This window comes from Punica granatum, chromosome 5 (genome assembly GCF_007655135.1).
Source record: "Punica granatum isolate Tunisia-2019 chromosome 5, ASM765513v2, whole genome shotgun sequence".
In the NCBI taxonomy this organism is placed as follows: Eukaryota; Viridiplantae; Streptophyta; class Magnoliopsida; order Myrtales; family Lythraceae; genus Punica; species Punica granatum.
The window spans coordinates 6,204,466-6,273,392 of NC_045131.1; the positions used below are offsets into that span (position 1 = coordinate 6,204,466).

The window sequence follows — 68,927 nt, forward strand, 5'->3', positions numbered from 1 at the left end:
CTTTAACATGAAATATAATTTCAAAAACTTAAATTTAATCAAAAAAATTATAAAATTATCAAAAAAGAATAAAGGAAATGGTTGGATTGAGGGGTCAAGGCCTCCCCTGCCAGTATCCGACCCTCCAATTGGGATCACTGGCCTTGTTTAAGCAGGGCGGCGACCCCAGCTGGAGGGTCAGTGGCCCACAAGGGAGCCCCCAACCCCTTCAATTGGGGGAATCCCAACCGACCAGGATCCCCCTTGATTGAAGGGGTTGGGGGCTCCCTTGTCGGCCATTAACCCCCAGTTGGAGTTGCCAATCTTGTCTGAGCAGGCCAATGAGCCCAATTAGAAGGTAGATGGCCCGCAGGGGAGCCCTCAACCCCTTAATTTGGGGGATCCAGTGCTAGGATCCCTCAAATTGAGGGGGTCAAGGGCTCTCTCGTCAGCCACAGACCCCCCACTCCCCACATAACAGTCTTGTCTGAGCAGGCTGACGATCCCAATTGGGAACTCAATGGCCCACGAGGGAGCTCTCAACCCTGGGGATCCCGTCGGGTTCCCTCAATTTAAGGGGTCATGGGCTCTCCCAGCCAACCACTGAATTCCCGATTGGGGTTGCTAACCCCCATACAATCCAACCCTTTCCTTTTATTTTTTGATGATTTTATATTTTATTGAATTAAATTTAGGCCCCTAATCTGATCAGACATCACAACAAACAAAGCGCAGATCGTAATGAGCTATGGCGCAGCTTAATCACTTATTTACTCACAGAGTCGGGAATGCAGAGGGGCTTCTTCGACTGTAGTACAAGCTGCCGGGTATTAAGAAAACATATTTAAAGAAAAACAAAAGATTAATAAACCATCATCATCATAAATAAATAAAAAAACAACAATAACAACAACAATCAAAGTTATACATATATAACAGAAAATAGGAAGAATAACGACTCAGAAAATAATTCAGCAAAAGAAAGAAAATAATTCGGTGCATTGCACTAAATAATAAATGTTACCCTAGCTAGTAAATAATCTATAAAATAAAACATATAGTAAAGAAATATTAGAACGTTAATTTTACATGAATTAATGTAAAACCTACTCCCGCATATAATAGTCTGGTTTATCACAGTTTGTCTTTTTTATTTTTTATTTTTCCCTATCTTTTCTTCAATGACAAGGCTATATATGAACATCATAAGTAGAACTTAGAAGAGGAAGGAAAATTAAGATTGACATGGGCAGTTCCATTCATATACTCGTAGATCAAGGATGAATGCCATCTAACCTAACTCCCCTGCAGCGATTATATATTATCATAGTAAACCTAGCAAACCAAGAGCTAGCAAAGAACTAACATCGACTTTCAAACTAATTCAGTCAACAATACATATTAGCTTATTCAAGTTGCATGACATTAACAGTTAAAATAATTCTTCGATCTTCAACCGCTTCCTCGTTAATTTTCTGCCTGTGGCAGCCCTATCTTTCAGTGCCCTAACATGTTGGATCATATGGGTCATGTTCAAGTGAGAAGAGCCACCTTCTTCACTGCCCTCCTTGCCACCTCCCCAGCTTAGGTCTCCTTGCCCTTCTCCGCCTTTCTTCACCTTCCCTCTCCATCGTCCATGATCAACCTTACTACAGCTGCAGTCATGACCTCCTCCGGAGCGTTGAGTGGAGTGAGAATGATGGCAACGGTGAGGCCATATGGGCAGCCAGCTTCACAGCCAGGTTGGTGAAGGGGGGAGGTGACTTTGCTACATGAAAGAGATGAAGAGCTCTGGATTCCGGAAGCCATTTTTAAAGGAAGTTAATTTTCATGACTCAATGCCATTACAACATTCATCATAAGCTTTTGCATCAGTTGCATAATACTCACGTCCATTTTCCAGATCCATCGGTACATTATACGGTTCCCTGATTATGAATAATATCAGACTCGAACACGACTATACAACAGAGAACTCAACCTATGTACAGAGCATCCAGTCAAAACACCAAGGCGTGTTGGAAAATTTGACTAATCAAGCACCATAAGCCAGTTGTATTATCAGTCGACTTCTAGTTGAGCTTCCTATCAACAGTAATACCACTCTTGTCGGGGGTTAGCTTCTTCCAGTAGTACTTGGAATTCCGAGATAGGTTGATTCGTTTCCTTCTCTTCTCAGGAATCAAATCAATGGAGCATTCCGAGAATCCACGCCTCACAAACCTGTAGGTGAAAAAACCAAAGAAAAAAACCAACCATACAAACAATCTTTTTCATCTTTTTGTACGACATCAGCATATAAATGAGATTACATCCAAGCGTAGAAAATAGAAAAGAAAACAGTCATCTACAGACTAACCAATCTGCAGTTCGGGTTGTGAGCAGGAAGACCATTTCTAATCCAAGAGAGGATGCTTTCTTCTCAATATAATCTGAAGAAAAACAATATTAGCCAATTATTATCAGCATTCTCACATATAGTATCAACAACAGATTTGTAATATATAAATGAAAAAGTAGATCGACTTAGTGCAAGGCTCATGAGAACGTAAAGGCATAGCGTACCAAGGAGTTTATCTCCCTGTCCTTGTCCCCGGCATTCAGGAGAAACTGCAAAGGCAGCAACCTCTCCACATTTCCCCTCGAAATATGGAAACAGAGCAGCACAGCCAATAATGTGGCTTTCCCTCTCCACCACAATGAAATACTTTAGTTCTTCAAGTAGCTATACAAAAGAAAAGAGGGCACAAAAACAGTGCAATTACTATGAGCTTTGATTTATAAAAAGATGCTATATATAATCAATATGTGATAAATGGCAACTTTGAGGGAAAACTCCTGAAAGATTGCCGGAATGCCAAAGCCAGCATAATAATGGCTCGCTATAGAAAGCAGAAGACAAACCTCTGCATCAGTTCTCTTCACTAATGTCCCAGCTTCCTCCAAGGGCCGTAAAATTTGCCTGATTCCAGAAAAGTCACTCTCTGTAGCCACCCTTGTCCCTTCATAAAGATCGCTGCGAATCCAAGTCTTATGTAACGTCAGAATCACAAGTAGAAAATGTTCTTAAATGCACCCATCTTAGCAGCACCAAGAATGTGAAGTCGTCAATATCAAAATAAAAATGGCAGAAAGACCAAAGTACATCTAAAGATTGCATACCTAGCAACCATTGTCCCTATCCCATCTCTTTGGAACAATTCCAGTAACAAAGCCCCACCGATAGTACCATCCAACAAGTGAACCCTCTGAACTCCTCCCTATGGGGGAAATAAAACAATCAACAGAAGAAAATTTCTTAGCAATGCATTGTTTCAGAGGACAAATAACAAAACAAAGGAAGTATTCCCCCAGAATGTATCCAGTCCATTTACTGCACACAACTTGAGTATTTCATAGACTTACTCTGCAAACAAAAGCTGCGGCAGCCAATTCTGCAAGGTAACCATTCAATCGACTCTGACGTTCGAGACCTCCGATGGCAAAGCCTTGTTCACCACCCCAGAGCCCATTTCCATTGTCAAAACCAACACCATTCAAAAAGGTTGAACCGCTCTTCTCAGAAAAAGCCGCTCCATTGACTTGAGAAGCAGTTCCATTGGTAGACTCCGTACGTCTCGCGTATGCAACATCTTCTTTCATAACAGCTTTCACGTAATTCGCAGCTGCTTCGCTTTGCTTTGCTCTTTTCCGGATCAACATGTCCGCTTCTTGAAGAGTCAAGAACCGGATGAGGTGTCTGCTTTCATCTAAGATAGGACCATCAATGATGCATATAAGTTTCTCTGCTCCAATAGCCAAGGCACAAGCTGTAGCAACTTCATATGTGCTGCAATTGTTGAATTCAGAGAGTTCACTACAAGGAATCCATTGATAGTTGAATCCCTGATTTGACTAATTAGTCACACAAACAATCATGAAATCTACAGTACATACTTGCAATTTAGAACTTCTCCATTACTGGAATAGCCAAGGTTGCTTAATATCACTATGCATCCACCATCAAGCCTCTCGCGAATGCGAGCAACATCCACTTTCTTCACTTCACCCGTGGCTCCATGATCAACACCTTCCACAACTCCTCTTCTCTATAATAAATAATGAAGATCACGTGAGCTGCAAAACTAGGACCACAGAACAAACTCAAGAAAGGGGGAAAAAGAAGAGCAAGAAAAAGAGGATGACTACAAACATGAAAAGCTCAAGGACACTTTACCTTGGCTGCAAGAAAGTTGCCACTTGCAACACTGACACCAACTTCATGCCAACGGCTACTATCACCATGGCGTCGGATACTGAATATGGGAGGTCCAGGAGATAGTTTAGCCTCTATCATCAGACGAATTCCCCCAGCTGCTTCCATTGCAGCTGCCAGGGATTCTGAGTCGGTTATCCTGTATCGGCCGACATATTTAGGCTCGCATCCTGCAAAGAACAAGAGATAATAACATCGAATCATCATCCGTAACAGTTATAAACCATGTGTAACCAGATTAGTTAGCATGCCCAACTTCAATTCCCATAAAAAAAAGAGCGATGATGCAGCAACATTTATCAATTGATTATCATGCCCATCAGCAAAGCTCCTGATTCTTCTGTTTTGACCAAAAAGAATTTTGCCAGAAAATGAAGATAACAGAAAACAGGGCCTCCAACACAAGATAACAGTAATATAACACAATTGCTGAAATGGAAATGATATATTACGTTATTCCTCAGTTCATATAACCAACAATCCAAATGATCCTAGCTCAAGAATGAACAGCAAAGGAAGACCAGTTGGTTCTCTTGGAAGGTGTGAGAGCTAGGACATAAACAACGAGAATTCCTGTCCGAGAATCAGTTTTGCTCTAAATGCCATGAGAATTTATAAATTACTAAGAGTCTGAAAAGCAAAAGCAACTTGCAGACAATCCAGTGATCTGTTTGCAGATAACATATGAAGTTCTGGGAAAAATCAAATCTCACCAACCTCTCTCGGCCAAGAGTTTATCAATCAGCGCGTGGGTTCCCGGAACCAGAACGAACCTGATCCCCAATCCATGAAGTAGCGCAATATCCTGCAAACAATCTAACGATTTTAACTTCACTGCCTACCCTGACCTGCCAGAGCTGGCCAAGCACTCAAATTTATACGACCAGGTAAAAAAAAAAACCGGGGGGGGGGGGGGGGGGGGGGGGGGGGGGGGGGACTTTGTCCATGAGAATCATGTCAAGGCAGATGAGTGACAGAAACATAATATGCGAAGCGCCTATAACGTTGAGATTTCCATTCCAATGCAGTTCTAAAGAAATATCGGTAGACCCGAACGCATGGATTTTCAAGAAAATGCGATTACCGAACACATGGATGCGAGTACCGAACCGCATAATTTGCTCGCAATGCATAGCATGTTCAGCTTCTCAATCGACCCGTGAGCTCTGCGGCGAGCAGTTTCTTTTCACATTTGATTCTTTCTAATACGTTAACCGCAAAAAATAACTGGCAAGATGTTAGTCCGACAGAAAGAATCGGAGAGAAATTGCGTGCCTTCAGAATCGGATCCAGGTATGGGCTATCCACTATTTCGCCGGAAACGAGCACAACGAATGTGCCGCCTCTGTGCGCTCGGAAGTACGGCCAGGCCTCGCGAAACCACCGCACGAACCGCTCGTTCTTCGTGGAGATTTCTCCCTCTTCGACACCGTCACTCTCTTCTGAATCGATGAACACGTTACATTTCTCTCGAGCTCGGCTAGCGCCGCCGAGCACTTCACCCGCCACCAGAGATAGGTTCTTGGGGAATCGCGACCTCAGCGGAACTGTACTGGACCAGACGCCCCGTGGCCGGAAGCCCTCGCTTGGATAGGGGAGAGTGCGGCAGCGGTTCTGGGGAGAGAGGCAACATCCGGAGGAGGAAGCGGCCATGCTGCAGCTACCAGAATCGTGCGGTTCACTGAGCGGATTCGGCAAGCTGGGGAAGTGATAGGCTTGTGTGTCGAAGGCGGAGGTGGACGGTGCCCGGCGGACGCTTCTTCTTTTACGCGGCAGTTGATGACAGACGGCGGCGGATGGTGAGCCGAGCTCAGATCAATTTTTCTTCTATTTATTTTTTTTATAACCACTTTTTTAGCGTATTAATTATCAATTTTTTCTTTGAAAATCTTAATGTAATTCCTTTGTTTTTTTAGTACGATACATCTTCTTCTTCTTTTCTTTTCTTTTTTTCTTGGATACGACACATCTGATTTAATTCTTCTATATATATTGTCACTTCACATAGTGGATTAGTGTTGGTGAAGCCTTATAATTTCCATTTCAATATTATTATTAAGATATTAGAACATTATATGATACATCGTAACAAAAGTATCATCAAGCGTAAATAAAAATATTAACAAGTTTAAGTGCAATTACACGTTCATGAAAAAGTTTAAGATTAATCAAATATTGTTATTCAGACTCGAGCTACATCGCAGAAGTGGTACTCAACAAAATCAAGCTTTTCTCATCTTCTCCCAATCGATCTCGCCAAAGGTAAAGCTCGAGGCTTGTCTAGGACTATGCTTGAGTTCAGCGAAGTTTGTAATTTTTTGAATTATTTGGATAATAGTATTTTCATATATTTAGTTATAAATTTTTGTGTAAATTTTCTATTCCAGCAAAAAAAGAATTATAAAATAAAAATATCTAGCTTAGCTAGTACTATAGCAAAAGAAAGATCAAAGCTTAGTTCAAAGTTGACTTAATCAGCCTCAAGAAAAAAGAGTCAAAAGTATGTATAGTAATTAATTCATGAGAGTGAAGTTTGGAGGAGTAACAACCTTGAGGATGGAGTCCAAGAAGGGGCTGACGGCGATCTCGCTGGAGATGACCACCACGAACGTGCTGCCCCGGTGGGCGTGCATGTACGGCTGAGCCTCCCTTATGATCTTCACGAACCTCTGGTTCTCCTCCGTCACGTTATGCCACCCGGTGTCCGCCCCGCCCCCCCACAACGACTCCCACGCACAGCCCCTCACTGCCACCCATCGGAGGCCCGACGTCCCAGCTCGTGGCCTCCAGTTTCTCCTGATCTTTCCCCAGAGGTTCGACTCCCGCCCTTGTCCAGCTTGCTGCGGTGGGCAGTTGATGTCTACCCGGCAAGGCCTCGGCTGGGACGCGGCCATCTTTGGCCGTGCAAAAGTACAATAGAAAGGAAAGGAGGGAGAGAAACGCGGCTAAACGAGAGGGTTCGAGGGTGGAAGTAAAAAAATTGCAAAGATGAGATATTGATGAATGACACATTGACGTATTACATGCTGCCAGATTTTTTTTCTTCGTAAAATTACATTTGTCGTTTCGAATATTGTCGGGCTTTATCGAACACGAAAACTTTACGAAAATAAAAAATGGTCGTGAGGACCTGCTTTAACGTATTCGACTAACTCTGGCAAATCCTACCGTAAAAAGCTATTGCGTCCCAAGCTAGCTTCTTAGGGGCGAAAAAAATGGTATAAATTAGCGTGGTCAGTTTATTGAGTTATAAAAGGTTAATCTGATCAGAAACAACGGGGTTTTAATTATTTATTATTCAATAATTCCTGTTCCAAGATAGAGATAGTTTCCTAGTTTTGGATCTTACTGAGGGAGGTGATTATCTCGAGGGTTTGTCGTGCTGTGACATAAAGTTAATTACAAAATTACTACTTATAAGGACCTGCTACATCGGATGATAGAGGTGTCCTAGAAATAACCGATAATTCGACAACTTAATAATGATAAACGTGAAATTTGGCACGTCCAAGTATACATCAAAGAAAAGAAACCACTGATGAGTCAGTTGAAAGACACATGATTTCTTTCATCTAATTATTGAACTTGCACGGATGGATGACAAATAAACAGAACAAAGCAAAATGCCTCTGGAAATTGCAATTCTTCGAACACATTCTTATCCGATGATGAGATCAGTCGGAAAATCCAATCGTGGTCATATATTCATTTTAATTACACTTATAGACGTTCTTTTAATTTATAAATAAATCGATATATTTAGATTGGGGTGAATGTTTGCAAAAGTGCATCGTATTATAGTATATTCTCCAGTATCACATATTCGGGCATCGTGCGTTTTAAAGAATGTACAGATGATCAGAATTAGAAAATGACATATGAAATTTCATTTTTGGTTGTCCTAGGTTGGGTGATTATGATGAATCCGATGGAGAAATATTCGAGAGATTATTACCTTGAGGTTCCAATGGTTCATAAGTAATATGCTGCCGCATATAATATATCGAGCAGAGGAATCTTTGATGTCTGTCTGGAAGTGGAAAATAAAGTTATGTGCCCGCACAATTGTTAGGATCGATTGAGAATTCTCTCATGACTCCTCGGCACAATGAAGGGCTAAAGGAAAATAGTATTATGGTGTGTTGATTTTCATGTTCGGGCCTACTTTTTTTTTCCGAAACTTTTTTTTAATAAAATAATGAGCAGCAGTGATGATAATCTTATTGTCCCTGCTAGGCAATGTCTAGACTTGTTTAACCGTGAACATATTGGACGAACTGAACAACCATCGCAAACACTGACCTCGTCAGCGTAGCACTCTCAAATGCCTAATATAGTTCACAGAAGCCGATTTCCCTCAAGCCTAAACAAAGAGCACACTTCTAGCAAATGATTTAACATGCATAGATGGGATTTAAATTCAGAACTTTGAGCTTACAAGCCATATAAGGATAAGCTTGTTAATCACTAAATCATCGTCGGGTGGTAATGAAAATGCATGTTCGTGCCTCTTACCACATATCTTTTCGACTTGATAGAAATGAAAATTCTATTGTTACTTAAAAATAGAAAGGATACACAACGGAAATTACAAAATAAAATAAGATACTATAAAATTAGGTGAGGAAATAAATATAAATTGTGGTTTGCACAGTTACCCAACAACGTGTGAAATCAGACGGGAAATCGACCGACTAGGTTAACAAAAGAAGCCAACTTAGCAAATTATACAGAAAGTCGTGCCAAATTGAGGTTCAGACAATTGATACTCTTCTCGACTTTGAACCAAAGGATCTTGATTTAATTCTCTCAAACCAAAAGATTATTGATTTAATTCTCGCATCAGAGTCGCACTCTTTTTCTCATACTTGACAATATATGTAAAAAAAATGTCATTGAGTCCTCAAGAATCACAAGATGCGGTGCGGCTGATTTTATCGTTAAGTATACAGCCGCTATGCAGCAACAGCACATGACCTTTCACACTGCTCATCCATCAAAAACAAGAGGGAAAAGTAGCATGTCACAGTATATATATATATATATGTATGTCGAGCAAGAAACACATTTGATATATAAATAATTAAAAAAGACTAATATTTGCATACAATATCATTATGAGCATGCCAACATGTGTGTGTGTGCACATATATATATATATATATATATATATATATATATATTTCTATGGTGAATTGATTTAATAAACCATATTCTCTGCATAGATATGAACTATCTAGGAAATTTTCGGGACATATAATCTATGCATGTGCATGTCATCTTTTTCTATTTTTCCCGTTATATGCGTTTTTGGGATTTAACACCCTACAATTACACAGGCCGTACAAGTAGTAAAATGATGTGTAAAGATCGTTTCCACGGAGACTCGTACTAAAAATTTTACTAGAGTTCAACTAGAGCAACCTAACTAAGGTCAAGCTAATTATGAATCAATTTTTAAGAAGCAAAATGAAAAGCAAAAAATAACACGACATAAGTTCAATCAATAAAAAAGACATAGGATTATGATTTCCCCGATACTTCACTAGATCACCCAATACTCTTTATCATTAATTTATCAAGAACTCGTTTACTAACCTCAATTACCCTAATATTTCCTAAGTATCTTTCAAGTTACTTAGAAAAAATATCTAACTTAACCAACCCCCTGTATTCCTACAGTAATTGTAATTAAGCTAAATTCATTACGTTTTAACTTGAATTCGCTATCTAAGGTGTGTAATTATATTCGTATTTATACACTAATCGACTCAAATCCTCACGACCAAACTTAGGCTATCCTCTTAGTTCTAAACCTAAAATCCCTCTTTCAAGTTCAATTAGGTTAACTGATCAATACAACAATTAGCCAAACAATTGTAAATATTAAACTCAAGATAGGATAAATAAACGGATTTCTCAATGCATAAATTCAAAATGACGAAATTAGCTTATGATAGTAACAATAAAATTAAAAGAGTTCATCCTAAGCATGATTATAAGAGAAAGGTATAGAGGAATTGATCCATAATTTCCTAAGAATCTCTCTTAAACCCTATAATCTTGTTTCCTTATTAAGAACCATAATTTCCTCCCTCAAATCTCTAAGGCGTTTTTTTTATACTATCGAACTCTACCAATTCAACTCTATTTTTTCCTAAATTTAACAATATAATAATTACTGTTTTGTGATTTATTCCGTTTAATAGTAATTCTCACTTATACTTTTTCCTAATCATTTTTAAACTCCAATTTAAAAGTAATTTCTTACTCATATTTTTTTCTAATCATTTTTAAAATCAATTTTTTAATAAGAAATTTTTCATATACTTTTATATCTATATATACATTCTCATACATCAATATATTTATCAACATTTACAATCATTATACAAAATCAAGTTGAGTTAGATTACTTATCCAATTCGAAAACCAAATGCAAACTAAAGATATCTCACAAAAATAGTCACTAATATAGCCCATAATCTCTCTCCTAATTTCCTTCCTTACATAGCTTCGGGACACACTAAAAATATTAGAACAAGTGAACAAGTGGCGGAATGGGTTGATCTGACATGCTAGGCCTTCGATTTCACGACCTGGGCGCTCTTGGTTCAGTAAAACAGTTTCACGTGCTGAACTTCAATCAACCATATCTTACTCGTCTGAGCTCCAAATTGCAAACCATTTGAAGTGCTGCACTCTAACTTGATGAGCTTTCTATCCGTAGGCAATTTGCATCAAAAGCTTAAGTTTATCCTGTCCAAAAAATCGATCAACTAAATGACTCCAAAAATACTTTAAAAAAAACCAAAAACTAATAAAAACTCCTAAACTTTTTAAGAATGCAAATGAATGAAAAATAAACTAAAAACCTATTTAAACTAACCTAAACTCGATAAATTAGCTCCAATAATACCCGTAAAAAGGTACAAATAACTCTATTTTCATAGAGTTAACAACATACTAGCTGATCATTGAAGCATTCAGTTCATTGGACCATCCGGCGGGCTCACTAACCATTTGAATATGAATTTAACGTACTACGAGCTGAATAGGCCAAGCTCAAGCCCGATTCGCTGGACTGTCAAGTTCAGTACGTACTTTAACTTGGAATCGATATATATCACACCATGTTTCAGCATAATATATGCAGTCTCTGTTCCTCTTAGGATTAACGTTCTGTTCAGAATGTCCTTGTCTGCGGTTCCCCTTCTCAGATTGTTTGAGCTGGGCAGCCTTCCCTTTTGGTGGATTCTTCATAATATTTTTTCGGGTATCCTGCAGCAATTAATTGAATGATTGGACAAGTTATAGGGGCCAATCAAACCAAAAAAGTTGATGGTCGAAAACATAATTATGTATACTTGCTTTGCTTACCTTGCAGGCCAGGACTAGGACTAAGAGAGGGGTGACACTGATTGCAGGGGGTGGGGGTTGAGCCCCATCATCAGTCTTCTTGCTTCCCTTCTCAACCCCCTTCACTTTCTTCGTCATTTGCTCGGCATGATCCCAGTTCGACCTCGCATTACTCTCACTGTATTTATCGGTTTCCCCTGTTCTCCTCTAACAAAGCATAATGTTTTTAACTCTTCTCGATCAGAAGATAAGGAGGACACGGATTGGAGCAATACATCAGTATCAGTTATTGTTGTAAAAGAGATTGAACAAGACGAAGAAAGGTGATCATGAACATGGAGAAGGATCCATCATTTTTGAATATAGAAACCTGGGCAAGTTGCAAGAGAGAGCTTTCAATTCCTCAAGAAGTTGACCAGCGGGTAATGAAAGAGGCTTTCATAGCATATGAGGAAAAGTCATAAGATGCTTAGCTAAATCATCCAAATATAGATATCAAAACAGATAGATTAGGATTGGTTGGGCCATCGAACCCTTGATTTTTCGATTTTTCTAAAACAGAACTTTTGGCACGCTCCCTCTATTTTAATTTTTAATAGAATATTTCATTGTTAATTTCACATGTTCGACCTGCCACTTTATGCTCTAAATAATTCCGGCCCCCCAAAATTCAAGTCCTGTTTGTGGCTCCTTTGTTTGGTCCTACATGATGTTCGGTTATACGAGTACAGAAGAGTATCAATCGAGTTTGTACCTTGATATTTTTTTTTTTAAATCTAGTCGATGTACATTCATCAGAACAGTAAATAAAAGTGACGAAAAGATTGCAGTAATAATATCAAGAAGCAGTAACAAGTAGACACATGTTGGGACAAAACTCACTAAATTGCATTACAATGAGAGATCAGCAAAAGCTGTACACACTATAGAAACGAAGAAGAGATCAACGACCGAATGGCCCAATAATACAAACTATGATGCAAAAGAAGGAAGGGTGATATGATGGTGATCATTTAAGCGCATTCTTAGTATTTTCTGAATCGATCTCCGGCTGGCCTCAGAACACAGCATCCAGTAGGCAGCAACAACATAGTGCCATTAAGCTGCAATTCGTACAAACACAATTCACATTAGAAAGAAAAGTTTAATTAACATATACCGATATTACGATATAGAAGTTAAAGAGATCGAACATATATGAAGAAATTTATTGCATGGACCGCCGCATACCGTCTAAGAAACTATTAATTGGACCATGTCCCTTATGTGACAGTTGAATACCATTAAGACCTTGTAAGTTAAGCAAATGTATATATGCAATATGTAGGTATAAGTACACATACCATCCCTCGAGAAATCCGACCTCGTTTCGTTTGGGAGGAGCCTGTTGGTATTGCGGGGGATGTCCCATTGCCTGTGGCTGCGGTGGGTACCCTTGCGGTGGGTACCCTTGCGGAGGGTAACCCATAGGGGTTGTTGGGTACCCATGCGGAGGATATCCATCCGTCTTGGGGTACCCTTGCGGAGGATACCCATCCACCTTCGGATACCCTGTCAATGTCACATTTTTAATTTTGATTAACGAGCAAATTATATAAATAAACTTGATAAGAAAGGAGAAATTTTATAATTAGTCGCAATATAAATTTGGAAAACAAATTAATCCTAAGATGAAATGAAGCAGAACATCCGAGTCATCAATTCCATGGTCGACATCTGAATGCTGAGCTTCAGTCAGTCATTTTAATTAACTTCATCGGTTTTAATTACTTTCATTAATCATCAAACAACAATTCTCAACCCTAATTCGGATGCATATATAAACGTAGGATAGAGATTAAAGAGGCGAAATCTAACAAGCGTGCCATCATTAGAACCGACGACAGATCAGATTGATATGTACTGACATGTAGAGACATATTTATCACGTACCTTGCGGAGGAGGGACGCCAACCGGAGGTTGATTCTGGTTGTAGCAACTCATCGGTATGTGTCTCTATATGCTCGTTTTCTGTTGCCGGGTCTGTGTCGATATGTATCTCGAGTTTTGACAGACTGTAAGCCAATATGAACAAAGACAAAGGGACGATGAGTTTATATAGACAGAAATTTCTTAACGAAGCAGGGTCACGGATGAACCATCCAAGAAGCTCCCAGGAATATTCAGCTTCAACAGCAAGAAATTAAGTGGAGCTGACTCCCTTCGCTCTATACATATGCGTGCGTGTCAGACTAACACATATCGGTTGAGATTCAATAGAGGAATGCAGTCTATGGCAATTGTGTCCTCACCTTGATTCGCATCCAATTCGACTCGACTCGCATAGGTTTGTTTATTGTCTAGTTAAGTTTGATTTCCTGAACTGAAATGCAACGTACATACCGATAGTCTTAGTCACTGATCGACATTCAACAATATACATTTGAAATGTCGAGGACCAGGTCATACGTGTTAGAATGTTCTGCTGCAATTCAGGGAAGCTTCTGCGTCAGCTGTGGGGTGCCCTGCCCTTCCAGATTAGTTAGGCGCCCAAAAAAGACCAATTTCACTACATATGCCATTCCCTTCTCCTTCGTCTATTTCGAAATACGCAATGGATAGTCAGCTTGACTTTCATTAACCCATCGATCTTCTTTTCCGACTGGGCCTGTTAGTTTGCTCTCTTCGTTCGTTACTTTTAGTTTCAATAGAATTTCTGACGTGTCAAGAAATTTTCCAATCAATTCACTAGAGCAACAATTAAGATGTCCCAGCAATTTAGTTGGATCGGTCGAGCGATCTGAAACCTATGAAATAAAAGGATACTTTCCATTTTTTAAGCTCATTCTATAAATAAGGTGATAGTTATAAGATCAAACTTTCGCGTTAATAATAATAATAGTATTAAAAAAAAAACTGAGATGTACACAGCTGGGGTTGATGATGAAGTAGAGCAGAGGATGGCGGAGATTAGTGGGTTTCAGAAGAAGCCCATCTCTTCCTGTTAAGTGTCTAGTGGTCCCTCTAGTTCCTAGTAGACTTTCAGATAAGGACTGTAAGCCCCTTGTGGAGAGGATTACTAAGAGAATGAACTTGTGGACAGCTAAGAAGTTGACATATGCAGGGAGATTGCAGCTGATTCATTCTGTGCTACATCCAATGATAAATTTCTGGTGCAGAGCCATTCATTTTACCCAAGAAAGTCCTGAGAGTTGTAGAAGGAAAATGCAAGGTTTTTCTTTGGAAAGGCAAGGAAGGATGTTCCTGCATCAGGTTCGAAAGTCGCTTGGGATACAGTTTGCTTGCCCAGGAGAGAGGGGGGACTTGGCATAAAGCAGCTTTATACAGGGAATAGGGAATAGGGCCCTCCTATGTACTGGGTTTTATATGGCTTCTCATTAGTGGAGCGGGATCTTTGTGGATTGCGTGGACAAAAGCTTATATAATTAGAGAAAGGAATTTTTGGTCCATTGAGAAACTAAGTTCCTGTTCTTATGCTCTTGGGAAGATTATGAAGCTTAAGAGCATTGCCTTTCCAACTGACCAAATACCAGATTGGAGATGGAAGGAAGACCCGGTTTTGGTTTGATGATAAAGATTCTGGTATCGTTAAAAAGATTCTAGAGTTTCTGCAATCATTGAAGGGGATGGATAGATTTGGAGGAGGAGGAGATCTCCTGAGATAGCTGCAATTCATGAGGGTTTACGACATATCTACCCTTACAGAAATAGGGAGGATAGTGTGTTTGGTTTTAGAGTTGAGTTGAGTTGAATTTTAATTTTAATTGGTTTATAATGATTGTGATGTTGAATTATGAGAAAAAGTATGAAAAAACAATGAATAATTGAGATAATTTATTATTAAAAATTGAATTAAATGGTTAAAAAAATGAAAAAATAATAATTGTGTTGTTGACTTTTGTTGTGTAGTGAGTAGAGTTAAAGTTAGAGTTAAAATCTTAAAATCATATTGTGAAATCAAATGGAACAAATCTTGGTTCGCTCATCCCAAGGGGATCTTTACAGTGGATTCTACATGGGAGAAAATTCGGGATAAGGGAGATTTGATAGATTGGCATAAGTTTCTTTGGACTGCACCGATCATTCCGAGACATAATTTCATATTATGGCTTGCCATAAAAAACAGGCTAAGCACCATGGTTCGGATTATATCTGGAAGTCTATGAATGGGCAGGAGAGATGTTGTAGGGACTGGAGCGAGGAGTTTAGAAGAGCGGCAAAAGAGTGCAAAGGAAAGTCCTTGCAAGCAGTTTTTGGTAAGACTTTCATGGCATACTTACATCTATCACATTTGGAAGATTAGAAATGAATGTAATAATAATAATAATAATAATAATAATAATAAAAGAAGGAAAGAAAAATGAAATGGACCACAATCAATAGAGCCCAACTACCCATTTTTAATAAGCGAAAGATTAATTAGGGGATAACCCATGGCATTCATGGGCAGTGAAGATATCAACATGATCTTACCGACATCAAGAACATGGAAATTAAGCTAAGCTCGCGAACCTCTTTCATCCATCAAATTTCTTTTTCTTTTTCTTTTTTTAATTGATAGGTAAAAGTTAGTTGTACGTGCTATCATGTACCCCTTAAATTTATTTGCACATAAACATGCAGCTACTCATCCGGTGGGCTTGGGCCCATTTTGGGCTTTAGACAGCAATGCAATAAATATTGCTATCCACAGCAACCAAAAATAATAATGCCGCGTTTGATTTGTAAGTAATATTTTAAAATTAAATTTAAATTTTAAAAAAGAGTTGTATAAATGGTTATGTATAGGATTCAACATTTGACTTTGTATGAGTTATTTTGTTTTGTTGTGGAAAAAAATGGTATAAATGAGACTCACCATTTGACTTTATCTGAATTATTTTGTTTTATTGTGGGTAGAATTAAGTTAAAGTGTAATTTTAAAATCACACTAACAAACCAAACAAAGTTTAAATATTATATATTGAAAAGATATAGAAGCATAATATTATCACGAGAATTGAATTTATATTTATGTCTCTACCTATATTCATATATTATGTAATTCAGTATACTCCCATGGGAGCTTTTCGTTCGGTCTATGAGGACGTTCCAAGTAAGCGTTTTTCATCCACTTTCAGCTCCTGGTAAAGACTCTATTCATGTTTCGTGTAGTAAATATTTTCTAAAATATTTCTTCACAAATAATTTTCTTTGTTTTTTCATAAAACAAATTTAAGAATATGATTTTCGATGAAAATAAAGAGGCAAATATGTTAAATTTCTTGACAAACAAATCGATGAGTCTCATTTCTTTGTCTCTTCCAATTAAAAATTCGAACTATCACAAGCGTCCGCGCAACGCGCGAAATTCAAATTAGTTATTGAATCATTGGCCTTTTTTTTTAAAAAAAAAGAGACAGATAATTTAATGATATATGTTTCAGCCTAAAATCAAAATATTATGAATTTTATTTTTGATTATAATTGAGACTTTCCATATCTCTTTATTTTTCTTGTCCTATCTCCTCATTAGGCACATGAATATCCTCGTGAACCCGGTAAAAAAAAATACCACGGAAAAGTAGAAAAAAAAATACCACGGAAAAGTAGAAGAAGAAATGTAAATCGAGTTTGTGATTATATTTCTTTCAAATTGTGTTAGCAATATTCAATTGAACGGGCTAAACTTACGTGGATTAGAAAACATTATCCACTTGGTAGCCTGCTCTATCTAAATTGCATCGCCATTTATGTAATGGAAGCATATGTGACGATGATTTTGCAGTGCTTTTGACTTAAAAGCTAATCTTGAATCTTGATTTTATTATTTATTATTTAATTAAAATACGTGAGAATTAATAGACAATAATAATATTCAAGAAGCCAGCCATGATCAGTCGACGAATACATTTTGTATTTACGCCATTTTATCGCCCTTGACTATGACTAAGCTGCGATGATTCACTTGTTTCTGTCCCAAGAAAAATCAAAGACAGATCGATCGTCCATTTCTGTAAGTTATGATATCATTAAGCCATAAACTACATCACAATTGCGTGAACAATACATACATACAATTGATAAGAATGATACGATGTTTGTCAACTTATTCAAAAGGGGATTTTTCATTTTCCACATGATGTGTATATTTTTGTACACATATAGAGGTATGTACTAATCTATCAGTTGTTTTCACGAAATTGAGGTCCTATTTTTTCTCAAATTTGAAAATGGAGTATAATTCCATTATAACTCTATTGCACTTTATTTTTTTTCAAATTTGACAACATTATTATTTTATTTTTTTCTTATTTTTAATAATAAATTTTTAAGTATATTTTTTTCATAATTATTATTACGATCATTTTTTAATAATAAATTTCACACTATAAATTTTATCGATTTAACATAATCATTACTTTTTTATCTTTTTCCTTTATTTAATAATAAATCCTCACATACATTTTCTCGATCATCATTTCAACCATACTTAAATATATACATTAATATTTGAAATAACTCCACTTTATTACCAGACGCTACCTAAAGAATTTTTCCAAAATTGTGTTGCTCATAAATGGTAACAACTTGATCGAATATACAATTCACAAGCATTTCAATCGAATGGTAGTTCTTACATAACGGAACAAGTAAGTCCAATTCATTTCTTTATGTGCATCGTCCCAATTTAATAGATAGTTCACCTCATGACAATACGCAATCATAGTTTATTACTCTTCGTTCTTTTCTAATACATAGCATGCAATTTGTATATCAAACTAAAAACTGTTGCGAATTAATTTTCTGGCAATCATTAGCGTGCAAATTTCATTTTCATACAAATAAAGGAGTAATATCATTAGACAAACATCAAGGACGACAGTTCAGTACGTCACACGACACACATATCGCGCTACCAAGCAAACCCCGCAACACAAAAACTAATCACGTCTCAACGAGGATGACATTAACGTGCAAGTTTCCATCATAACACACGATCGCAAAATTCATGGACCAAAAAAAAAAAAAGGGAGTAGAATTCCAGAAATACACCTGTCAACTTTTAGAAAAAGTGGGTCCACAAAAGGGGGCAAAATATCTCTTAAATAGGCTCAAAAATTCACCAAAGTCACGATCGATATATACTTCTATTTCGTGCCACATTCGAAACCAATTGGGCTCGACAACGAACTCATATTGCGCATCTCAGCATCTTCTCCAGCGAATCTCCCTCCTCCTCCTCATCTGGACTGCCGACTCTCTCGCTCTCTCTCTCTCTGTCTGTGGATTTGAATGACGGCACGTATATCTGGACGACTATAATCATCACCGTCATTCCCCAAGCATTTTGCGGTGGCGCATCATTTGGCAGTCACCCTCCCCGTCCTGCAAGCCCGAGAGCAGCACATTTTGTTAACATCGGGTTGGCGCTTGGATCCATTTCGGTTCTGTCGAGAAAGTCTCCAGATTTTTCCGCCCGAGGAATCTTCATATCGGCTCAAGAACGCACCGCAGGGGAAGAAGAGAGGAAGGAAGGTGTGAGAATCGCCATCCGGGTCTCGCTGCGGTCCCAGCTGGGCGGTTCTTGAATTCGAAGGTACCATAAATATTCTACCTTTCGTCCTCCCGTTTGTATCTTGATTATGGGTTCTTGTTGGGTTGAATCTTTCATCCGTTTCCTTTGATCGAGCTTCTGTAAGGTGAATGAAAGCTCGTTCTCGCATTTCGTTTTCATGCACTGCTCTGATGGGTGGATTTAAGTTGAGCTTAATTAGGATTGCCATGGGGACAGGCATGCGACCGGGATCATGGGATGGATTGGGGAGTTTGATGATTGAATGAAGGGATAGAGAATAGAATTTTGCAGGGCAACCTATGGAAAATGTTTGAGCCGTTCTCAATTCAAATTTTGGTTCCATCATGCTGTAAGCCTCGATTGACGGAAAATCAACTAATTTAATATATGATATCAGAGGGCAAGGCATGGCTCATATCAAGTTCCCCTGAACTTTTGCTTGTTCTTTAGTACATGTCTGAGCTGTTTTTAGTTGTTTTCCGTCTCGGTGCATTGTTTTTACGAGCTCAAGCGGTACGAATATAGGTGTCTTTGACGAAAAAGAACCAAAAAAATTTCACAAACATGGTCACAGAACATGTCATCTTTGTAGAAATCCGATGAGTAGCAGAAGCTAGTGGTTCTGATCCCTCGGAGGAAGGGTTGGCAACTCAAGTTATCAGCCCTACGAGCTGTCAGATGGAGACGCTATATTGAATTTGTTGGTTACTATTGGTGCCCCTTTTATGGGGAGATGGGATGCAATTAAGATATGGTAGGTGCCATCAAGTCTTAAAAAAGTCAGTAACTTAAAAGTTTGGTTTCGGTTATTTACTTTTATATTGCGTGCCTTACATTCCTTTATTTGGAGGACTCACAACGCCGTGTTCTGTTGGGCAGGAAAAAGAATGAAAAGGGAGCATCAGACCCAGGGGAGCAGCTCAGAGATGTCTGCTGAGATATTGGAGAACCGTCAGCATTGCTCTATGAAGGAAGGAAAAGGGAAGAGTCTGTGGAAGAAGGTCAAGTATCAGCTCGTGGAGTACCATTCATTACCTGGATATTTGAGGGACAATGAGTACATTCTTGGCCATTACCGGGCTGAGTGGCCGATGAAGCAAGTATTGCTCAGCATGTTCACCATTCATAATGAGACACTCAATGTTTGGACGTAAGTGTTCTTATACCTGTCACACCATGCTTGTTGATTTTGCAGAAGTTTTAACGGTCTCTTTCAGAGAGATCAATTGATTTCTGCTGCTGAAACAAAATAATTCTGTTACTTTTAAAATTTTTTGAAGATTGATGCCATCTGGGAGGCAAAAAAAGCAAAAAAGAAAAAGTGATTGCCACTTTCCAATTGGCGAATGCTACACGATCAACTTCGTAATCACTGTTGGTTATTTGCTCCTTATCTGTCTGGTCAAGTAACAATAAACTCGGTTGCCCAAAAAGAAGGAAGGGGAGGGGGGGAGTAACAACAAAGTTGTATTCTCTTGTACATAATAATTGTATTGATCTTTCTGGTTGGTATCTTTAATTTAATTTGCTCAACCCCTTAACCAGTCCATTTTTGTCCTCAAATGGGTTTATCTTGTATTAAATAACTTCTGTTCAAAGTGGGGCTTGAATACGAAAGATTTGGTGTTCAAAAGAGATGCAACTGGTTGCTTCTGTTCTTCTTTCTTCTCCATTTTGAATCAAAGAGCTTGCTGTTGAAGGACAAGGAAATGTAAGACAGAGAATTAGATGGATTTATTGTAAGTCTTGGTTGTCCTTAATCAACATAGTGACTTGAGAAACTGTCAGCAGTTATCTGCAAATTAGTTCAATACACTTTGTGCAAAAGTAGTTCAGATGTCCGATAAACAGCTTGAGCCAGGCTTCATTAGCAGGAAATTTGATATGTGGTGATCAAATTAGCATCTTTCAGTCTGTTACATCAACAAGGCATCAATTGGCATTTTCCAGTTGAACGTTCTTTTCATGATCTCAAAGCCGATATTCCTGATAGTGGGAAATACTTATCTCTGAAAATAGGATAATATGGCATGTGGAACCACTGGAAAATTACTAATCTGGTCTCTTACCCTATATTTCTTCTTTGTCTTACAGGCATTTGATAGGTTTCTTTATTTTCCTTTCCCTCACCATATACACTGCTACGAAGGTCCCCAATGTTGTGGACATCCACTCTCTGCATCTTCCCGAGGTCCTGAGAAAGGCTGATCTCCACAAGATGCAGTCCGAGCTGATGACCAGCCTCCCTTCGTTGCCCCACATGCCTGATCTCCACAAGCTCCGGGAATCTTCAATGGATTTGCTTCCTTCTCTGTCGAATTGGCATCTCATGGATCTCCTCTATAATTGCTTGCCCGAGCGGTTCTCCCATAATCACACTGATGTCTGTGTCCTGGTAATGCATTCTATATATTATTATCTTTATTTCCTGTATATTTTTGGATTGTAAGGAAATGTTCAATAGCTTTTCTCTTTTGATTTTCCATCAGATTTTATCCTGTTAATTGTCCCAAGGTTTAAGAATGCATTTAGGATTTTCTTTTAATGGATATTGACCTCAGATGCATTCATAGTCTTGCTGGTAATGAATATAGAATTAATAGTCATGGATCAAAAGAACATTCCATCCAATGACGGGGCCTGTTCGAAAGTTCAAAGTGTTCTGTCCGAGGTATTAGTGAAATCGCAATTTTGACTTGTTTCATATATGCTGTTTCTATTCATTTCACCTGACATCTTGGCTTGCAGTCTTCTCTAATTCTCTTTTCTTTGTGTACTTAGCAATTATTAATAGCCAGGCTTCTTTCCCTAGATCAGAAATGTAGTTAATATCACGAAGAAATTGGAAGTGGGCTATGAAACAGTAACAAGAAGTGTTAGTTCACCCTGAAGCTGATACCTTGTTTGACGTGAAATGCAGAGAACGATGAAGGAGGACGTGTTGAACATGATCGCTCCACTGATAGCTCAACCAATCACGAGGTGGCCCTTCTTTGCATTCATGGGTGGCGCCATGTTCTGCCTACTGGCAAGCAGCACGTGTCACCTCCTCTCGTGCCACTCCGAGCGTATGTCCTACATCATGCTCCGCCTCGACTACGCCGGGATTGCTGCCCTCATCTCCACTTCTTTTTACCCTCCAGTCTACTACTCCTTCATGTGCGACCCCTTCTTCTGCAACCTATACATGGGCTTCATCACCCTTCTCGGGATTTCCACTGTCCTATTCTCCCTCATGCCGGTGTTCCAGAACCCTGAATTCCGGACCATCCGAGCATCTCTCTTCTTCGGGATGGGACTCTCCGGTGTCGCTCCGATTTTGCACAAGCTTTTCCTCTTCTGGCACCACCCTGAGGCCATCCGCACTACAGGTTATGAGCTTCTCATGGGCCTGTTTTATGGGCTCGGGGCCCTCGTGTATGCCACTAGGATCCCGGAGCGATGGAAGCCTGGAATGTTTGATATCGCTGGGCACAGCCATCAGCTCTTCCATATACTGGTGGTGGCTGGGGCGTACACTCATTACCGTGCGGGGCTCATATACCTCAAGTGGCGGGAGATGCAAGGATGCTGAGAAAGGTATCGCAGTTGCAATCATCTGGTGGGTTAATCTTTGTAGGGGTCCTCTGAATTTCAGTTGTATGAATAAGAATACGAATTAGCCGTAAGGTTATGCATACAATCAACGCTCAGGCAAAGGCAGCAGTCTAGTTTAGACCCTGCTAATAGGAAGCAGGTCGCCCCATGACATGAATGTATCGAAACCATCAGTCCTCTATATGTAGAACATGGGACTTGGGGCACCAAAAGGTCTCTGCCTTCTTCCTCTGTCCACCAGTGGGCGCGGGTTTGTAAGTGTACTTGGAAATAGTCTATGCATTCACTTAAAGAAGTTCTTTGCTGCAAATTCTAATCACAGTTCGGAAGGGTTCAGTTGGGACACTTCGAGTTCCGATCCAAGATAAGAAGATACTTTGAACTTTGCAGTTTGTGACGGTAATGTGTCGTGCCATGTTGTTCGTTTCGTTGTTCGTTTCGAGGGGTCATGACAGAGGTGGACTTCCCAAATGAATCATGACGGGACATTTTTGTACAGATGATCAATCATCTATTAGCGATTTCGACTGTTCACTGGGGGAATACTTTGGAGACAATAGATGAAGCTCGCTCACTTCACATGTTCTTGTTGGACTTGGAAAGGCATGGGGGCCAAGGACCCACCATCCCATTTACGTTTCCCTTCTTTTTCTTAGACAAGTGGTGCAATGCTCTGCTATTGCAATAGACTGATGAACAGACTTATTACCATGCGAATAGCGTAACGAAATTTTACGATCGTCGAAAATTTTTTGTCTGGTTCTTCCTCCCCGATCATAATGAAGTAAAGATAATTGAAGATCTTTCTACCAACTTCTCTCGCACTTGCTCATGACAGAAGTGTCGGTATCGTGCCTTCCTAACTGATCCATCGTGTCGGAAACTATTACTAGGTGGTATCGAAAACTATTACTAGGTGGTGGGCGTAACAACTTTCCATGCTTGTTTGCTTCTGTCAGTCCATCTCTTCCGTTCTAATAAGCTGCGTCAATTTTGGGGAAGTCATTGAATTGAGGGGAGGAAGAACCGGAGATGATTTTGGGGCTTACTCGCTTTTTTTCTTCCACTAGAACTGAACCAGTCAAACAAACATCATTTTCCAATGTCCCCCTTTCCCAATTTTTTCAAATTAGAAAAGGAATGGAGCAGCCTACCAATGCCAGGGTCCAACAACATTCAACACTTACACACTGACCCGATGGCAACGTGATTCAAAACTCTCCTCATTTTCTCAACAACGTTCCGTGATTCATTCGAGTTGACGGGTAATCGGTCATGTATCAAACTTTTTTCTTCTCGATAGTAGTTGTATGTCAAACTTTACTTGTTGAAATGAGTCACATAATCGTGGACGAGGCCAGGACGCAAGTAGCTCCAACTTTAGAAGGCCCGATTCAGCCTCCAAGAAGAATCGAGGTTTGTTTTTCTGCGTGTACTACAATTAAATACATACGAGATTCTCTCTTTTTTTTTCACTCAATTACGTGTGCGTGATTCTTCGCTTATCCTATCTCATCACGTCAGATAAAAAAATTAGAAATAATCTTATTATAAGTGGCGAGTGAATCGGATATTTATATTATGAATAATTTTATTGATTTCTTGTCCCCGATAATAAAATTATAATCTCGTCCAAATTTCCGGCCGTAAATGGTAATAGAAGATTTATCCCACCGCTATCAATTCAAAGTGGCAAAGAAAGAAAGAAATAATTTTCGGCCAAAAGGGAAGGAAAAGAGCTTAGATTGGGAAGGACAGTGGAAAAAGCCGACAAAGCAAACGGGAATTCTGCAGCAGAGGAGACGCCGAAGAAGGGCGAAAAGCAAAAAAGGTATCGTGTCTGTCGGTCGTCACTGTTCAATTTCAATCACCACCACCGGCGCTGCGGCCCACGTGTCAGCCGTTAATCGCCGTGCTCCTCCACATGATCCCCGTCCCCATTCCTTCCCCCATGGCCATATGGGCCCCCATCAGCCCCCCCCACCTCCCCGCGCTTCATTCATTCATTCATAAAGAGGGCCCAAGCCCGCTGTTCGAGTGAAGCGCATCTTAGCCTCCCCGGCTCACCAAACCGACGGTCCTCTCTACTGTGTGGGGAGCCCCGTGGTTATTCCGTGCACCCGGCTCACGCGCGGGGACCAATAAATAATGACCTCAGCACGATATGAACTATAAATAACACTTTTTTTTTTCCTTCTTTTTCAGGTGAAATTATGGATATTCTCGTCGAATGAGTTGAGGCGAATCTCATCTGATGGTCTTGGTGTTCGGCTCGACCCTGACTACAAGGTAATTTCTGTAAGTTTCGAACTGTATATTATGAGTAAAGTTCAATACTGAGAATTTAATTTATTATTGAGTCACATTTTTCGTGATTAATTAGAAAGAACTTAAATCTAAGGACGATTTGGTACGGTAATACAACCTTGAACCTAGAACCTAAATCAGTTGAGGTTGCTTTGCTTTTGTAGGAATTTCATGTTAGTTTATTTTCTTTTTGCGGACATGATATTATCACCGGACTCAATAGTGTTACAGCAATAAAGGATAAAGATACGGCAGCAGAATTGTCCATAATCTAAGCATTCTTTTAGTACGTATACATTTTGATTTAGCGGTGAGGTGGTGTTCGGCTAGGTTGCGTGGGCCGTATGAAAACCAATGCACTGCTCTCATCACTCAATTTGTCGTCAAACCATAATTATGCAATAGGTTTTTTGTTTTTTAATATATATATATAGATATATGTATGCAGCTTTGCCACGCGGCAAACCGTGGATGCTAAAGTCGCGGGACCTACGCAGTTGAGCTTCATGGGCCCATAAAGCGCCGGGTTCATAGAACGACGGCTGTTCAGCATCTCCTCCTCCTCCGTTTGCTCTCGTCTCCGTCTTTCTCATTTATTCGCTTCACTCTGACTGCCATTTTTATCTCTGTGTCTGTTGGACTGAGACTGTGTGAGAGCACAAGCAAGAAGAAGAGCACAGACAGACAGTTTGGGTGGCCTCACCCCCCGCCATTAATTGACCTCACCTAAATCTATTCTAAGCTATTTTGGAGCCGAGCCCCCCAAATTTAGCCTTCTCCGAGCTGTGCAGTGACTGTAGATTGTGGAAAAAACCGAGCACCCTCAGCATCTATGGCCACCGCTCTCCGCTACCGGCCGATATAGATACGGTCATCCCGCCGACACACAGGCGGTGGGAGAGAAGGGGCAACTCCCGCCTTAAAATGGTGTCCCCTCCCGAGCTCTCACATCACTTCTCAATGGCCAAGAACTCCCTCAGGGGCAGAGCCTTCCCCTGCTTCACCGACGGCTGCCTCTTCCTCGGGGGCGCCCTCATGGCCCTTTTACTCGTGTGGTCATTTTCCGCTTTCGTCTTCCCCAACCCTAGAGCTAACAGCCCGGAGGAGGCCCTGGCTGGGACGAGGATCGTGGAGGATCATTGCCGAGCGGCGCGCGTGGCGGAATCTCCGCAAGACCCGCCGGATAAGACTTTCTACGACGACCCGGGAGTGAGCTATACGATCGAGAAGCCGGTGAAGGGCTGGGACGAGAAGAGGAAGGAGTGGCTGCGGCGGCACCCGTCGTTCGCCGGGGGGCGGGAGAGGATCGTGCTGGTGACGGGATCGCAGGCGGCGCCGTGCCGGAACAAGATCGGGGACCACCTGCTGCTGCGGTTCTTCAAGAACAAGGTGGACTACTGCCGGCTCCACGGCTGCGACGTGTTCTACAACAACGTGCTGCTGCAGCCGAAGATGCACACCTACTGGGCTAAGTACCCGGCGGTAAGGGCGGCGATGCTGGCCCACCCGGAGGCGGAGTGGATCTGGTGGGTCGACTCCGACGCCCTCTTCACCGACATGGACTTCACCCTCCCGCTCGACCGTTACCGGGACCATAACCTGGTCGTCCACGGCTGGGCCCACCTGGTTCACGATAAGAAGAGCTGGACCAGCATCAACGCCGGCATCTTCCTCATCCGGAACTGCCAATGGTCCATGGACTTCATGGACGTGTGGGCCAGCACTGGCCCACAGAGCCCCGACTACGAGCGATGGGGCAAGGTCCTCTCCTCCACCTTCAAGGACAAGATCTTCCCGGAGTCCGACGATCAGTCCGCCCTCATCTACCTCATCCTCAAGCACCCCGACCTCTATGGCAATAAAATCTATATCGAGAACGAGTACTACTTCCAAGGCTACTGGGTCGACATCGTCCCGTCGCTCGATAACATCACGCGCAGGTGAGAGACCGATTTATTGCTACTGCAGGATCGATAACATTGTCGTATAAACCGAGCTGAGTGCAATTGTTCATAGCTAGCGATGCTGCAAGAAGAATCGCAGTTAATAAGCTGACTCGAATGTCGAATGTGATCTTGGACCGCCTGATGTGCAGGTATACAGAGATAGAGAGCGGCGAAGGCGAGGACGCTTCCGTTTTAAGGAGGCGGCACGCGGAGAAGGTGAGCGAGTTCTACAGGGCGCAGTGGGAGCCACACCTCCAGGAGGCCGGGTACGGGCTAGGGAGCTGGAGGAGGCCATTCATCACGCACTTCACAGGTTGCCAGCCCTGCAGCGGGGATCACAACCAAATGTATTCGGGCGAGACGTGCTGGAGCGGGATGGTCAGGGCCCTGAATTTCGCGGACAATCAGGTGCTCAGGAACTACGGCTTCATCCACCCGGACCTACTGGATTCTGCGACCGTGGAGCCGATCCCGTTCGATTACCCGGCGGCCCGATCGGGCTAACGGGTTATTCCGGTTAAATTAATTAGTTTTTATTCTTAGAGAGAGGGAAAAGGATCATTATAAAAATTGAAAGGGTAAAGTTTGTTGGTTTGATCTTTCAGTTTCTTGGGGTATGATCCATGTGTACGTCTGTCAGCATAAATGGGCATTAATCAATTAGTTAATTGAATGAAGAAAAAAAAAAGGATTAAATACGGTTTGCTTTGTTCTAGGAATTAGATTCTTTTGTTTATTCAGTAGTTTCAAATTGGGCATGCCAGTCTTAAATTGGAAAAATGTGGACTAGGGTTCTGAGCTAAGTGGCTGTTAATCCTTGCAGCATGGGAATCAAATGCCCATATGATCTAATCTTCTCCACCGCCACGTATAATCGGATGATACAAGGAAATGGGACGGGATGAAATAGGTCGTGCGCGATAATCTTGTTTGTGTTGTCACCCTTTGGTTATTCATATAAGAAGTAGGCAAAGATGCGATAATTGGCCTTTAGTGGATTACCTAATTGTATGTGTAGCGTAAGGCATGAAGAAAAAACCATTTCCTTCATGTCTTAAGTATCTTCTCATCGTATTTTCTTATGTCGATCGTATTTTCTGGCAAAAGGTCCGTGCGCCCACATCAGTCTGAGGAAGATTCGGGACACGTTAGTGCATAAGATTAGATTCCCCGATGCGTCTAATTAGGACTTGCTTTATCGTCGAACCGACATGATTAAAGCGAGTGCTTTGTTTAGAAAGATGATTAAAGGGTAAAATAGCACTCCCCCTCGTTGCGGGGGATTCCCTTGTGGCTGTGTTGTATTTTATTAGCCAAATTCCAGCTTTTGGCACCAAAAGCAAATGACAATAAGACATGTTTGGCTCCTTGTCTTAAACAGATGGAATGATAGATGGATGCCTTTCCTTTTCCGCTTCTTTTTAAAGCTTAGCATAATGGAAATATAGTAAATTAAGGGTATTGCTAAATGGTTGCCCTATGGCTTTTCAATTTTTTTTTTTTAATTTTAATATTCGAAAGTTCAAAATAATTCCAGTTTCATCGGCTCATTAAGGATAAAATTCTCTGAATTTTCTCCATTCACAATACTCGAATTCGATATATTATTTAAAAGATAAAAGTATCAAATCACTTTGAAAAAACGAACTTCGATTATTTTTTTAGTTTTTTAAATTTGGAATCTTTAGTTTTGTATTTTAAGATTTGCCTTTTCTTTTTATGCTTATTTCTCGTGTGCATGAGCAAGTTTGACAAGTGTACGAATCTTAAGTTTTGGATATGTAGTCATTTGGACTTAAATATCTTATCTGCATTATTACTAACAAAGAGTCTGACGAACACTGACCCAAAAGATAGAATAGAAAAGCCTTGAAATTATCTAATACTATTATTTCAATGTCCTGTCGAGGCACATTGACGTTAGACACAAAATAAATCATAAGCTCTTTTCTTCCCGAGTTTGAGCGACTCGATCATTCTTATGATCTTGTAATCACTGATACATATGTGTGTGCCAAGGTCAAGAATATTTATGTGACTGGATTGTCTAGAAAAAAAGGGCAGAATCCAGCAGTCGAAAGAAATGTCCGTAATTAGGCAGAATCCAACAGTAGAAATGTCCGAAATTAGGTAGGAGTTTTGCATGTCTGGAGCAGAGCAGCAGCCATGTGAACTTACCATATTCTTATTATTATTGGCAATTGGCATGTCAGTGTTCAAGGAGCCTCAGCCTGACCCACCACCACCCTTAATATCTCATAATTTAAGATAATTTCCCTTTAATTAATCTTCTATATTAATACTGAGACTCGACTTCTTAACTCCCTAAATTTGTTATAGTGTGTTTGGTTTTAGAATTTGGTTGACTTGGGTTTTGATTTTAATTGGGTTGTAATGATTGTATTGTTGAATTATGAGAAAAAGTGTGAAACAATAATGAATAGTTGAGAGAATTTAGTATTAAAAATTGAATTGAATATAATGAAGTTGTATGTGGGTTTATGTATGGGGTTCACATTTTTTACTTTGAAGAGTTGATTTTTATTGTGTAGTGAATGGAATTAAAGTTAGAGTTAAAATTTTAAAATCTAATTGCGAAATCAAACTGAATCATTTGTTCAAAAGATCATTGCCCCAGTTGGGAAAATCATCCTGCATGACCCTCCACTGCCACTGGCCCAAATTATTGTGTGCTCTAGTTCATGTCGTCTAACTCGAACTAGGTCGTAAATGTGAGGATCGAATACCTGCCATCAGACAACCGACGGCAAGATACGTTAACTATTTAGAAGTTTCTTTGCTCCTAGACGTGCGATTTGAAACTATCTCGGTTTCCGATTCGATCCAATAATTATACTAGCTTTTCGCACATGAACGGATGCTGCTATCATGCCGAGATAGAATAGAATGGTCTCCCAAGGTTAGAGATGGGCAGGCAGCTTCTTGCTTTGTCTCTGTCCAGTAGCCCACAATGCCGGGATAGGGAAGGCTCCAAAGAGAGAAATGTAGCTTAGGCCCAATATCTTGGGCTACTGTTTACCCTAAAAACGTTTGACACTAACTAGACCACGCGTGTGGTGATTGTAGACTTGTCAGGATGCAATTTCAAGAGTATCAACGTGTCACTAGCCGACTTCACCGAAACAAAACGCGTACCATGATCTCGAAAGTCCGCAGGATTGAACGGTGGCTAGATTTAGGTCTTCAAGATTAAAGTGTGTTTTAAACGATTTACGGTCCGAGGATTTGACCGTTTAGGATTTTTCACCAAAATATCCGCATAGAGCACGAATCCAAGTCCGAAAAAATAAACAAATGGCCTGCAAGCCCACTTATTATTCTCTCGGCCAAATTCAACTCAGCAAACTGAGTTGTGAATTTGAGGGAATCCACTTATATAAATGAACCCACAAATCCTTAGAGATGCTTCGGCTGCCGGTGCCGAAGAAAATTGCAATCTTCCCTTTGTATGCCCAGGAGCTCCAAGAATGGATGTGGCTTTGATCCACAGGAGATCGGTTGAAGGGAAGAGTATGGGAATTAAAAGTGCAGTAAAAGAAGTGCGTTGAAAAGTAAGAACGATGAAAGGAAGTGTGAGGAATAGGAAATGCGATGAAGGTAAAAACGATGAAAGGAAGTGCGAGGAATAGGAAGAACGACGAATGAAAGAATGAAAGATATGTGTTTGATTGATGTGTGTGCGGAAAGCTTACAACGAACTAGACGACACGTATACATAGGCATGTATATGAAACCCTAGAAAATATATGTAAATTAGATACGTCACAATATACGATATTAGAATAAAATCGAAATAGGAAATTGATTATCTAGGACTATCTGATGAATGTCCTAGAAATATCGGAGATACATTCTGATTTATTCGACTTCCTAAATTAAAGAGATAGCACGATAATTTTGCATGCTAGAGCTTCAAGTATAAGATTGGCTGCCAAGAAAATCAAATTCCCGCTGCCTCGGTTGCTTGCGGACCAACTTCAAACCAAATTCCTCCATGCTGGGCTCCTGGGCTAATTTTCCTCGATTTGGCTAAGTTTCCATGTCTTGGGCCTATCTTCAATTATATGGACCTCAATCCGACTTAACTTGCTGTCATGCTTACGGCCCATCTTCTCTATATCTTATCCGATACTCCTCCAAGACTCGAGAAAATCATTGAAACACCACGAACACGTCACGGCTCGGTTATTTTTCATGGAATGCCGAAAATAGGTGCAAACAGTTACAATACAAATGTGGTTTCCATAGTCCGTTGATCCGTTAGAGTACAAAAGTAACATGTGGTACGTATCGTATCGAAGCCGAATGCTGCTGAGGATCCAATCGAGTTATGCGACAGTGCTATAAATACATCTTTATCGATTGCAGAGTTCTCTCAGGTGTTCGACTGTAGTATATAAGTCGTTTTCGCTTGCCCTTTGTAGTCTTGGTTAATTAATACCATCTACCGAATCTTTAAGTTGTTCGGGCTCGTTAAAATTGATAATAGGTCACAGTCGTGACTTGGACATATGCTTCGAGATCCATAACGACCCGGTCGCGGAATGGACGGCCAGGATTGTTACGTCCGAGCTGCAGCCATATCAGAGTACTCTATGTATAAACGACCGTTTTCTTCAAAGATGAGTGGATGGAAAGTATTCCCGTGGCGATAAAGCAAATTATATATTATCATTTTAGGAGTCCCCTCTCTCTCGCCCCACAGAGAAACCTCCAGCAATGGCGGCTTCTGTCCCATGCTGCACTCACCCTCCCTTCTCCATAAATTCTTCTTCTTCTTCTTCTTCTTCTTCTTCTTCTTCTTCTTCTTCTTCTTCTTCTTTATCGGGCAGCCTCAGTTTGCATTGGTTGCCTGGTATTCAAAGAGTTAACCGCAGATCAGTCAGACAATTTAAGGTGTCTCGAGCAAAGTGTTGGTTCAAGCTTGGGAAAAATGGGATCGAGTTCGAAACAGATGATGCAGAACAGGTACTAGCTATTGTTTCTCGTTTGATTGTCCTCTCTTTGAAGACTCTTGTTTAATACGGCGATACAGTTCGGTCGTGTTATGTTCCGGGAATGCCAAAGGAATGCATGCTCCCTTAGATGAAATGGGATTCCGGAATAGTTTTTACAAATGGAACAAGGAGTTCAGCTGACAAGACTGATTGGCTCTGTTCTATGACAGGCAATGGGAAGAAACTTACGGGCTCAGTACTTCACCAACTTCAACACCGAAAAGTTCTCCTCGGCAATCGCCCTAGGAGCTCTCCTGGCCACTGTAAAGTCGATTTTCCTTTGATCGCCGTAAGTCCGATTTTCTGGAAAATTCAGCACAAGTGATGGGAGTTACATGACAGGTTGAGCTGCCGGCAATGGCAGTCACTGGAGTGAACGACGAAGAAGATCTCATTTGGGTCCTAACTCAGCTGGCCATAGTTGCCTTCTTGTATTTCCTCGTGGCACCAGTTGAGTAATTTCGCTTGAACTCTTTATTCACAGCCTGCAATTTTTCCTCAATCCATGGTTCGTTCTATTTCAGCCAATCATCATGAACTGGCTCAGGATTAGATGGTACAAGCGGAACGTCTTCGAGATGTACCTGCAGTTTATGTTCGTCTTCATCTTCTTCCCCGGGTTAGTCTAGCCTTTCATCCACGCTGCCTAATGTTGCATACGTTTAACAAACAATCATAACAAAATTCCAACTTTCCATTCCTAAATTGCAGGGTATTGCTGTGGGCACCATTTTTGAACTTCAGGAAATTCCCGAGAGATCCATCGATGAAGCATCCATGGTCTGTGCCTGAAGACCCTTCAAAGATCAAGAACGCATACCTCAAGTACCCTTTCGCCCAGCCCGAAGACTATGAAGTATGAATGATCAAATCTCACCAAATTACAGATTAAGGGCCAGTAAAGAGTTTGATCAGTTGCTTCATTGTATGACAGAATAGATTATGCAGAAGGCATTCTTACCATCTTCAGTGAGAAATGCCAATTCAGTCTATTTAGTCTTCAATTTCCAAAGCATTCTCCGAGCAAAGACGATGGAGCCATCATGGCAGAAAAATGAGGCTAGATGATGGAGCCATCGCAGCTGATATGGAAATGAAACGAAATATTCAGTACATATGAATAGTGTCATTTCTTCAATTTCTCAACCCCAAATAAGCGGGCAGTGTTAGAAAAGATGCTCTTTCAACATAGCTCTCAATTGGCTTTCATTGCCATTTGGAATGTCAAAATACAAGGATGCTTCAACTTCGTTTCATGATTCAATCCAATAAGTGAAAGGCGAACCCCACACAAAACTATTTCAATCTTTACACCTAAGAAACGCAAGGGTCCGCACCCATGAACCCCCCATCAATATTCCCAATAACCCGAACAAGTTAGAGCAGCATATTCACTTCAACTGGCCTCATGAAATCATTGCGCTGGGTTCTTCCTGCTCCTCCTCTTCCGCAGGCTCATTGAACATGTACTGGCTTTGATACTCCATCAAAAACTGGGTCGACCTCTTCACATCTAGGAACAGTGTGTAGACTCTGTGGACATCTCTCAACTCCACAACCGATCCCTTCCTCTTCTGACATGCCAGTGCAGCTGAGGTTATGAGGTTGATTGCATACCTCAAGGAAGTGTCTGCCCCGATCTTTGTCAGCAGGTGCCTTGCCTCCTCAGAGACCTCCACATCCTCTTCCTGGCACCTGCAACGAACTCAAAACCATTTCAGTCAATCTATACAGACATAAGCGACAAAGAAATCTATCCCCCAGTGTTAACATTTGGACGTTTGGGATCATTCCTTGTAAACAAAAACAGTTGAACTGGCATGAGCTGAACCACCCGGTTATCAGTTTTGACTGTTATTACATTTTTTTTTAAATAATAAATTGTGATAGGCTGCCTCTTCCAGGTTCACCCGTTCAAACTAGCTAGACCATTCCAGTAGTCAAGACCAGGCCGCACCTGATGTCAATAATCCTACAGATCTCATCTTCGGTGTAAGGCTGAGTGGTGATGATGAGGAGCCGATCCAGGAGGTCAAGTGGAATCCCATGCGGGGACTTATAGTCTGTTCCACGGATGGTGGTGATTCCTCTATTGGTGGCAACAACCAGGATTGGGGCCATCTCATTCTCGAGGGCACGGTTGAGGAAGGAGAAGCACTCAATGTCAAGCATGTGGACTTCATCAATGAAGAGCACTCCGGGGACTATATCCGCCTTACCTTCATCCCTCCACTCCATCACCTTCTCGTCAACTCTCTCCCGGACTTCTGATCGGATCTCACCAGTATCACCAGTGAAGAGAGCCAAGAATCCTTGAGTCCTAGAACCAAAGACATGTTTGCTTACTATCCGGAATAATGATCAGAAATATACAAGGATTCCTTTGTCCTATCCATGATAAAGAGAGAATCATGATAAATACTATTCCACATCACTAAGCTATATTTAGAGCAACAATTGCAGAACATGTGAACTGGTGAATCCAAGAGTGCCACATTCCATCACCAGTTCCAACTAAGATATAAGCAACCGGAAAAAACTCGGTAAGTTACCACATTGCTTAATACCTGCTATTGATAACATCTATTTCATGGAGCGTAACGCAGTGCACCACTTCCTTCCTCTTCTGCAATTCCCCATCAGGGCACTGCACGAACTTAGTCTGAGGTCCCATAGCATCATAATCCCTTGACCTCGTGAATGATCTCCCGAGCTTTGTAATCTTCCCTGAGGCCTTATCTATGGCAATCACATCCCCGCTCTGAACCTTCTCCTTGCTCAATGCCTCAATCATTTTCGCCCCCATATCATATATCGTCTCCATCTCTGTTGTCTTCAGAGTCAACTTGCCTGTCTTCGAGGCAGCACCAGCCACAGCGGGGCGGTCAATTTGTACTTCCACAACTTCTCCTTCAATGACCTCAGCTTCCTCCTTGATTCTCACTCCAATTGCTTTCCTGTTTCAAGACGCTTTTCATGACCTTGTCCCATGACATTACGGAAAGAAACATCCAAAGTACCAAACACGCATCGAGAAACCAAGAAATCGAGAAACCAAGCACACTATAGCTCATTAAAGCAAGGAAACTGAACAAAAGTTATAATCTTTGTACAATAGGGACTAGCAAAACTTTTCATTTCTTACAAACAAGCAGTAAGCCATTGAACCTAAGCACTTCAAACGATCAATTGTTCTTAGAATCGCCATGAATGGCTGAACCAACCTGAAGACCTGCTTGAGAGCTTCAGTCTTCGACATTTCTAGAGAGAAGAGCTCACTACCAGCTACCATAGCGAATGGAGTCTCCAACCCAAGAGACTTGGCCATGCCCATAGCAATGGCGGTCTTCCCGGTCCCGGGCTGGCCTGCAATGAGAACTGCTCGACCAGCGATCTTCCCCTCTTTGATCATCTGAAGAATGACTCCGGCGGCCTTGCGGGCGGAGGTCTGGCCAACCATGCCCTCGGAGACGACGCGAGGCTCAAGGGAGGAGTCAAGGCCGAGGCCACGGATGTGGGAGTGGGCGCCAATACGCTCGATTCTGGTAAGGTCTCGAGACTCGGCTGAGATTCTGAGCTCCGTCATGGCTGTAGGGGATGACAGATAGAGAAGGGGGGAGGATTAGGGTTCACAGTCGCAGAGGAGCAGTGTCAGCTGAGCTGATGAGGGGTTTGGTTTAATCTACGAGGGTTTTGAGATAGAAGAAGCGAGAGGGAACGCGAAGCGGACGATGACTTGGCGAGAGCTATGATAACAAATATTAATTTCAATTTGCCCCTCAACTTTATTTTCTTTACCATTTCGCACCCATAGTGTGTTTGACGTCATTAATCTTTGTTAGATGAGCTCTGTGAAATTCAACAATGTCCCTTGTTGGAGAATATTTGAGGGTCAGCTCCGATGCATATATGATCACAGATGATGGTGCTGGACAAGAATTCTTTATGGATATGTCATAAGAGAGATCAATGCGGATCAAATGTTTGATGATAAACTTTCACCTTTTGTGTATCGTTTTTTCATTCTGGGCAATCGAGTTGAGTTCCTGTTTAAGTGAAATCCTGGCGCTGAAGTTGACATTAGACCAACCAGGGCATTGTCTGAGCTCATCGAACTAGCCAAATCTTATTTCTCGGCAGCAACAATTGGCAGTGTAGAATGTTGTTTCTGGATTAAGGAATATCCAAGATTCACAACCAAAAGGAGGGGAGAATATTACAAATGATTCCAAGACTAACTTCTGATCTCCGATGCTCCAAAACAACATAGCTAGAGACTGAAGACCAAAAGCAAACTTACTCGATGCAGGATGTTCATCGTTCCTCATTGCTGGAGCAGAAACAAATGTTTCTACTGTATAATTCCATATACTAGCATAATTTAGCAAATCCGTTTTTTAGACACTTGAATACCTTGATACCCGACAAGATAATACTTATCCTGCTTCAACAGAATCATGTCACCCGATCAACACCATAACCAATCCAGCTTTCTGCAAAAACTATACCATGCACCAGCGCTTTGGACATAGGCCTAGCAGATGCACCAGGGTTGTGGCGCAGCCTTGTGTCCCGACTGCCAACCATTGATCGCACCCGTGAATCACGTAACCGTGAGTTACCCGTCAATTTGTGCAAGTTCACTCATCTTCTGTCTAGATTTTACTGTCTTTGGCCAGTTTCTTGACCATCCTTCGGTGCTTTACTCTCCTCTGTTTGGTAGAAGCAGCTGCATCACCTGCAAAGCTAAAAGAGAAGATTAAATAGAGAAAACAGCAAAGTTGCAAGACATCTCATTTTCAGGTGTCCAGTGCCATGAAATAGCTCTTCATGAGCGTGGGACTCGTTTGCTCATCAAGTTCAAAGCGATCACAATAGTGCAATTGACCCGATGCACTTAAGATGTAACCAAATGGCCAATTTTCAGTTGCATATCATTATCCAATAGATTAATAGTAAATCCAACGCAGATCCCCAGGATCTACCCTATACTTTTTCAAGTCAATATATTCATTCCTAGAAATCGCAGCAAAAGGTTATTTATTGCCGGACCATCCTCAGCATGTTCACACGCTGCATCATAATAGTTCAATCAAGATGATCGTAGTAACCAAAAATCAGGTTTTTGCCGAAAGTATTCTGTGATAAACAACTATTACCATCTAATATTTCTTGGGCAATCAATGGAACAATCATTCCCGAGTAGGAGTCTCCAGCGATATAGACTGGATTGTCAATGAAACCCAGGTGATTGAGCAACCACTGCATGATGAATACTTCAATTCTCTATAAGCCAGTTTCGAGCTAATTTCAGTATCTATTAGTACTCAACCATTTATCAATCCACTGGACCTTTCTTAGAAACGTGTAGCATTGATGTGCATGGAGTCTGTCTCCAGTCCAAGAACTCTCCCAGGTCTTTGAGTACGAGAATCCAGTGCCAACCGGTGCATCAATAAAGATCACGCTTGAGACCTTGAGGAAGCACGGCTCGTGTTCATTAGACCAAAAGCCAAATGACAAAACAAAGAACAGAGCAACTGACTAGTATAAGATTGAACCTTAGTCCAAGAAAAAGGATTAATCGTGAGACTCGGCAATGTCCCATTGTACTTGATTTTATTGAATCGTAAAGGGCCTATGCATGAAGTAGAGCATATATCAGGATAAGGTTGGTGCCCCTTGCAATTTGCACTTCTTCATATGGTTTGAATCTGAATGCGAGAGGATGAATATTATTGTAACCTATCTCATAGACTAGCCCAGATATGCCGGAGCAGCCTGGGCCCCCAGTGAGCCAGAGCACGAGCGGGTCTTCCAACGGATTCCTCTCTGATTCGACAAAGTAGTAAAAGAGCTGCACTTCATCCTTCTCATCCACACCTACGTATCTGCAATTGATATTAAATTCCCAACAACTCTGGCATTGATCAGTACTTCTCACTTCTCAGTCTGGCATCGTGCTAAGTAACTAGATAATGAACCGCGCCGCCACTTAACAATGATTATGTTTCCGGAACTTTTGATATCCGGAAAATTCGGTACACAAACACAATTATGCATGCCTATAAACGCAAGACATGGATAATTATCAGATTAAGACCTGAACTGAACCGAGGCATCGTGTTCTTCTTGTTCTACTGTACTTGCATTCAATGTTTGTATTGTTTCTATGATGAACTGAACCACGGAGGCGGGGCACAGAGGTTATGGACTGACCCGGTTTCAAGCTTGAAGGGGAGTGGTCCAAAACCGGGCAGGGACTCGACATAGGAGGCCGAACTGCATGCAGAACACGTCGAAGAGAGCAGGAGACCGCAGATCACCACAGGCACCCATTTGAAGAAGATGAAGAAAGTTGAAGAACAATGATGAAGAAGAATAACCCGAGACGCCATATCTGTGCATGTAAGAACTCAAAATTCTGAACTGTGATCTGAATGAAAACAATAGGAGCAGGGACGAACCCAGAATTTGGACTGTGGGTCAAAAGTGAGATATTTTCTCGAGTTAAGTGGTCAAATACAAGGAATTTTATCGAAACTAGAAGAACCATATGTAAATTTTCTGAGGACGTACGTCAAAATTTTATGGGGTGACTGTGCGGTTGGTCCATCCCCGAATAGGATAGATTTGCATGTTCGTGTACAGAATTAGCTTTGATATGTGTCCCATGCATGGACTAGCCATCTATCTCGGGTGCATGTCAGTATATACTGCCAGTGCAGCTGCATGTTAATTGGAACGTGTGATGCCCTGGACTTATATATGCGATCCATATCTGGTGAAAAGCTTAGTCCAATTGTAGGGATTTGAATCATGCACGATTTGACATCGAAATATAAAAATTTCTCTGAACCAGTACCGATGTATTTCATCATATGAGATCTCTAACTTATCTTTTTCATGCTTGATAATGATACAACCTGCAATGGACAGTTCCTTCCATCAATAGAAAGTTACCGCATAGGATGTTATCGAATCTCTTTTGCGATCTTACTGGTTTCGGTACATTGTATGGTAGGCCTTCTACGATTCGTGAAAGCAAACGGTTCTTCTTTTCCATCAGCATATCATAGAAATGCATTCCCCTTTAAGGCAGCTTTTCCCTCCCTCACTTGTGTTCATTAATCTTCGTTTATTCTTCTACCTTATATTGAATTTCGTACTTTATATGTGATGCTCTGCCATTTAGGAAAGGGACCTAAAATAATAATGACGTGTTCAATTCATCAGTTTTTACTTTGTGTTTTTTTAAATAAAAAGGCATTTAGATTTCGTTTGTCCAATTTTCACGACCCATATGTACATTCTGCAGTCCCACAAAATATATATATATATATATATATATATATATATAATCTCTAACAAGATAGCACTAATACATAACCAATCAATATATATGTTGGACCATATTATTGAATAAAATCCATTAAGTATTGCTCATTCGTGTGAGCTGCGTCACTCTGGTCTAATTGCATAGAGCATAACGGATCGTGGTAAGAAGCAAGCTGCAGTTTACAATAATGCCATCTCGTTTATACGTTTAGTACTGATCGTCCCGCATGGAACCCATTAGAATGAACATCTATTCACCTGTTTCGACAAAGTTCCGGTCTGTCGTCTGTGATGGTCAGCACAATTTAAAAGCATTGACAAAAGTCGGGCTTTATGTATTGATCACCTGCAGCTGATCATTAAAGAAGATCAAAACATCAAACTCCCAAGATTCCACTTGACCTGAACAATGAGAAACTCAAGAAACAGAAAGCAAAGCATAATCCTTGATTTCATTGTGAAGTAATAAACAAACATCGGTAGTTCGGATTCTATGATTACCTTAATTTTTCTAACACTGACAAACTGCAACTGAAGCCTCACTGCAGCTCTAAGTTTAAGGTCTACAAATTAAATTACATTCATGACTTTCTGTGCCAAATACAATGGATGTTATAAGCTCCTCCAAGACAAGTCAACCGATCATAAAACAGAAGCGACAGTTGAGATAGGACTTGTAAGTTGTAAATCAGCGATGGTCAGTACTTCTCAGTCTCGGATCATGCTAAAGTAACTAAATAATGAACCGCGCCGCCACTTAACAATGTCAATGTTTTCGTAACTATCGATATCCGGAAAATTCGGTACACAAACACAATTATACATGCATGTATACCCGAGGCATGGATAATTATAGGATTAAGACCTGAACTGAACCAACGCATCGTGTTAAATGTACTTGCATTCAATGCTTATATTGTTTCTACAATGAAATGAACCATGGAGGCGAGACACAGAGGTTACGGACTGACCCGGTTTCAAGCTTGAAGGGGAGGGGCCCAAAACCGGGCAGGGACTCGACATAGGAAGCAGAGCTGCGTGCAGGACATGGCACGGAGAGCAGGATAACACAGATCACCACAGGCACCCGTTTGAAGAAGATGAAGAAAGTTGATGAAGAAAAATAACCCAAGACGCCATATGTGTGCATGTAAGAACTCAAAATTCTGAGCTGTGATCCGAATGAAAACAATAGGAGCAGGGCTGAACCCAAAATTTGGACTGTGGGCTAAAAGTGGGATATTTTCTCTGTTTCTCGAGTTAAGAGGTCGAATACAGGGAATTTCATCAAAAATTGAAGAACAATATGTAAATTTTCTTAAGATGTCAAAATTTTAGGGGAGACTGCGCCCTTGGTCCATCCGATAGATTTTCGTATTCGAGTGCAGAATTAGCTTTGATGTGTGTCCCATGCATGGACTAGCCATCTATCTCGGGTGCATCTCAACATGTACTGCCCGTGCAGCTCCATGTTAATTGGAGCATATAATCCCCTGGACCGCGCGATCCACTATCTGCCATCTGGTCAAGAGGTTATTAGTCCATTTGTAGGGATTCCAATCGTGCACGATTTGACATCGACGCTAGATATAATCGGTGGCAATTAGCTGAATTCACAGTCCCTTTATCAACTGTAATAATTATTTCTCTGAGCGAGCACCGACGTACGAATTTCATTGGATGAAAGTTCTAACTTAGTCTTTGTGCTTGATAACGATACACTTGAGAGAGAGATAGTTCCTTCCATCAATAGTAAGTTACTCAATACGATGTTATCGAATCTTTTTTGCGATCTAACCGGTTTCGATCAGTAGACTGTATGTTAGGCCTCCTATGATTAGTGAAAGCAAAAGATTCTTCTTTCCCATCAGCATATCATAAAAATGCATTCCCCTTTAAGGCAGCTTTTCTTTTTCATTACCAAATCATATGTTCCTCCTAAAGGAGAAGATATAGTAAACAATTAGACTTTAATCATTTTAATGGAACAGCACTCGCCATTAAGCTATAGCTATGATATCTCCCCCTTCACTTGTGTTCATTAAGCTTCTTTTATTCTTCTGCCTTTCGTAGAATTTCATAATTAATGTGCGGTGCTCTGCCATTTAGGAAAGAGACCCAAAATCATAATGACTTGTTCAATTCATCCCCTTTTTTTAATAAAAAGGTATTCAGATTTGGTTCGGCTGTTTTCATGATCCATGTGGACATTTTATAGTCCCACAAAAAAATATATTATAATCTCTCGGATGGGGACTTGAATAGGGAAAAATGATAGATTCAATTCAATTCTTACAATAAACAATAATTTTTGAAGATAAACTCAAAGGGATTTTTTTATTTTATTTTTATGGGTAACTCAAAGTGATCACTTGCAAACAAAGACAACTAACAACACAGAGCTTAAACAACATTAATTGGATTTAAACATAATGACGAAGAAGAAGGATTGAAGGAGAAGAAGAAGACGATCAACTACCCATCTTTAGTTAATTGTATATTAAGTTTCATTTCTTGATCAAAGCAGCCTGGATGATCTAAACTTAACTGCACAACTTCGGCTTCGGGGATACAATGAATCGGTCTTCACCTTTATGTCTTCTCCGAACTCGAACGCCTTCTCTTCATCGATCCTCCCTATCCCTGTGCTAAAGCTCCGGGGCATTAGGTTTGGCGACTGCCCACGAGGCCTCAGGAACTCATTGGGAGGATCCAATGTCTCGTACTTCTTGATGCTGCTGAGGCTCTTGGCGGAGGCTGCTCTCATGAGCTCTCGGAAATCCTCATCATGGGAGGAAGGGTACGAACGGGAGGAGCTGATGCTGAAGCTCTTGGGCAGAGTGGCGATTACCTGCCCAGTCGGGCATCCCATGGACATGTGGCCCGAGCAGTCGGTGAGGCTCTGGATGTAGAAGTCCCTAGCCCGGGTCAGGAATCGCAGCGGCGCCCCTATGAATCGTCTTATGAGTTTGCCCTTCTTATTCTTACTCGCCATGATGATCCCCGGCTACAAACGAACCGGGAGAGATTTATGGATGAGGAATCAGGAAGACATGTTACTATATATGTAATGAGGAGATGATGAGAAGATTGTCATCTTTGGTATGTAATTTTTTTTTTCGGTTACAATAGGAGGCTCATGGCTTAGTATAAGAAAATGAAAAGGAAATTTAAATAAAGGGGTACGGGTAGTACCACTAATGAAAATCGAATCTAGAACCTCTAGGTTATCAGGTGAGGATATTAGTCACTGCACTATATCTCATTTCTCTTTGGTATGTAATTTAAAGGGGAGGCTTTTGTTTATGTTGTTGCCATATTATACATTTCGTAATTGAGCAATGGGGGCCAGCATGAATTCACGCAAGGCAATAGGAGAAAATTTTAAATGATCCTACTTCATAATGATGTGGCGAGAAAGAATTAATAAAATTGTTTCAATTAACAAGACCTATCACAATTAATCGAGTGATTAACATTATTATTTAGTTTATTGCAATTTAATTGATTATTTCTCATGCCACGTAGTGAGGTAGGATCACCGAATAATCTCTCAGGGGATAGGGGATCTGCGATAGTCGACCATTTGATTAACATTTTGACAATCATTAACTGTATGTGATTAACCATGATTAGTGAATCGATCAATCACATATGAAAAATATGATGTTTTGTTTGCATTTCCTTAGTTTGGTAATAATCAGTATGATTCTATTTATTAAACAAATATGGACCGGCAACTGCTCAACTGATTGCTTGATTCACGCGTGAATTTTGTCAGGAAATAGTAGGCAGAGATATAGAGTTTTTCATATCCGAACATATATAGAGGACGACGATGGATAAACCAACATAAAATAGTTCAGATGATTTGACACTTCTTATTCTTAAATAAGATATTGGAATCAAGTCGTATAAATAAAAAATTTACAATTAAGAGAATTTTATTCCTAAATAAATCAAACTTGTTGGACTCATTAATTTTTTAATACTTGCAAATAAAATTATTAAAAGAAGGAAAAAGAGGGAGAGAGAGAGAGGACAAAGCAGAGAAGATCCGCTTTGAAGTATAAAGAGAGGATGCACAATTAATTGATTTTCAGATGGTTTATTATAAGCAATTATAATATCAAAGCAAACCCGTTACGACTGAGAACTTTCTAATTGAGCGAGACTTCAATATGAGAACAATGTTGGATACGTTAGGTTGTTCATTGGAGTTCCAGCGTGACCTGCTGATTTGCGATTGTGACAAAGGTCGTCGCTTGCCCCGCGTCGATAGGATGATTGGCTTCTAATGACAATAGAATGGTATGTAGTCGAGGTTAATCCTGATGTTTGTATATATGTGTGTGTATGTGTGTATATATATATATATATATATTACGAAAGTAGGGAGAGAATTATTACCTTTTCTGTGTTATTGATTTGTCCTCTGCCCAATTGTCGACCAAAATCTTTTCTGTCTTGTCCCGTTGGGTCCTCTCGCCGTCCGAGAAGGCAGGAGCTCCTTGATAAATAATAAGTACAATAATTAACTAATTTTCAATAGCTTTTTTTGTCGTAAAAATTGCAATTCCTTTTTATGTTAAGGGGCGAAAAAGGGAGAAATTGAAACTGCCCATGGAATATTCAGCCGAGGGAAATGAAAGGGTTAAGTCACATGTGGAATAGTTTCACGAACTAACATGCAATGAGCACGTCGAAGATAATTTTGAAAGATATATAATTACAAAAAATAACAAAGAAATTTTTTTTTCCCTTAATTAGTACCTTGCATTAGAATTTAGACATGTATACATGAGAAAAGTGATATCAAACAATGGTGATGAACTTCCTCGATAATCGGATGTTGCATGATGAAAAAATGAAGTTGGTGTTGCGGTTGGCTTAAGTTTCGTCGGTTGATCACTTATCGTGTTTAACGTCCACGTAGTAACGAGGAAAGCATAATAATCGTCCATATATATGTTCTTTCATGTTTTGATTTTTTTTTTGTGTGCCTAAACTATTGCGAATTTCTTGGCATGAAGCGAGGGACCTGAAAATGACATATATAATGGGAAGACAAATCAGAAATCTTCAATAGTTCACGCGGCAAAATCTAATATATTAGTTTAAAATCATAATAATTAGATAAATGACAGTGAAGGATATAATAAAATTATCGTGATTACACAAGCTAAGAAGACATTGACGTTGAAATTGTCTTGTCCGCTCGATTTAGAACCATGCGTGAATTAATATATGAAATAGATGAGCTTAATCAGCTTGGCCGTATAAATAGCCAAACAAAACCAGATATGTTGTTTGTCCTTGATTAACTCACGAGCATGGTCATCATTCATAATACCCTGGGGAGGGGGACCTCGGCGTCGTAAGTTGAAATTCCGTCATACCAAATCAAATTGGGCTGACCCGTGACTTTAATCTACTTGATTTGGTACGGGCTTAGCTTCTGATATCGGTAATAGAGAACAATCAATCACTTCAGAACTTAATCAGTTTTTACGCATGTATTAATTACCCTTTGTTTTTTTTCTATCTATGAGAAAAAAGATTCTCCAGGTGATACTTACCACATATGGATGGTCCACGAGCATAGACAATTATCGCTTAATCGATGCATGAACAAGAAAAGATTGAATAATTCTACATGCATACATACAAGTCTTCTCGCATATGCTTTGTGCATGCGAGATTGCTTTAAGATTATTGTAAAAAATATTAATATTCAAAGTTGATAATTTTGTTTTCATAAAATTTAGAAGTTAAATCTGATATACTTTATTTTTATTTTATTTTTATAAATTTGACCACGCTTTTAGGTAAACTAATTATTATTGTTGTTGATAATAAGGTTTAGTATGAGGAATTCATGTGACTATGTGAGGGTTATAATAAGATTAAAAAAAAAGTATAAGGAATCCATGTGACGATTATAAGATGAAAGGTTTACTTAAACAATAACAGTCTATAAGATATAGCATTTGGGAACAAGTCTTGAATATGCACGAGAGGCTTGTCTTTTCTTCTCCTTTTGGTTGCCATCAAAGCGGCTCGGTAAAGAAGATGATGGCTGTGTTTTACACATTAATTTTGACACTGAATCACCATCAAATTTCCATGCTTAATAGAAAAATCTTAATTAGTCAACGATTCAGTATGCATGGAGAAAATGAAAGAAGCTAACGTGCAGCTCTAAATCAAATGGAGAAATAATATAATTGGATTTTTTTAGAGTAATATCGTTTACCAACATTTCAACACGTGCAGTCCTGGAACGAAAATATAATCGGGGAAAGATTAAGTTGGGTCGTTAATTTATTGCTCATATCAAATTATATAAAGAGTACGTACTTGAAGATCGGGTGGTCGTGCGACATATCATATATGATTGGTATCGGCCCTTGCAACTGAGGAAGCTAAGGTACAATCAGAATTTTTATTAATTAAGTTATTATATTGAGATGAATAATTTTGATTATTTTTTCGGTGAACAATGTTGATTTCTTTTTAAAGTCAAACAAAACAAGTCCCAACAGGTTCTAACGTACTTCCAAATTATTTAAAATTCATAAAATATTCAAAGTTCGTTCCTTGTTTCCATGCTCACAATCTATTACATGTTATATCATGTAATAGTTCAACCAAATATATATATATATATATATATATATGTATGTATGCATGTATGTATGTATGTATGTATATTGTATCATGTAATTGTCTAGTCTTGTAATAACCGAGAAAACGCTATTGAAGAGTACAATAGTTTTGATGGGGCCATTGGGCCGAGCAAGGCCACAGAACTTGAACTGCCTATCGATCCCATGGACACGGTCCAGCCTCAGGCAAGTAAATTGAGTCCAAATTTAGCATTAAAAGCCCCTCTTCTTTTCTTTTTTCTCTTTTAAAAAGGAAAATGTAGGTATTGATCCTCTTGATTTCAATTATATCCTATGTTAAATGCCCCAGTCAGGGAAACCTATGATAAGTTGAAGTCTGATAAGAAACATTTTTCGCCTAAAGTCTAAAGCATACATATAATGAGTCGTTAAGATAGCAAATCATTTGTTTAAATGTTAATAGACGAGCGATTATTCTTAATTCATGTGGTTATTACTCGTAATTTATTTCTTGTGAACGCTTTATAGTGTAAATTGTTTTTGGACGATGAAAGAAATGGCTAATCTAATGAAAGGGGAGAATTGAAATGTCAGTCAAGCCTTAAAGTTCACATTATTCAGACTTATTTGACTGAAAAGAAATTAAATAAAAGCCAAAAAAGTGGGTGAGATTTGCTATGGAACACACACACACACACACATACACATATGTATATACATGTATTAGATAATACATGAATGAAATACCAAAACCAGCAACTCCAACCCATAAAATAATGCATTGCCCAACCCATTAGTACAGTCTGGAAGACCAACATGTGAGATCATTCAAACCCAACCCAAAATCACAACAAAATTCGCTTTCTCATTTTCTTCTTTTTTCTATTCTCTTTGTTATTTTTTTTTAGATATAATTCAGCTGGCAAAAAGCAATAAGATGGTCCAGTTTTCATATTCTCACATCCACCACCCAAAATTGTGAAGAATTATCGTAGGTAATGCCAGTATATCTCTACGATATCATATACGTTACACGATCTGAAAGTTGAAATTAAAATTACGCTCGAAGACATATATAATTATATGATAGCCGGAAGATAGTTAAGATTCATGATTATGCCCTTCTAGTAAATGAAAAACGAAAGACTCGCTTATTACAGCTCAATTAACTTGGTGATCCAGTGCACTGTTTGCCGGCCCATCCCGAATTCATAAGGAAGAATAAAATAGTGATATTACCTTAATATTTTTAGATAAATTCGAACCGCGTTCGATGAAATTTGCCACCCCGATTTGGGGGCACATCAACTGCTTATTCACGCTCTAGTCTTCTGTAGCGGTCCACCTTCAACAAACATTATTTATTTATTCAAAACTAATAAAAATTATGCAAACAATGATATATAAGGATATTCTAACATGATATACATGGATTTCAATGACATATTTGGTAATTTCAATTCAAGTATATAGTACTTCAGTTCAAGTGTATAATACTTCTACTTTTTGTGTTGAAGAGTACAAGGTACTAATTAATATTTGAACTGAAATATTGAACACTTAAACTAGAAGTATTACACGTGGTATCGTGACTTAATGTCACCATGCAAACTATGGGACTGTAATGTATTTTTTCTCATACTATAATGAGATCTTTCAAGTACTATTAGACGTAAATTCTACTTTCATCTTGACGATCCGATCTTACTATCGAACTATTAATTCCCGTATTTATTCTATCCTTTTGGGCTTGATTTGATAAATTAATAACAATTTATGAAGAAGTTTAAATTTACTTTTTTTTCGGTAGGCATTATTGGTATCTAAAAAAGTAAAATAGATCCCGATTAATTCAGATTCGAGGTAAGATCACGCACAAAGGAATTAAACTCTCAAAATCATAAATTTTCTCCATAGACAAGGTCAAACTCAAGATCTTAATTGGAAAGAATAAACCAATCGAGATTCCAAAATAGCATTTGTAGTTATGATGGTCAAGGCAAGCAAAAGAAGTATGATGAATACATAATAATAAAATGATAAAAGAGCTTTTCTCATATTTATTTATTTATTTGTTTGCTGGAATATTCTAAAGGAAATGAATGAAAAACCAAAAAATGAATAATTAGATGAAGGATTGAACAAGCAGTCGACAGAGCAGAGTGAGGGTCACGGTTCCCTGTGCACGTGGCGGTGGGCTATTGGGTGGGAGGCAAAACAAAAGAGCGAAAAAGAAAAGGCGGTCAAAGCAAAGACCGGATAAGCCCCCACCACCCGAGGCGTACAGTCAAAGCAAAAAAAAAAAGAACAAAGATAGAGAGAGAAAGTCCCGACCCTCTCTGTCACGGTCAAATCTGCTTAGCTGGCACTTTTGCTTCAATGAATTAAAAAGGAGGGGCTCCCCGGTCTGTGGGGCCCACCGTCGGGGTAAAAACAATTTAATTAATTTTGTTTTTTATATTCTCTTTCGATCGGAAGATTTCGATTAGTTTATAATAATATTTCTCTGTTTTCTTTCTACAGTAAACTAACAATTAGGTCCACAAGTTATCGATTTTACATCAATCATCTGGTCCCTGAGTTATTTTTCCATCACGATGGTCCTTGAGTTATCGATTTTACATTAGTTAGGTTTTTTTTACATCAATTAGGTCCTTTTTTGTACATCAAATGTACCCTTTGACACATCAGTTATATCTTTTGCGACATCAGGTAAGTCCTTTGATACATCATGTAGGTCTTTCGTTACATCAGTTAAGACTCCGTAGTTCATTACACATCAGATCGATCATTTTACTATATCACTTAAGTCCTATGTTACATCACTTGTTCCTGTCGTTAAGTAGAGAGACCGACAGTGTTACATGCTACATCAATTAGGTCCCTACGTCCATTTTATGTGTATTTTGGCCTTTTTTTTTGTAATTTTTTCCTTCATTCTTTTCTTCTTGTTTTCCCGCTATTTTTCTCTATACGAGTTGAAGTATTTGTACGTCACTTAGGTCCTTTTAATGTGTTTTCTACTAGGTTGTAGCAATTGTTGTAATAATTTGTACATCAGATTGGTCATGTTACCGAAACAAGTCCAAAATGGCAAAAAAAAGAAGAAGGATAACCATGAGCAATTTCACAATAATTTACATAAGAGTTTACAGGTTAATAAGCCAAAGTAGCTTTACATATGAACATGAATTAGAGCTTTGGTAAAGTAACATGTATACAACCAAAAGAGCAACATAAAATTATCCAAAAGACAAGGCAATGCTCTTCCTATATTACTAACAAAAACCTATCCAAAAGACAATATTGCTCCTTAAATCTTCCTGCCAACCAAAAACTAACCCAAAGACAAGGCAAATATATTAGTCGACAAAAATACTATATTGCTCCCCAAATCTTTCTGATATTCATTATCGAGGTGAAGCCCTTGGGCTAAGAAATGGAGCAAATCTTAAAGCAGTTACGTTACTTGTAGCTTGCATGGTCTTCGATGTCAGAGGGGTAACATGAGGTGACCTGATTGAGGGTGGCATGAGTGGTTGTGGCCTGAATGGAGTTAGCCTGGAAGCAATTGCCACTCCAGGGAAATGCTGTTGTATTGAGCTCCCTACAATAGAAAACAATGCTATTAGCACATATATACTACACTCTCTTGATAATAAAATGTAAAAATATTTACCTGAGATGGCTGTGATGACTGTGATGGTTGGGGTGAGGCTGAGTCATGTAGTATCTTCCAAGCCGTTTGGTTTCAAAGTTAGTTTTTGAATTTGTAACTGAAATTTTGATTCAGGAACGGAACAAAAAAAATATGGCCGTTGTGGATTCCACCTCCCCCCTCTCCCCCCCAACCCAACCCGTGACTTTCATTTTTCGTTTGACTGGTAGCCAAACTAAAGCCAACCCCTACCCTCCTAATCTTCTTCTTCACTTGCAACAGATCTCCTTTAAGCTGAAGCCGACCCCCCTTCTTCTTTCTCTGCTCGACATCGTTCAAGCTTTTCTTCGCTAATCTGTTGGTTCTTCCCCACATTCCCAATCGTTTGCGAACGCGTGAAGCCAACCCCTACCCCTGCAGCATTCGGTCGCTAGTTCCAGCAGTGGACAAACGACGAATTTTGTCGGGCCCCTACTAGTAGATACTCTTCTTAAGAGGCGTCTTCTTCACTTGTCACTTCCATATTGAAGTGAAAGGTAATTCTTGGACCAATTTCTTGTTTTTTTGTCAAATTGCATCGTTATGGCGGGTTGGGGAAAGAACTTATGCTTGCATTTACTGTTGGTTGAAGAACGCCCTTGTTTTGCTCGATTTCTGTTTGATTGTTGTTTGTATAGCAGTTGTTTGGTGGATTTTTTTTGCTGCTGGTGAATTTCTTGCTTCCAGCTGTTTCGGTCCCGAAAATACTAATTTGTTCATCATTTTTTCTGTATTATTTACATCCGTTGTTTGCACTGGTCATGTTCCCCTGCTCACAGGCAGTAGCTGTTCGATGAAATGTTTATGAAGCTTATTGATGAAATGGCCGAATAATTTATACATTGTGTTTTGGATAATTTGTATGTTGTCGCAGCAGATAGATTGTTTGAACTGACGTTGTTGCATTGCCTGAATATTCATATCCCGGTTTTTTGTTCCATTTTTCACCAATGCACACATACATTGTTGTTTCTCAAATATTGTTGTACGTGGCTTTGTAATTTGTTGCTATAGCAGTTGCAAAGAGATGGCCCTAAAGGTGAAGGCATACTTGAGTAGACTGACGCACTGGAGAGTGCTTTCATTAACATCTTGCTTGACAAGTTCACAAGGATGCATACAACATCTTGGAAAGCCAAGGACTGGGAACAGATAAATAAGGAGTTGGAAAAGCAATTTCCAGGCACCATTGTCGGCAGCCCGAAGTTGCAACATAAATTTCAAAGGATGAAAACCCTATACATGTAGTTCAGCGAGCTGATTGCGCATATTGGGGTCAGTTAGAATGCGAGGACCAACACCGTAAATGTGAGTGTTGATGTGTGGGACAAGTTTATCAGGGTATAGTAACGATAACCTTTAGTTGTTACTCATTTCTATTTGTATGTTTTCACACAAAGTACTTCTTACTGCGCAAATATTATGTTTTTTTAACATGCAGAAGCACAATCACTTCAAGACCTTCCGGGCCAAAGGCTTCAAGCACTACAATTCATCAAAGAGTTGTTCAAATCTAAGACAGCAACAAGTGCGTTATGTATTTCATCCACCGACCCACCGAAGAGCCCAGGAACTTATGCACGCATGGAAGAGGAGTTCATAGCAGCAACGACAAGCCGTGGGAAAGAACCAATCAAAATTGAGGAGGGCTCCAGCGATAGTGATGACCCGGTTCGTGAGGTTGTAGAGCCAGTCGTTACAACGTCTCGTCGTCGTGTGTCGAAAAGGAGTTCCAACACCGGCTCGCGATTGCAGGAGTGCCTCGACATGTTGAAGTGCAGTTTGAAGAGGAGAGAGAAGGAGAAAAACTGTACCCCTCCGGATTCGAAGATAAGCAAATCCGTTATGAACCCTGAGAAACTAACGAAGAACAACATTGAGGAGGCGATGGCTGTGCTTAATGACATGTGTGGATCCCTTTCCATAGAAGAGTATATCACCACCAGTCATCGACTTTCAAACGAGGAGCACACGTGCCGTATGTTCATGTGCTTTGTCGATGATGCAAGGCTGCCATGGGCGCGTAGCCTTCTTGGCCCTTGAACAGGCACGGTGCATCGTCTACTGTGTTTGTATTATCTTTATATTGTTGATCTGTTATGACATTTACTAAACACTTGTTTTATATTTGTTGAATGTGCAATTGCTTTGCTTGGATTGTTTGCATTTGTTTTATGTGATTGTTGTGATTTGTGTATATTTTTATTGAATTGCTATTACATTTGTTTTACATTTGAAATCTTCTTCCTTTCACCATATCATTTCAATTTTTGATAATATGTCATGTTGTTTGTCGATACAGTCTGTTAAGCTAAAGGGAACACACGATGCCTAGGCACGGAAATTCACAAGGAAATGATAATCAATCAAGTGACAAAAGAAGATTACAACACATAACTTTATTTGATTTATTTGGCGCTGGAGATTGCAGCGGTCGAAGAAGTCCCACGCAACATTCCTTGTAGAACCTCATGTCTACAAGACAAACATTACATAGCGGAAGTTCTTGGCAATGACACAAGATGTTACGAGAATTTCAAGATGAACCCTCATGTATTTCGAAAATATAAAACAGTTGAGAGGGAAAAGTTGAAATGGGAGGGAAATAACAAAGATTTAGTGTAAAAATAAGAGAAAGAGAGAGAAAAAAGAAAGGGAAAGGGGTATTTGGCTTTGTTACATCAATTAGGTCTCTAACGCCATTAAGACGGAAAATCGCGGGGACCCAATTGATGTCAATAGGGACTGAGATGATTTTATAAAATACCAGATTGATGCAACAAAGGATAAGATTGATGTAACTCGATAATTCAAAGACCTAACTAGTGAACACATGGACCTAACTAATATGACCAGAGATCTAATTGATGTGACCGAAGACCTACTTGATATAAAATCGATAACTCAGGGACCTAATTATTAGTTTACTCTTCTTTTTATTAGTTGGCGTTGGAATTTGAAGTGTGGAAGCAATAAAATTATTATTATTTAGATTATTGGTGTTATTTGATGGTATTATTATGAGAATAATGAACCTTGAATTTCTTCCTTCCTCATTTTACTTTGCGTACTTTGACACGTCGAGTCCCAATTTCATCCCCACATTTCAGAGTCCTCCCCAAACTACTACGGCAATGAATTAGTCAAGTAAGTCAATAAAGTTAACAATGGCTAAGCATATCAGTTTTATGAATGAAGGTTTGTTATGAAAGTTTTGTGCGAGTATCAGTCGATTAAAATATTTTGCCATTAGTATTCACGCTATGCAGTTGAACTTCTCTACCATTTTTTCCATGATGACCAATTGGTAGATCTCCATAGATGACGAGGGGCTTATATGCATGATGGAACTTGGTTATCGAGGTAGAAGTGCAACAAACAGAAACTGCAGAGGGCATGCTGAGTTCGGAGCGAATTACGGGGCTCGAAATTCGAATTGAAAGGAACCCGAATAATTAAGAGATATTCTTATTTCGGTAAAGCCGAAGTTGGGGCCCACCTGGGCCATCGATGTTAGTAAAGTAATTAATTAATTATTATGATTATATGCTTTAAATACTCCCTTCCCTAGTTGCCCGTGGGGGTCTGCCAGGGCCTTTAGTAAAATTGGACCGTCCCCCTTTTTCTAGCTTCGTGCGGGTATTTCCCTTTCTCTCTCTCTCTCTCTCTCACTAAACACATTCATTTTTTATTCTTATTTTTATTTTTTTACTTTTTCCACATCTATGACTTTATGAAAAGACGGGCTTGTCCTTCATGTTGAAAAATCTGGCCTTTTCAGTTGTCTATGTGGACGAAATGTTGGTTGCCCGCATCAGATTTTCCTTCCAAACCATTTTTTTTAAAAAAATTGAATTAAAAGCTCGAAAAATTTCAGTCAAAGTCATTTCAAATCTTGAGAGAAAAAAAGGTCCAATTTTCTCTTTATTATTGTCCAATCAATGAAAGGAAAGGCCGAAGAACGACAGGGAAACTGGAGTGCCCCAAAATGGTAATTTCATGCGGGAGTGGGAACCACTCCAAATTGACAGTCCAATGTCCAAAGTGAGCTTCTCCTAATCCTAATAATATAATATATTAACTAACAATAAACTTATAATAATTATTATTATGGAATTAATAAACGTAATTATTTCATTCTTAGTAAACAGTAAACTCCAAACGAGCTGAGATTTTGACTGCACGTGCGGTGCGCGGTCCGATGGATCCCTTTACCGGACATTGCCAGTAGCTCCGGTCACCACCCCAATGTTTTCATTTCAAAAAATCTTAATTAATACGTAAAATGATAGATATTTTATATGGATGCATTCAAAATGTAAGAATTTAAAGTACTAGATGCGACGCAGTCGACAAATTATAAGGACCAACGTTATACACAATAGGAGAGTTCAAAAATCCTGAAAGCACCTCGTGGGATATAATGGTGTCTGAATGCGAATAAGTTTCAATCAATAGACTCAGAACAATTTGTACCGTTCCGTGAAGATTTGTGAAGATTTTGAAATATATCCACAACTCCCGAAACTATTACCGGGGGAGGGGGTGGGGGTGGGGGTGTTTAATAAACTGTGGGGCTTTTATTATTTTCTGTGAAATTATAATATTGAATAGTGATATTGAATTTTTTATTTCTTTTTTGGCAGCAAACAACTGCCCCAAAAGAAGAGCTGAGCAGTGCCGGGGGAGGAGTGAGAAAGAGGGAGGGGGAGAGCCTTTTCTTCACAGAGAGGGGGATGGCTTTTTCTTCTTCTTCTTCTTCTTCTTCTTCTTCCTCCCTTCTCTCTCCTCTCTTCTAAAGGGTATGGCCTTCTACTGAACCTGAAGTTTTTCCCCTCAATTTCTTCACCTTTTCGAGTTCTCACGGTCCGGATCTCCGCTTTCTTCCCCTCAAATTATTGAGCTTTTCCTCTGGGGTTGGGGATCTTCTTTTGGTGCGTGTTGGTCGATGATTTGTGGCAGTCAATCTTTCACACCTGTTTTGGGTCTCTGGGTTCTCCTGATTTGACCCTTTTGAAGCTTCAGCAGGAAGAGTGAAGGAGGAAGATTGGTCGTCTTTTCTCATGATGTTCTTTGGAGTGATGATGGAAATGAGCGTCTTTTGACCGCAGAAAGCTATTATTATTTTGTTAGATAAAGCAGGTTGCTGAAGGAAGAAACTGAGCGTGTGTTGGTGTTCAGCACAGGGTAGAGAGAGAGAGAGAGAGAGAGAGAGAGAGAGGAAGAGGGAGGGAGAGTGTGGCTGTGGATGAGAGAGAGAGAGAATTGGGGCACAGTTCAGCTCTGCAACCCCGACTGTTGATACAAATGCAATGTGCTTAGTTGGGTGTTGAAGATTTTCCGTTTTTGGGTGTTTGATTGTTTAGGGTTTTGAAGATGCCTCTGTATCAGCCTTCCAGGAGGGAAGTGATTGCTGGGGGGTATGAGGACGGGCAGGTTTTAGATCTGGACACCGCGGTCAAAGATGGGGTCCTCGGCAGTTTGACCGGCGGTGCTGTGGGGGTGCCGGGCTGTGGTGGCGGCGGCGGAGGCCCCGAGAAACTGGATCTGAGGAGAATGATCGAGGAGCTCGATCTATCGGAGGTCCCTTCAGTGTTCATCTGCCCGATTTCGCTCGAACCAATGCAGGACCCGGTGACCCTTTGCACCGGTCAGACCTACGAGAAGTCGAACATCCTCAAATGGTTCAGCCTCGGGCACCTGACCTGTCCCACCACGATGCAGGAGCTGTGGGACGAATCAGTTACCCCGAACAGGACCCTGTACCACCTAATCTACACCTGGTTCCATCACAAGTACTTGCTGATGAAGAAGCGTTCTGAGGATGTCCAGGGTCGGGCGGGCGAGCTGATTGAGACCTTGAAGAAGGTGAAGGGCCAGGCAAGGGTTCATGCGCTCAAGGAGCTGAGGCAGCTCGTGGGGACTCATGTGACTGCCAGGACGGCGGTCGTGGACAATGGTGGGGTCACTGTCGTCTCCGGGCTACTTGGCCGTTTCACTTCCCATGCCGTGGGGTCTGAGTCTGTCGCGATCCTTGTTGGCCTAGATCTTGACTCTGAGGCCCGGACGAATCTAATGCAGCCTGCGAAGGTCTCCCTCATTGTGGACATGCTGAATGAGGGGTCGATTGAGACGAAGATCAACTGCACCAAGTTGATTGGAACTCTGATGGAGGAGAAGGATTTTAGGTCGGAGATCCTATCGAGTCACAGTTTGTTGGTTGGGCTAATGAGGCTTGTGAAGGATCGGAGGCACAGTAATGGGATTCTTCCTGGTCTCACCCTCCTTAAAACTATTTGCCTGCACAAGCAAGTCCTCAGCCTGTTCGTGAGCATTGGGGTGGTTCCCCAATTGGTTGATTTGTTGCCCAGCTTAGATCCCGATTGCTTGGAACTAGCCCTTTTCATATTGGATACTCTATCATCTCTGCCCGAAGGTACGTCGGCTTTAAAGGATTGTCCGAACACAATTCCAAACATGGTGAGGCTCCTAATGAGGGTCTCAGAGAGCTGTACTCAATACGCATTATCAATACTGTGGGCCCTCTGCAATCTAGCGCCGGAGGATTGTTCTTTTACTGCGGTAGATGCCGGTTTAGCTGCGAAGCTCCTCCTCGTTATACAGAGTGGGTGTGACCCCACATTGAAGCAGCGGTCTGCGGAGCTCTTAAAGCTTTGCAGCTTAAATTATTCAGACACGATATTCATCTCGAAGTGCAAGCTCACAAGGACGTTCCAGTGAAAGAGAAGGATTGATCAGCTTCCTGTTTGCTACTGTAATTTTACACTGGGACGTGACTCAGTGACTGTGAGAGCTTGCGGTAAGATGGACGCAACTCTGATGAGGACTCTGCTGCCAGGGGTTTGAGGTATAGACTTGCAAGCTCCCCTGTAAGTAACAAAGCATTTAATTATCAGCCAGTTGATTTAACAAACGATGAAGGATCATGACTTCGAAATCCATAATTGTGCCTGGAGCTGGTCCATGTCCCGGTGTCCTGCATTGGAAACGGCCTGATTGATTTTTGAATAAGCCCCTCGAAGAAGAGAAGCGAAATGCTCGACAGTCGTGAAAGGAATTGTTTAAGGGAGGAACTTATCACCAGACTGTATGCGGAGCTTGTGAATTGCAATTGTAATTGTTAAGGGCTGCCCTGCTCCGTTGGCTCCCTTCTGTTTGCAAGTTTCTTCCTTCAAATGTGGGGTCAGAGGCCTCCATTTTTTTTTTCCTGTTCGGAGGGAATTTTGCTTTAAAAATGCAATTGTAGAGAGAAAGAGAGAGAGAGAGAGAGGAGTGCCGATGACATTTGGTTGTCCATTCAATGTTGATAATGCAATGAATCATTTGAATATTTCTTCCTACTGATCTCAAATGTTATATTGTTTACATATTGTTTGGTTTCTAATATTGGGTCCAATGTATGTGGATCGTATGGTTCTGAAACTTGCTATATCTTCAATTTAGTACCTGCCAATTCAAAAGGCAAAATTTTTGTGCAAAGCAAATGAACAATAAACTGATAACAGCCCTCGGGTGCTTGAAGTTCGGATTCCTGAAGATTTTCGTTATTTTTTGAAGACCAGAAGCATTAGTTATACTGGTAGAATGTGCACGCAGACAGATTTGTGTTTCTCTGTTGCTAGTGGCGGTATCTCCTATGAGGGAAGATCTGAGCGGCAACTAATTCATGCTGTGAAGAGGTACTATGCATCAATTTTGGCTGTCATGTAATCTTTCGCCTGACCTTATCTTCCTTTTTGCTTCTCTGTGATTGGGTTTATCAACTCGTGCCCATTTATCGTGTGATTGATATTTATAGAACAAAGCTCATTTCAATGCATATGGCGAAACCTTTGAATGTGGTCAGCAGGCAGCGGGCGTGCTCTAAGTCTGTTGCATTTTATCTACGGTGAGGTTCTTCCACTTGTGTCCTTAGTTCGTTTTTAGAACAGTTTATGGAGTGGATACAGTCATGGTGTTTTATCTTCATTACTGCCTTTTCCGCCTTATTCATGAAAGTCTTCTCCGGCGGTCTTAAGTCTTCAGTGTTTGGAGTACTAAGTTAGAATTGCTACAAATAACAGTATCAAGTGTTTATACAATCAGTTGGCTTTTCTTCGTGGAGCTTACAAGTTATGACATCCATTGTATTTTGCCAAATGCAGAAACTCATGAATGTGTGTAGGCTGAAATTTAGAGCTGCAGAGAGGTTTCAATTGCAGTTTGTTAGTGTCAGAAAAATCAAGGTAATTATAGGATTCGAACTACAGATGTTTGTTTTAATTACTTCGCAATCAAGGACTATGGTTCGCTTTCTGTTTGTTGAGTTTCTCACTGTTCAGGTCACGTGGAATCTTGGGAAGTTGATGTTTTGATCTTCTTTAATGATCTGCTGCAGTCGATCGATACATAAAGCCCGACTTTCGTCGATGCTTTTAAATTGTGCTGACCATAACATACGATGGACCCGAACTTTGTAGAAACAGGCTAATAGATGTTCTTTCTAATGGGTACCATGTGGGACCTCTGGCAATTAGTAAAAGTTTAAACGAGATGGCATTATTGTAAACTGCAGCTTGTTTCTTGCCATGATTTGTTCTGGTCTGTTCTATGCAATTAGACCCGAGAGACGCAGCTCACACGAATGAGCAATACTTGCCTGGGTCCAGTCTGATCGGAGCGGCGGATCTCAACCATCAAAGTCTGTGGGACCAATGGATGCTGCAAGATCAACGTCTCAGCTCCATCTGAACCTATTGAATAAAGTCTGCGTTGGCTAAATCTACCAGAAATAACTCCTTATTCTTTCAAATGAAGCAAGGTAGCCTTGGATCTCTTCTGAGCTATGCATCAGCCATGTCTTGTAAGTACCTCGATTATCTCTCTCTTTTTTTAAAAATTTTTAGAGTAGATAATTTCTTATGCTATCTTCAAATTATCCTCTGACGAGTTATGTCGGAAAATATAGTTGACCTCCAAACTCAGGAAGATAGGTTTAACGATATCTCCATCTTTTCGTGATGCTGTTCTCTCTTGCATCTCTGTAAATGCGGGAATGGACATTGTGTTATGTGTACTCGTAGAGGTCTGCAACTTATATATTCATTTATATTATGTATGAATTATTTGATAGTATGGAAAAAGTATTTAAGGATGTATATATAATATATAAATTCTGAAGGGCGAATTCTTATTAGTCGATTTGAAAACTCGGAGCTTACCGTTGAACTTTGGTCATTGTTAAAATTAAGAGTCGGGTATGATTTTGGTCCCTGAAAGATACCATTGCCTTGGGTTTGGTCACTCAAAATTTTTTGCCATTGTTTTCGTCCCTCAATCTCCATTCCGTCAAATGTTTTAGTCTTGCCGTCTTCTTACGAGTGCCAACTGTGACGAAAATCTCACGTGGCGGATGAGTTGGACTTAACTCCGTTAATCACCCTCAAATTGCCAAAAATGGTGTCGTTGTCTTCTTCGAACAACTTCAGAACACTTCTTCGTGCTCATAGCCTCCGAAAGATGAAGAGGACAGTGATAGGTGGGAGGAGATCATGATGGAATCGGAATCCAAGTCCTTGAGGAGGGGCACGTTGAGGGAGGAATCCGAGGAGCTCGAGGCCTTGGAGCCTCTATGGAGGAAATTCTTGAAGGATTTTGGGTTTGACAATGAAGATGACGTGGAGTTTCTACGAGACGCAGTGGACTCGGCGAGGGCTGTGGCATTTGCATTATGAGAGAGCTTTTTTCAGGCTTAGGAGCTCCCTCCACCGGCTGGAACACCTCAGAGCTTTGGGAGAGGAGAGGTAGAGATTCATGGCGAACATATCGCTACTCTAACGCCGCTCCACTAGGTCCGGTGAGCTGACATTCATCGAGGCCACAGCCCTAACAACGGGCTTCAGCACTAACACCTGGAGCAACACGAGTTTCCCGTCGGAGAAGAGCTCATCGGTGGGCAACATTGCCACCGGATCTTCGAGGTAGAACTCGAAGTCCCCGCCGAATGGCTCCAGATCCGGATCCGCATTCGCATCTGTCGGCTGATCTACTTGAGGTGGCTTGGCGAGGCTGGTGTCCTTTGCCTGCTACTGAGGCGGCGGCGGGGGCTACCTTCGAAATGCGGTGGCAAAGGACTCGGAGTAGTCGTCGTCAGGGGTGAAAGAGAGGCGGGTAGGGCTGAGCCAACCGTAGGTGGGGGTAGGATGGGGCGGGGAAGTTGTCCGGCGACATGCCGATGTTGTTGACGCAGGCGGAGGCCATTGCCGGAGATCATGCAAGGGAGGGGTGGGGGAATGTTAGCTACAAGACAAAGAAGACAATGACGTCGTTTTTGGCAATTTGGGGGGAATGTTAACGGAGTTAATCTCAACTCATCCGCCACGTGAGATTTCCATCTCGGTTGGCATGCGTAAGAAGACGGCATGACTAAAACATCTGAGGGAATGGAGATTAATGGACGAAAACAATGGTAAAAATTTTTAAGGGACCAAACCCAATATAATGGCATTTTTCAGGGACCAAAACCATACATGACTCTAAAATTTGACTATTTGAGCATTCTTAGTTCTGGATTGAGTTGTCCATTTCCTTCACTTGCTCTTTCTTTACATAAGTTCAATGTACCTTCATCGAAAATGCAATTCTTCGTTCCCCTCATACATATTCATACTTTCCTATTCTATGTATCCCCTCTCATTTTCTTTAAAAAATATTAATAGTTTTTTGATAAAAAAAATTGCAAATGATAATAAACAAAGACTTCCCGAAACATGAGATATCTTTTTAAATTCAATGTACTAAAATATTATATAAATAGATAATATGCAAATATTTTGTACATATTATTTCCATTCGTTTTGATTCTCCTCTCCTTTAAGTTGTGGATGATATCTCTCTATCCATACACATATTACAAGTTGAACTTATCATTGAATCGACAAAAAAAAAACTGCACGTGTCATTTGGATCTGACAAGGAAGTGTTAAGGTCGACTTTCGTCCTTGCTCGACGGGTGGTTTTTGTCTTAGAGTGTCTAGGGTTTGGGTCAAGAGGATCTCTTAACACACTCTTATGACAAAAGTGGAGCATTGGAGTATTTCTATTTATCGATCATGCCATATAGCCCATGTCGGATATCAAATTGTTACGATTTGTAAAAGTGCATTTTTCTCTATAATTCTTTTTCCTGTAATAAGGGTATCGGAAAACGACCTTTTCGTTTTTTTCATATTGAAATGTATTTCTATTGATTTTCCATTAATCATTAGTCATTGAATTATCGTATGCGATATTTCTGTACATTTTATTTGTAATAAATGAAGGCAATAATGTATCACTTATTAAAAAAAAAGAAGAAAAAAAGAAAAGAGAAATCTATTAGATTTGTTTGTGAGCGGAAAAGAAAAAAGAAAAGTAAGAGAAGATGAAGAAAAGCACACAAAGGAAAAATTGAATAACAATTTATGCTGAGGTAAGGGCTTATTGAACTTCTTCTTGTTGATGATGGACCAATATAAATATGAAATACTAATTGTGACCCAATTCGGAGAACAAAGATAGGCTTTGCTTGGGTCAAGTCATTCCGAACTATAGGATTATACGAGAATTTAGAAGAAAATTCACACCAAAATTGCATGTTGATGTATCTCTTAACCCAAAAATAAAATAAAATAGAAATGATATATTCATTTTGTGGTATATATCTTATCATAAATAAATAATCTTAATTTTTAGAAAAAATAATCAAATTTATTTTTTCTCAGCGATAACTAAAAAATATAATTTAAATAAATTTCTTAAATAGAACTTTTTTCCCCTCAATTTATAATTACAGCAATTTAAGAAAATATTAACATCGATAAACTACCAACGAATGATAATAGCATACTATAATTCGATAACTTTTTTTATATGATTTAATGAAAATGAAGCAATTATAGCGTCGCATTTTTATCTATAATGTGCACGAAGTGGAGATCATTTATCATGATGTTCATCAAAACTTAAATGGGACACTTGATGACATAACAATTGATATAATCATGAAAAAATGCATTTAATTTTTATTTTTATATATTAAAAAAGCAATATTTTCATAAGAATAATCATTGAATAAAAGAGTTAATTATATTATTCTCATTATTGCATTTTTCATTGGTTGTTAGAATTACAAAATACGACTATGTGAAAGAGGAAAAGCCTTCAATTACGATTTTAGGCTTTATAAATTATAGAGTTGAAAGCTGGGGCCGAATTCAATGGGCCTAATACTAGACCAAGTCAATAGCAGCCGATAACTGTCTCAGCCCGGCCCATTTTAAGGACAATCAATTAAAGCCCGGCACATCCCATCCCTGATCTAGTCCTTCCTTTTATATCGTATAATAATTATAATATATATAATACTCCTTCCTTTTATATCAGACATGCGTATCATATATATATATATATACATGTGATAGAAAGCTCGCCTTGTCCTTTTGGTTTAATTTAATTTTTTTTTTCTGCCTTTCCGCATACGCTCACTGGCATCTATTAATTCCTTTTGTACACGTGAACTCTCATGCATGCATTGTTGTGTAGTAATACAAATTCGGTGCTACAATAAGATATCTCTTTGGTTGTTTAGGATCATCAATCTTTATCTCGAAGTCAAAAACTAACTTGTTTGCCTCTCAGCCCACGACGATATCCGATGCTAATATTGTGAAGGCGAACCGTGGCAGTTGCGTTCTTCTCGTTGTTCGTTCACTACATCACATTTTCTGCCTCAAATTGTGCTAATGGAACTTGGTTTCGGAAAGTATATGAGGCCGTTGTGTATGAGATGCCTCCGTCCAATCATTCTTTTTGCCACTTCTGCAGGCTCAGAAGTAAACGAAAAGATCAGAATCACTCTCAACGAGTCCATCGTCATCGTCACCTCCACCGCCAGAGGTTGTGGAATCATGGTAGCGTGCTGCTTTATTCGAGAGCCAGGATCGATTGAGGTGTGATAGTGGTGGACGCCATGATTACCAAGAAAAGTTTCAGACCCCTGACGCTATGCGGGGAGACTATCAGGTTCGGGCTGGCTTTTCCTATATTAACTATCACTGTGACTATATATATATATATATAATTTTTTAATTTCTGTGTCTTTTCTGTGATGAATCCCGTTAACCTATCCTGCTGATGTCGACTCTTATTTTATTCGAATGGATGATCGGTTGATTGAATGTACGTAGAAATTTATGCATTCACTGTGCGAATCCCATTCCAGCATATCGAGTATATGAAGTTAGATCATGGAGTTAAAAGATTTCCTATAAATTTATGCCTTTTTTTTTTACTCAATGCTCATCATAATTAGACTAATCAAAATTATATATCAGGATAGAGAGTAGCTTCAATCGCACATTGCAACAAAAAGTTCCCCTGGTTTGCTTAATTCTAATTTGTGTGAGCACTAATCATATTTAATGTATTTGTTACTGTACGTACTTACATAAATTTTATTCTCATAATTTGACAGTCTATAGTTATTATGTATCATGCCATCCATAGTGTGGGTACACTTTCTGCCTTCAGGTTAAAAAATAGAAAGAATGGATAGGAAACCTACTCACACAATCCTGTGGAGATCATTTTTATTTATAGTAGACCGAGTAAATAAGTATGTAAATGTATCAAGAATGACATAATATCATAAATAGATACTGAAAATTACATAATATCATAAATAAAATAAAATCAATTCTTCAAAATCTCTTGGTTGTCCAAATCCTTTGATTATCTCCAATAGTGATAATATACATATACATATATAATATGATGGTTGAGAGTAATATATACGACACGAAACTGAGAGAATGACAAGCCAAAGAAATGAAAATGAAAAAAATAAAATAAAAGGAAAAGAAATTGCCAAACGTATGCTACTTTGCTCCGTCTATGCAAATAATTCCCCATTATGGAAAATCAAAGCTTTGGTGTAGTGATATGATATCATATGATGCCTCATTGAAAACTTGGGAGTCGTGCTAGATGGGATTGAAACCGGTAGTATATGTTCTATTTCATCAATGTATAAAGCTGTCTCCTTTTTTATTCTTTTTTCCTTTTTGCTGAATTGGGGAAAATTCTAGTACAACCCTTGTCATAATGACACAGGGTCATTCCACTATTGTATTATTTAGTGGGATGCAGGACCCACACAATCCAACGGTGTAATTATTCCGTGCCACTTAATGCGAGTCATATTATCAAAACCGCATAATTAGGTATTTCGCATTTGTATGACTCAATGTTTGAGACGTACAAGTTTAGTACCGCTTCATAACCTAGTACCCCCAAGATAGAACATGACAATTAATTAATGATCTTTGATGGAAATATTAAAGTGATCATACAAATTTTGGTGCAAAGGAAAATTTTTAACTTATCTATTAAGTTTTCTTATGTACCCGTGATTAAAGATAGTTTTTTTTCGATTATAAGGAAAACATATGACCTTAGTACAATGAAATACAAATTTTAATATAACTAATAAATTGGCACATGTAGTCTCATTAGGCATCGAATATGTAACTTCTTGATTGTCAGATGGGGCGTCACCATTGCACTAAACCCTTTTTGATGGGTTAAAGATTATTTACATGAAGGAGGACTTCAACTAATAAGTTTAATACCTCTTTCTTTTTTATTTATAAACTGAAACTAATAATTTAGTTTATTAATATCTTCGTCTAAAGCTTGATATCTCGCTAGGAGTCTCAAGAATCGATGAAACATCAAGATCAAGGCTCCTGAGCCTTGATCGATTAGGAATAATCATTTTGGGTTTCCGTGAAATCAGAGGAAAACCATTTACGAAGAAAATAATTTCCTAAAGATTAGGTTATTTTTCGATGTTTGGAACGATGTTAAAAAAAATATTAATTTTATGCATTCGGCTGTACTAAGAAAACAAACTTTGAAAATAGAAATTTCACTGAAAAATTAATTAAAGACAACCACCACGATAAAAAATAGAGATAGACATTATCATAAAAATTAATCGGAGACTATCAGAAAATAAGCGAAATAAGGAAAATTTTAAAAAAAGAAAAAGAAAAGAAAGTAAACAGAAATCGGGTCGATCAGTGGAGAAAGTGAAGGATTGATTCTTTAATATATTAATTTACTTTATACTATTATATATTTGAAATAAATTATCTAAATTTTAAGTAAATTTTAACCTTCGAGTAAATAACATTGGTTTTTAAAGAAATCACTAAGGCTTGGCCAGGTGACCCAAGATTTAAGTAAATTACTCGACAAAGACCAGATATTGTATTGCTTTATGCAATTGTTCTCGTGGATTTAATTGTTGATATCCAGTTGTTTCAGCAAGGGATGGTTGAGTCAATCTCGGTAGAAATTTAAGTTGAACCACCTCGTTTTGAAGCAACACATATTGGCCTTATAGGCTTCCAACTTTAAATGCAGTCATACGTATGCCCGACAAACAATATAAATGTTTTCCTTTTTATTTTAAAGGAAAAGAAAAAGAAAATTCCCTTGCCACTCAAGACAACTTATTTTTTTTCCTTCAATTTTTTTTTTGGATATTTGCCCCCTCAAGACAACTATAACTTTGATAGTATATAGGGACTATTTTCAATTAATTTTGCTAATTTATAAATTATTATTGGGGATTTTGGTGTAGTCCAATAGAGATTACGATTAAGATAGTACGTGCTAGCCCATTATTTGCGATTATATACGAATTTAATTTGCCCTCGTAGTTGCAGAGGTAATTAAATATGGATCAGAGTTGTTAAGAAGAAACGATATTGCCTTGGTCAACACATTGCCATGACATGTGTTGGAAGAATTTGGTACAAATTTGGTACCCGCATTTGACCTCATTATATTACCGGAATGTGCACCCGCACCATGAACAACAAAATGTGTAATTGTAATCATCTAAAAGATTACGACAACAAATTTACGTAAATACAATATTGTATACGTGTTGTCATTATTGCTCGAAGAAATTAGAGAATCACCAGTTTTTTTTTAACATAATTCTTCATGCATGCGGCCACCAACACCGGGGATGAATCTTCAGTTCACTTCACTATGCCATGGCCCATGGGAGATATTCTCTCCTCTCCCCTTCATATATTTCAAAAAAAAGGGAAAAAAAAAGCAAATTAATGACATTCTTGAATTTTTGTTCCCTATAATCATTCTTTTTGGGGTTTGACTGGCGGCGCTACCGTAGGGATTATCGTACGGTCGTCACATGCATTGGTCCCCGCAACAGTCAACACTACACCTTTCTTCCCTTTTTTTTTTTTAAAATTATGTTTTTCGGATGTAGATCTTCCTTCTATGTTTTTTTTTCTGGGTGGAAGTGTTCATTTCTATGTCATTCATGGGGCCGGGATTGGATGAGGGAAACGGACATTTACGTCCTACACCAAGATTTATTTCAAAAATATTCAAAGAAAAGAAAAATGTAACAAAGTGAAAATAAGCATTATTGTTAAGTCAAATTATCGAACCCGGCCCACGAGTATATCAAATTGTGATAATGCAATCAACTACGTATCAAATACATATTAGAATTTTCTCTTGAACGAAGTAGTTACTGCTTTAATCATTGAATTATGAATGCAATCAACTATCGAACGAATGTGCGTGACATAAACTTTTCAAGAAAAAATAAGCACATAATTTATTTTTTTCGGTTATACTTTGATTTTCAGAAGCCCATTGGACCCGATTGATCTAACCAGAGTTAGGTCGGCCCACTAAATGATAGAATTCTCTCCCAATCGTAATTCTTTTATATTTACAAGAATTTAAACTCAGAAAAATCAAAGAATTTTTTAAATAATTGCACGTTACTCTTGATAAGTAAAAGGATCTTTTTTTTCCATTGGAAGAAAAATCTTTCTTTTTTCCGCTCTTTTTTGCTCTCGAAGTAAAATGATGCTAAAAGTTTGCTAATTTTTAAGTTCATATGTTTTTATACTGCATCTGATTATTGGTTACATTTTCCATGTTCAACAAGATATATGTATAATTCCTCCCCAAAAAAACCAACATATACATATATACAACGTGTCGTACATTGATGGGAAATATTTCGAATATACGTACGTAAAAGAGAAGGAGTCAAAAAAGATAGAGGGATCGTCAGAAGGAAATGCATATATGTATATGGCTTCATTAATGTGGGAGTAGTATATAAAAGAAAAAATTGTGTCTCAGTCTCAGAGAATAGCGAAAAACAGACCAAAATCGACGAGAATCAAGAGGAAACAGTAAACACAGTATCTATTTTTTATGTATAAGCTCTATAGCATGGAAAGCTACAAATCTTGAAACCGATTATATATATGTGTGTATATAATACTTAAAACACGTGTATCGCACATGTTATATATTTCGTATAGATGTTTGAATAATATCGTTTCAATTTTTTTCTCTTATTGGTGTGGAGTCTAAATAGACTAATAATGCGATGCATATATCAGTGTGTAATGGGGATTAAGGGGAGCGAAAAAGAATTAAAAAAAACAGCTTATATAATTCTATGACCCTTCTAATCAAGCTAAGGCACATATATAGAACAAGCATCAATATTGGGGGGGGGGGGGGGGGGGGGGGGGGGGGGTGGGGGTGTGGTGGTCATTTGGTGAAAGGCGGGCTGTATCGTGAGTGTTTACATAATTTAAAATAACACATGCATTATAGGGAAAGGACCATGATCTTGATTTTGATCAGTGCGTAACATCTCCTAGACCTAAGTGCAGAGAGAGCTTACCACATTCACTTGGATTGGCAGGAGATGGTGGTGACTATTGGCAATGGACACTCGGGACAGATCGTTCTACGTATTGAAAAAGTAAATTTCAGTTTCATATATTGAAATTTCAGGGGTGTGAGATGAAAATGAACAATTGGGATAGAAAAACAATAATAATTGAATACAAACTTAAAAAATGATTATATAAGCTAAAAGATATAGATGCCATCTATCACCCCTTTTCTTTTAGGTGTGAACCCTTAAATTTGGAAATCAAATAATCCCGACTAATTTAATTGAATCGGATGCATTCATTAAGGGATAAAAGATACCAAATCAAGAATTTTTTCCGTAATGAAATATAATAGTCCAATAAATCCGATGGCTTATCATGAAAAAGAGAATAATCGTATATATACGATTATTCTCTTTTTTTCCTAATCATATTTTGTAAATTCAATATTAGTAGCACTTTTCTTTGTGAAATATTAGAGGTTTTCCATATTCTCCCTTCTAAAACATTCAGAGCATGTATAGATATAAACAAATGTGAATAGAAATATCTTATTTCATAAGATGTAACATATATATAGTTATTTTTCTAAATAATGGTAGTTATGTTGAACTCTTATTAAAAAAAGAACAATTAAAATCAATTTAATTGATATGGTAATTGAGATATTACAAGTATAATGTAACTAAAAGTTGATGGGCGTATAAGACTATAAGTTTCTAACTTGAAATACGGCAACAAGAAGTTATTAAAATTAGTATTAACTAATAATCAAAACACCGATATGATTGAAAGTTGTGCACTTCAATGATATTATGTTAAAAAAAAAAAGTTTAGCGCAAATGGATAAGCATACCTATATTTGAAGGTTAGAATCTCCCCTATATGCGTAGTCATTATTGAGGCCATCCTTACATGCACTTGCACATGGACTCTGACTTGATCCATGACCATAAGCATATGAGGTGTTTATGGATCCAAAGAAGAATAAGCTCCTCATTATATAAAAATATATTAATATTATTAATGTATCTAAAACTTAAAATTTTTCTGTAAAAACATGCCATGAAAATTTTAAGATCCATTATTTTCTAATTAGAATGCTTTCACTTCTTGTAGTTATTAAAAGAATAAAAGGAAAGATCCGACATGCAACCGAAGTGCGAGTCCTCACGCTAGTGAGAGTTAAAAGGATCAAAGGACGACACAAAATGGGAAAACACATATTCGGGGTTTTTTCTAGATAAAATACTGGAGAGTTAGTTCAGAGAGACTCATTTCGAGAATTATAATATTACAAAGGGTCGAAGGGTGCAAAATGGAAAGAAACGTACTTGAAGTGATATTTATGGACATAAAAATTGGAGAAATACTTTGAAAAGATAAAACGGATCTACCAAAAAAAAAAAAGAAAAAGGGAAAGGCTTCGCATTTGACTTCCTCCAAAG

General features: G+C 39.4%; 9 protein-coding genes across 13 annotated transcripts; 4 read left to right on the forward strand and 5 right to left on the reverse strand.

Moving 5' to 3' along the window:
* Positions 1 to 1,787: 1,787 nt before the first annotated feature.
* On the reverse strand, positions 1,788 to 7,214 carry LOC116208567 (probable amino-acid acetyltransferase NAGS1, chloroplastic). Of its 2 annotated transcripts, none has more exons than XM_031542079.1 (10): positions 6,784 to 7,214; positions 4,952 to 5,039; positions 4,196 to 4,404; positions 3,916 to 4,067; positions 3,385 to 3,808; positions 3,142 to 3,239; positions 2,884 to 2,995; positions 2,545 to 2,704; positions 2,339 to 2,411; positions 1,788 to 2,202 (listed from the first exon to the last, which is right to left on the reverse strand). In XM_031542079.1, the coding sequence occupies exons 1-10, from the start codon at positions 7,126 to 7,128 to the stop codon at positions 2,052 to 2,054; spliced, it is 1,812 nt and encodes a 603-aa protein (XP_031397939.1). In that variant the 5' UTR covers positions 7,129 to 7,214; the 3' UTR covers positions 1,788 to 2,051. The 2 variants fall into 2 exon arrangements, with proteins under 2 accessions (XP_031397939.1, XP_031397938.1); XM_031542078.1 differs by lacking the exon at positions 6,784 to 7,214 and adding an exon at positions 5,510 to 6,687.
* A 3,905-nt stretch (positions 7,215 to 11,119) lies between these two features.
* LOC116207142 (cysteine-rich and transmembrane domain-containing protein WIH1-like) lies at positions 11,120 to 13,690 on the reverse strand. 2 transcript variants are annotated; one of them, XR_004156871.1, is made up of 4 exons: positions 13,526 to 13,690; positions 12,937 to 13,144; positions 11,615 to 12,696; positions 11,120 to 11,515 (listed from the first exon to the last, which is right to left on the reverse strand). XR_004156871.1 is itself a non-coding variant. In XM_031540004.1 (3 exons), the coding sequence occupies exons 1-3, from the start codon at positions 13,575 to 13,577 to the stop codon at positions 12,651 to 12,653; spliced, it is 306 nt and encodes a 101-aa protein (XP_031395864.1). In that variant the 5' UTR covers positions 13,578 to 13,681; the 3' UTR covers positions 12,403 to 12,650. The 2 variants fall into 2 exon arrangements, 1 of the variants encoding a protein (XP_031395864.1); XM_031540004.1 differs by lacking the exon at positions 11,120 to 11,515 and having other exon boundaries at positions 12,403 to 12,696; positions 13,526 to 13,681.
* Positions 13,691 to 18,714: 5,024 nt separating this feature from the next.
* LOC116208257 (heptahelical transmembrane protein 4-like) lies at positions 18,715 to 23,092 on the forward strand. 2 transcript variants are annotated; one of them, XM_031541601.1, is made up of 5 exons: positions 18,726 to 19,173; positions 19,745 to 19,906; positions 20,032 to 20,302; positions 21,247 to 21,547; positions 22,073 to 23,092. In XM_031541601.1, exons 2-5 carry the CDS (start codon positions 19,891 to 19,893, stop codon positions 22,724 to 22,726), a joined length of 1,242 nt encoding a protein of 413 aa, XP_031397461.1. In that variant the 5' UTR covers positions 18,726 to 19,173; positions 19,745 to 19,890; the 3' UTR covers positions 22,727 to 23,092. The 2 variants fall into 2 exon arrangements, with proteins under 2 accessions (XP_031397463.1, XP_031397461.1); XM_031541603.1 differs by lacking the exon at positions 19,745 to 19,906 and having other exon boundaries at positions 18,715 to 19,173.
* Positions 23,093 to 25,563: 2,471 nt separating this feature from the next.
* LOC116208330 (putative glycosyltransferase 7) lies at positions 25,564 to 27,700 on the forward strand. The gene is made up of 2 exons (XM_031541707.1): positions 25,564 to 26,996; positions 27,152 to 27,700. The coding sequence occupies exons 1-2, from the start codon at positions 25,981 to 25,983 to the stop codon at positions 27,504 to 27,506; spliced, it is 1,371 nt and encodes a 456-aa protein (XP_031397567.1). The 5' UTR covers positions 25,564 to 25,980; the 3' UTR covers positions 27,507 to 27,700.
* Positions 27,701 to 31,667: 3,967 nt separating this feature from the next.
* LOC116208146 (NAD(P)H-quinone oxidoreductase subunit L, chloroplastic) lies at positions 31,668 to 33,135 on the forward strand. Its single transcript, XM_031541409.1, has 5 exons — positions 31,668 to 31,991; positions 32,191 to 32,283; positions 32,363 to 32,470; positions 32,545 to 32,639; positions 32,732 to 33,135. Exons 1-5 carry the CDS (start codon positions 31,743 to 31,745, stop codon positions 32,880 to 32,882), a joined length of 696 nt encoding a protein of 231 aa, XP_031397269.1. The 5' UTR covers positions 31,668 to 31,742; the 3' UTR covers positions 32,883 to 33,135.
* A 51-nt stretch (positions 33,136 to 33,186) lies between these two features.
* Positions 33,187 to 35,734, reverse strand: LOC116208144 (ruvB-like 2). Its single transcript, XM_031541405.1, has 4 exons — positions 35,245 to 35,734; positions 34,588 to 34,977; positions 33,978 to 34,340; positions 33,187 to 33,715 (listed from the first exon to the last, which is right to left on the reverse strand). The coding sequence occupies exons 1-4, from the start codon at positions 35,604 to 35,606 to the stop codon at positions 33,427 to 33,429; spliced, it is 1,404 nt and encodes a 467-aa protein (XP_031397265.1). The 5' UTR covers positions 35,607 to 35,734; the 3' UTR covers positions 33,187 to 33,426.
* A 393-nt stretch (positions 35,735 to 36,127) lies between these two features.
* On the reverse strand, positions 36,128 to 38,608 carry LOC116208145 (serine carboxypeptidase-like 1). Of its 2 annotated transcripts, XM_031541406.1 has the most exons (6): positions 38,240 to 38,607; positions 37,766 to 37,911; positions 37,582 to 37,658; positions 37,373 to 37,495; positions 37,180 to 37,282; positions 36,128 to 36,758 (listed from the first exon to the last, which is right to left on the reverse strand). In XM_031541406.1, the coding sequence occupies exons 1-6, from the start codon at positions 38,416 to 38,418 to the stop codon at positions 36,676 to 36,678; spliced, it is 711 nt and encodes a 236-aa protein (XP_031397266.1). In that variant the 5' UTR covers positions 38,419 to 38,607; the 3' UTR covers positions 36,128 to 36,675. The 2 variants fall into 2 exon arrangements, with proteins under 2 accessions (XP_031397266.1, XP_031397267.1); XM_031541407.1 differs by lacking the exon at positions 37,180 to 37,282 and having other exon boundaries at positions 38,240 to 38,608.
* A 3,054-nt stretch (positions 38,609 to 41,662) lies between these two features.
* On the reverse strand, positions 41,663 to 42,457 carry LOC116207153. Its single transcript, XM_031540024.1, has one exon. It carries the CDS (start codon positions 42,351 to 42,353, stop codon positions 41,877 to 41,879), a length of 477 nt encoding a protein of 158 aa, XP_031395884.1. The 5' UTR covers positions 42,354 to 42,457; the 3' UTR covers positions 41,663 to 41,876.
* An 11,902-nt stretch (positions 42,458 to 54,359) lies between these two features.
* LOC116208382 (U-box domain-containing protein 30-like) lies at positions 54,360 to 57,045 on the forward strand. Its single transcript, XM_031541782.1, has one exon. The coding sequence runs from the start codon at positions 55,061 to 55,063 to the stop codon at positions 56,423 to 56,425; it is 1,365 nt and encodes a 454-aa protein (XP_031397642.1). The 5' UTR covers positions 54,360 to 55,060; the 3' UTR covers positions 56,426 to 57,045.
* Positions 57,046 to 68,927: the final 11,882 nt, after the last annotated feature.

Coding starts and splice junctions, on each gene's coding strand:
- LOC116207153 (XM_031540024.1), bottom strand. CDS start 42,353: ATGGCGAGTAAGAATAAGAAGGGCAAACTCATAAGACGATTCATAGGG.
- LOC116207142 (XM_031540004.1), bottom strand. CDS start 13,577: ATGAGTTGCTACAACCAGAATCAACCTCCGGTTGGCGTCCCTCCTCCG. Junction 13,145..13,525: donor TGGCGTCCCTCCTCCGCAAG/GTACGTGATAAA, acceptor TGACATTGACAG/GGTATCCGAAGGTGGATGGG. Junction 12,697..12,936: donor GTCGGATTTCTCGAGGGATG/GTATGTGTACTT, acceptor TACGAATTGCAG/CTTAATGGCACTATGTTGTT.
- LOC116208567 (XM_031542078.1), bottom strand. CDS start 5,887: ATGGCCGCTTCCTCCTCCGGATGTTGCCTCTCTCCCCAGAACCGCTGC. Junction 4,068..4,195: donor GCAACTTTCTTGCAGCCAAG/GTAAAGTGTCCT, acceptor TATTTATTATAG/AGAAGAGGAGTTGTGGAAGG. Junction 3,240..3,384: donor CCGCAGCTTTTGTTTGCAGA/GTAAGTCTATGA, acceptor TTTCCCCCATAG/GGAGGAGTTCAGAGGGTTCA.
- LOC116208144 (XM_031541405.1), bottom strand. CDS start 35,606: ATGACGGAGCTCAGAATCTCAGCCGAGTCTCGAGACCTTACCAGAATC. Junction 34,341..34,587: donor ATAGATGTTATCAATAGCAG/GTATTAAGCAAT, acceptor CTTTGGTTCTAG/GACTCAAGGATTCTTGGCTC. Junction 33,716..33,977: donor TGTAGGATTATTGACATCAG/GTGCGGCCTGGT, acceptor AGTTCGTTGCAG/GTGCCAGGAAGAGGATGTGG.
- LOC116208145 (XM_031541406.1), bottom strand. CDS start 38,418: ATGGCGTCTCGGGTTATTCTTCTTCATCATTGTTCTTCAACTTTCTTC. Junction 37,912..38,239: donor CCCTTCAAGCTTGAAACCGG/GTCAGTCCATAA, acceptor TATCAATTGCAG/ATACGTAGGTGTGGATGAGA. Junction 37,659..37,765: donor TGGGCTAGTCTATGAGATAG/GTTACAATAATA, acceptor CTTCATGCATAG/GCCCTTTACGATTCAATAAA.
- LOC116208330 (XM_031541707.1), top strand. CDS start 25,981: ATGGTGTCCCCTCCCGAGCTCTCACATCACTTCTCAATGGCCAAGAAC. Junction 26,997..27,151: donor CTCGATAACATCACGCGCAG/GTGAGAGACCGA, acceptor CCTGATGTGCAG/GTATACAGAGATAGAGAGCG.
- LOC116208382 (XM_031541782.1), top strand. CDS start 55,061: ATGCCTCTGTATCAGCCTTCCAGGAGGGAAGTGATTGCTGGGGGGTAT.
- LOC116208146 (XM_031541409.1), top strand. CDS start 31,743: ATGGCGGCTTCTGTCCCATGCTGCACTCACCCTCCCTTCTCCATAAAT. Junction 32,284..32,362: donor TAGGAGCTCTCCTGGCCACT/GTAAAGTCGATT, acceptor GTTACATGACAG/GTTGAGCTGCCGGCAATGGC. Junction 32,471..32,544: donor TGTATTTCCTCGTGGCACCA/GTTGAGTAATTT, acceptor GTTCTATTTCAG/CCAATCATCATGAACTGGCT.
- LOC116208257 (XM_031541601.1), top strand. Junction 20,303..21,246: donor GAGACACTCAATGTTTGGAC/GTAAGTGTTCTT, acceptor TTTGTCTTACAG/GCATTTGATAGGTTTCTTTA. Junction 21,548..22,072: donor ACACTGATGTCTGTGTCCTG/GTAATGCATTCT, acceptor CGTGAAATGCAG/AGAACGATGAAGGAGGACGT.